This window comes from Hakea prostrata, chromosome 7 (assembly GCF_041222555.1).
Source record: "Hakea prostrata isolate BN-2017 chromosome 7, UWA_Hpros_2, whole genome shotgun sequence".
Lineage (NCBI taxonomy): Eukaryota > Viridiplantae > Streptophyta > Magnoliopsida > Proteales > Proteaceae > Hakea > Hakea prostrata.
Window position 1 is genome coordinate 64,535,452 of NC_142606.1, and position 72,089 is coordinate 64,607,540.

At 35.6% G+C, this 72,089-nt stretch overlaps 2 protein-coding genes across 4 annotated transcripts; one reads left to right on the forward strand and one right to left on the reverse strand.

Moving 5' to 3' along the window:
• Positions 1-14,486: 14,486 nt before the first annotated feature.
• EMB1789 (CCCH-type zinc finger family protein) lies at positions 14,487-46,561 on the reverse strand. 2 transcript variants are annotated; one of them, XR_016174417.1, is made up of 9 exons: positions 46,319-46,561; positions 44,806-46,211; positions 40,349-40,405; positions 40,005-40,133; positions 35,036-35,086; positions 21,926-22,066; positions 20,919-21,780; positions 19,522-19,654; positions 14,487-14,701 (listed from the first exon to the last, which is right to left on the reverse strand). XR_016174417.1 is itself a non-coding variant. In XM_089161352.1 (8 exons), the coding sequence occupies exons 1-7, from the start codon at positions 46,470-46,472 to the stop codon at positions 20,920-20,922; spliced, it is 2,799 nt and encodes a 932-aa protein (XP_089017478.1). In that variant the 5' UTR covers positions 46,473-46,561; the 3' UTR covers positions 18,710-19,654; position 20,919. The 2 variants fall into 2 exon arrangements, 1 of the variants encoding a protein (XP_089017478.1); XM_089161352.1 differs by lacking the exon at positions 14,487-14,701 and having other exon boundaries at positions 18,710-19,654.
• A 143-nt stretch (positions 46,562-46,704) lies between these two features.
• On the forward strand, positions 46,705-54,322 carry LOC149011690 (SMAD/FHA domain-containing protein). Of its 2 annotated transcripts, XM_089162268.1 has the most exons (3): positions 46,705-47,279; positions 49,369-49,919; positions 54,124-54,322. In XM_089162268.1, exons 1-2 carry the CDS (start codon positions 46,781-46,783, stop codon positions 49,899-49,901), a joined length of 1,032 nt encoding a protein of 343 aa, XP_089018394.1. In that variant the 5' UTR covers positions 46,705-46,780; the 3' UTR covers positions 49,902-49,919; positions 54,124-54,322. The 2 variants fall into 2 exon arrangements, with proteins under 2 accessions (XP_089018394.1, XP_089018393.1); XM_089162267.1 differs by lacking the exon at positions 54,124-54,322 and having other exon boundaries at positions 49,369-51,422.
• The last annotated feature ends 17,767 nt before the right edge of the window (positions 54,323-72,089 follow it).

The following is a 72,089-nucleotide window of genomic DNA, read 5'->3' on the forward strand; positions in this document are numbered from 1 at the left end:
AAGAACAAGTCAGCCCAAACTATTAAATGAGAATTGCTTACATTCAAATATTTTTACCACGGGAGACTCTGATAAACTATTCAATAGCACGGTTGCCAACTATATTTCCCCCCCATTTCTTCCCCAAATCAGTAACCCCTAAGCCACCACAATCCTCCTTACCTTCCTCCGAACCTGCTCTACATTTTGACAATTTTTGGAATCCCAACTCTGGTTGTCTCTCGAAAAATCGATCCATGTTAAGTCTCAATTTCTCTATTTTCCATTTTTTGTAATATTCCATAGGCAACATGTAATATTAGCTATTTAAGTAGACAACCTAGAGTTTGGGCCTAACGTAAGTGGGTAACATGAAGAAAAAAAAAACCTCTTTTTGTTTTTTTTAATTGTAGGTTTTGGGGGGAGGGGGGGGGGGGGGGGGATGAGTTTATACATTTAAGGTGGTGAAGCTGGTGATCCTTTGGAGCCCTCTAAATATAAGAAATATTTGGTTCTTGATCATAAGGTAATTATAATTGGGAGAATTTATAACAACTTATTGACTATATGCGTATAAGTAATACTGAATATAAAATAACATATCCCAATGCTGACACAAGGGGTTTTGTTCTCATAAACAATAGTTTAATTGTTAATTAGAGACATTTAATAAATGATTTTACAAAACTATTTTGGGAATAAACATGAACAACAGACTATTCAATTGTGATTTAAGTTGTCATACATGAATCATTAAAAGCCTGATATGTAAACTCACAAAAACAAATTGTGAATTCATAATGAACATACATGTGACCATTATCTAGATGCATCTACTATAAACCATATATTATCTGAATGATCTACATGATGGATGAATGAGCCTACATATTTCACACTATATACATTCAAAAAATGCATGGAATTCAATCCTAATTTTAATTGATGATGGTTTAATAATATATTTTGAGAACAAATAGTATAAGAAAATTCATTGAATTGAAGAATCTTCTAGTTCTTCAATAAATAATCATATGAATTTTCAATCTAGGATTATCTAACCAATCATACAAAATAATAAAGCTATTGGAACTAATATTCTTTTGATTTACAAAATCTGTGTTTCAACCATGTTAACATTTGCGTAGTACAAACCGGAAGAAAAACAAGTAATTTTTTTTTTCAGTACATAAAGTCTCAATATGATTATCATTTTGACGAATATCTTTAAAACTTAATAAATTCATTTGAAGTTGCTATAAAATAATGTATCATTTATAGATAATTTGATCTCTCACATAATAATAGATTAGCTCTTTCAAAACTTTCAATCAACTTTTTGTTACCAGTTATGGTATGAATATTGGATTTCTTATTAGATAAGATAGATATTCATACCATAACTGGTAACAAAAAGTTGATTGAAAGTTTTGAAAGAGCTAATCTATTATTATGTGAGGGATCAAATTATCTATAAATGATACATTATATATATATATATATATATAAAAAAAAAAAAAAAAAAAAAAAAAAAAAAAAAAAAAAAAAAAAAAAAAAAAATATATATATATATATATATATATTTATTTATTTATTTATCTCTTAGAATAATATGTATCTTAGCACATTAGATTCATATTCTTCATTAAAGTGAAACAAAATATATGAAAAGATATGTAGAAAATCAATATAAATATAACTAAAAGGGGGAAAAAAAAGCTATATAAGATCAAAATTTTTATTTTATTTGAACTGCAACATATCAGATCTTCAATTATTGTTTACAAAAGAATCTGTAGTATCTAGATGTTTAATATTTGTGAGGCCATCAAAATCCTCTTTCTATGCAAAATTTACTTAAGTATCATTATCCTCAGAAAGTCAAATTCATCTCCACTTATTTTTATTCATTTAATTGAAGCTTAATAAAACTTAACAAAATATTATGGAATACGACAGATATGTGCCTAATGACATTTTATATTACATCAATGACAAATATTATTTTTACTCCTTGAAGAGTTATATTGAGAATCTTTATTATTTTCTTATTTATTTTCATCATAATGACAATAATTATTCTGTCTTTTGTTTCGTCCACATTTATGGTCGTGACTACAATTATAATTTTATTTTCTTTCATACTTATCATGCATTGTTGCATTTATTTAACGGAATTGAACATAACCAGTAAGAAGAGCTTCATGATTTTTCATTATTAGTTTCATTATTTTGTTAAGCCACAAAGAGACATGACATCATTCAGAATACCTTTTAAAACTTTTTTCACGATATTGTTGTTGTTATAAAATGTTTGAAGTATAAAAAGTTGAAAATGTTTTTTTTTAGTAAATTCACATTAGTAATATAATTTCAATTGAAAACTAATTTTAAAAACTATGGAGCTGAACTCATTTATAGTTTTAAAATCTTGCAACTTCATATGTATTTAACAACATTTAAAGTATAAAACTAGCAACCATTGTATGCAATAAATAAAATCATTATGTTGATGTTGGTTGATGACAAAACAAAATCATCGAGGCAATCCAATGTGTTGTATAGCCGCATAGACTACTATAAATAATATAGTATTATAAATTTGTATGATTATGCTTATAAGCAATATATATTCTATACTAATAAAATACTAAAGATTATGCTAATATAGATCTAATAGGATAGAATCAATACACAATAAAATGAAGCATAAGATATAAATCATATGCCAAAATACATACATATACAATTAATAATTATCATGACACTTAATGTAATTATTAAAACAAATGTCTAGAAATATAAAAAGAAAATGTAAAAAAAGATAATAACAAACCATTACTTTCTATAGAAAAATATAAGAATTAAAACTTTGAATCATATGACATATTTAATGAATTTTTTATTATCACATAAAAAATTCATATATTTTCAGTTTACCACAAAAATGAAAATTTTAAACACATTATTAGTAAAACCTTACATCATATGAATAAATTAAAAAAAATAAAAAAAAAAAAAAAGGAAGAAGAAGAAGAAGAAAAGATTTATGCAAGTGAAGAAATAATTTATGCAAGTATCATAATATTTTATTTTGTTTTCATAGATTCGGATATTGATAAAATTCTCAAAAAACCCTTATTGTACGAAACAAAACTTAATGACTTAATAATTTATCATTTGTTTAACTTTAAAATTTAATACATCACATATCATAACCACTTACATTATAAAATAGATAAAATAAACTCCATTTTTTTATAGAAAGCAAGTATGGGAATGTCGATCTTCTATTTCACATTGGAATATAAAGCATAATGGTATAGTCTGTCGTCTTTCTTCTCAAAATGTAATTATTTTAGGTGAAGTTGTGTTGATAACGTATTATAAAATGAAGAAAATGTATTAAAGAAAATGAAGAAAATGATAATAAAACAAATCAAACTCTTTCATTGAGGTGTGTGCATTACATATTTATATTAGAAATAACATCTTCTCTGATATGGAAATATCATAGTCTACAAGAAAATACAATATATGATTCTTACACAAAATAATTTGTTCTTGATATAGAATGATAGATTACTGTGATCTTCAATTAATATGAGAATGTGAATCATCAAGATTACACACTTAAGTCGCTAAGATCTTCATTTGAAAGTTTACATTTTTTGGTATTATTTCTTTAAGGTGATGGATATCCACAAATAAAAATTATTTATAATAGTTCAAAGAATTAAAAGAGAAAGACACTTAAATTTTTTTTATTAACTAAATGAATCACTTATTTGTATGAGAAGCATGCCATATATAGGTCATTACAATCAAATTCTAAAAACAAACAAAAACAAAAAGGATAAGTTTTCCAAAATTAAAGATGATTAATTACACTTTTGAATTAAGGAAACATATAAACTCAAATCAGCCATAGCAAGGAAAGTTCTCAAAATAAAAAATAGTTAAGATGACAAATTACACTACCAAATTAAAAAAAATATATAGAATCAAATTAGCCATGGCAACAAAGAATGTTTTCAAAATAAAAGATGGTTGAGATAGCTAATTAGACTCCCAAATTAAGGAAACAAATAAAATAAAATTAGCCATAAAAATATCTCCTGAATTTAGCCCCCATATCACTCAAATTTATTGTTACTGGTCCAATATTATGCTCGGGGGGGCCCCCCCCCCCCCCCCCCCCCCCCCCCCCCCCCCCCAGTTGCTACACCGGTTTAGATCTGGAGAGGGGAGGGGGAGGAGGGGGGGAAGGAACGGCGGTAAATAAGTTAGAGTTAAAGGGGACAAAAGGAGAACGGTTAAGGGGACAAAATAAACACTAAAATAAATAAAGGAAAGGAAGGATCCAAAAAAGAAGAAAATATAAAAATAATAAAATCCAAAATATAAGAAAATAAATACAAAAAAGGGAAAAAGCAAAGGAGGGACAGAGAAGAAGTGAAATCCAAAAGCTAAGAAGAAAGGAAAGCGAGAATCAGAGAAAGGGAGATCTCACAAGAATCTGAATACTCTCCAAAAAAGACAGAAAGGCAGTGTCTCTATCCGGTATCAGAGTGCCTAGAGTCAAGCAAAAAGAAGGGCTACATGCACTCACAGGTAGATCTATGAAGTGTGAAAAACACATCAACAAGAAGTATAGATCTATTAAGAGATATAGCTCATCCTCCATCTACATTACGGAACCAAGCACTCCTTTATGGGATGGTATATTATAGTGGAGACCACTCCAACAAGTACTTTACTCATGAACTCAAATTTATATCTCAAGTATTGAGACGAGTTTCCTCGTTGGTGATCTTAGGAAATGGGCTAAGACCCACCCTCTTGGTATTTGACCAAATCCCTTGTAGACCTTTTGTCAATGGATCTGCCAAATTTTGACTTGATCTTACAAAATCAATAGTAATTACTCCATCAACTATCAACTACCTTACTAAACTATGTCTAAGTCCAATATGTCTTGACTTTCCATTGTAAACGGCATAGGCTCTAGCCAAGGTTGCCTCACTATCACAATGAAGCGATATTGGTGGCATGGGTTTGGCATATTGGAATTTCTATCAATAAATTCCTAAGCCATTTCGCTTCTTTACTACCGAAGCTAAGCCACGAACTCGCTGCCATAGTAGAATCAACAATACGAGTTTGTTTCTTTGAACCCCAAGATATTGCACCCCCACTAAGAGTGAATATCCAACCACTTGTGGATGAGTGGTCGGCCCGTTATCCAACTAGCACGTGAACCCTTCAAGAACAGTAGGATACCACTGTATCTTAAGCCATAACTAGTTGTTACCTTAGGTATCTAAAAATCCTAAAGAGACTTCAATGTAGGTTACTAGGGTTACTAGTGTACCTACTAAGTTTCCACAGCATATGCTAATCGGTCTTGTCGGTCATTGCAACATAGACAACCAATAGCACTAGCATAGTTTGTTGAGACACAGCTCTTCCATCATTTGGTACTAATTTGACACTGGAGTCAAAAGGTGTACTAACAGGTGAACAATCTAAGTGGTTGAATTTCTTCAACACTTTCTCAATGTAATGAGATTGTGTGACATTAACCCATCATCATGTTTGACTATTCTAATGCCCAAAATGACATAGCTCACCCATATCTTTCATATCGAAACTAGCGGACAAATACTTTAGTAATTTCTACTTGTTCTAAATCAGTACCAAATATAAGCATGTCATCAACATATAAACAAATTATCACACCTTTTCCTCCAAAAAACTTGCTATACACACATTTGGGACTCATGTATTTAAACCCATGACATAATTACTGTCAAACTTCTCATGCAGTTTGGTGCTTGTTTGAGTCCATATAGTGATTTCACTAACTTACAGGCCTATGCTCTGTCCACAAAAACCCTGGGTTGTGCAATAAATTTCTCATCTAATCACCATTTAGAAATGCTGTTTGACATCCATTGGTGAATGACAAATTAATATAGATGCCAAGCAACTAAAACGAACGAGCAATCCAGCCCGGAGCATAAGTATCAAAATAATCTATGCCCTCCTTTGTGTGAAACCTTGCCACTAACCTGCTTAAATTTATCAATGGTTCCATCAACCCTAATCTTTGAAAATCCACTACACCCTATTGTTTTAGATCCAGGGGGTAAATCAATTAGTTTCAAGTATTATTTCCTATGATGGAGTCCATTTCATCATTTATGGCCTCTTTCGAGAAAGCAACATCCGTGACTCATAGCTTCCTCATATATTTAAGATCGCTCTACATTTAAAGACAATAAGGTTTGATTACTCTGAGTTTCTCTAGTACCTTCAACTAGATACATAAAGAAATCGGGCCAAAAGATTTTTCAGTCCTTTGCCTTTTGCTTCTCCTTGGTTCTACACTAGGTGGGTTTGAGACTCTTCATTTATATCTCTCACAATTAAAGAACTAGTGGTCCTAGGGATAGAAGAGAACGGTTTCATCAAAAATGGCATCTCTGACTCAATAATAGTGTTCAACTCTATTGAGTCATTAGGTTCAATAACCATGAACCTATATGCTTTGCTATGCAAAGCATATCCTAAGAAAATGCACTCAACACCTCTTTCACCTAGTTTCTTCCTTTGGTTGGGATTTTCACAATAGCTCTACAGCCCCAAATCCTAAGGTACACCAAATTTGGTTCGCTTCTTCCAAAGTTCATATGGGGTCTTTGGGCTCTTCTTGAAAGGAACTCTGTTTAGTATATGAAGTTGTTAATAATGCTTCACCCAGAAACCACTACTAAACGAATAGGACATCATAGAATTCACCATTTCCATTAAAGTCCTATTTTCCTCGCATGCCATTTCTTGAGGAGAATAAGGTGTTGTAACCTCATGTACTATGCCCACAGTTTCAAAGTATACGGGGTCATAGTATTCCCCACCCTATCACTTCTAAGACATTTGATTGTTGTCTTACAAAAATTCTCAGACTCACTTTTAAATATTTTAAAATATTTCAAAACTTCATCTTTGGTATTCAAGAGATATACATAACAGAACTTGGAACAATCATCAATAAATGTTACAAAATATTTCTTTCCTCCTCGAGTAGGGTACTGTGAAGATCACAAACGTCACTATGTACCAAATCTAGAATGTTAGAATCTCTATTCACATTAGGAAAAGGCTTCCTAGTAATCTTAGTCAGCATGCACGTTTTGCAATTATCTACATCATGAATAACTTTAGGAAGCAAGTCTAGTTTAACCATATCATTCATTTTACGAAAATTCACATGTCCTAAACGACCATGCCATAAAGAAAACGAACCAAGCATGTAAGCAGAATTATTCACTTTATTCATTGAAATAGGAACAACATTTAACTTAAACATACCCTCATACATATATCCTTTCCCCACAAAGAAACCACCCTTGGTCGGAATAAATTTATCGACTCAAATACAAGTTTGAACCCAAATTTACAAAGACTGAGACACAAGGTTCTTCCAACACGGGACATGATAAACATCCGTCGAGTGAGGGTCTTTCGAAGTGAACTCAAGTTTCACTTTCCTTTTCCTTTCACCGTAGCAGTGGATGCGTTTCCCATGTAGAGAATACTCCCATCTTCTTCGACTTATACTGGAAAAGAAACCGTCATTACGGACATGTCGTAGCACAGTCGACCACGAAGTATCAACACCAAGAACATTGGCTGAAATCATAGCCACTAGGTTCTCCTTATGGTTGTTCTTGTCATCGATTTATCGACTCTCAGAAGCCGACACTCCTTCTTGATATGACCCATTTTGCCACGGTGATAACAAGGACCCTTTTCTTCGGATCAAACCGCTTCTTGTAGGAATTAGAACTTGAGCTCCCCTTCCTCTTCATTTTACCTTGTCGAGTCTTCTCTCTTTAAGGTCTTTGCCTTCCTCCACTACAAGAACTTTAGAGGTATCGGTTCCATCACGGATTCTGTCCTCTTCTTCAATTTGCATATCACTCTCTAGTTCGCAAGAGTGACATCTTCCTTCTTGTGCTTGGACTTTTCCATAGTCTTCCAGGAGGGAGGCAGCTTGTCTAAAATGGCGAGACAACAATGCTCATCCATTTTCATACCATGTTGGGAAAATTGATTGAGGATTTGTTTTATTTCAAAAAATTGTTCCATCACTTCTATTATCTACCATAGTGTATCGAAAGAACTTACTTGCAAGGAACTCTTGCTTGTTGCATCTTCCACTAGATAGGTGTTCCGCAAAGCATCCCATATTTCTTTCGACCGCTCTCATGGTGCATGTCGAGCAGTGTCGACAGTGAATTGCAAATATGACCTTTGCAACAGTAGTCATCGATCTCCCACTGCCGTTCGCGCTCCTGCGACCGTTCATTCTCCTTCTCCGGTTTGGGTGTCATCGGTACATACACCACACTAATTGACTCAACAGAAATGCATCTCTCCGCGCGCTTGAAGTTAGTTCCATCAAAACGATCCAACTTGATGATATCCATCGCAAGTTGCTTCAGTGACTGTGCCATCTCAAACAAGGAATTACGTCTTAAGATTGTTAATGAATATGGAAAAAGGATCACAGTGTTTGAGCTGGAACTTCTAGGCGCGTTACAACGTCGCTTTCCTTAAGACGTAATTCGCCCTCACATCAAGGTGCTATGAGCGAACCGTCTCCCAGGATACAAAGAAGACCAACTTCGAGTTGAATCTCCCGAGTTTTGCTAAGCACTCGCAAAACTCAAGAACAGAGAAGACCGGGTTTTTCTCTCATTGTTGCTGTTGTGAAGCTAGACGTATATATAGGCATTGAGGTGCCTCTACTAAACAGTTCATGACATGTTCGTATGGGTGCACCTCTCGAGGGATACGAATGCCGACGTTCAGATATGAGCCGTCGGATCGTCGGCCGCACGATCTAACGGTCCATATTGAACCATCAAAACAACATTTATGGATCTACTCCATCGCCCTAGATCTACCGTTGATCAAACACACGGTTCAGACACCGACCGACCGCCGAAGGCAAGTGCTAAGGCAAGGCGGCGCCACAAACGCCACAGCCCACCCACGCCGGCGGCACGGCGCCGGACGGACACCGTCCCACTCATACACGCACACCAGGCGTGTCTCATATAATAAATCAGAGTTAATAGGTGGTACCTATTAATTAACCGGATTCCGACACCTCGGTTTCCAATGTGGGACTATAAATAATACACTTTCTAAAATAAACAAAGGAAAGTTCCACATACAGATCCAATAAAATGAAACATATTTTATTATATTAAAAATAATACAACAGCCTTGCGCAAGGGAAAATTTTTTGTTGGAGGGGTTGTGTGGAAAAAAAAAAATAAACATAATATATTTTTAAAAAAAAAATTGTTAGTGGGTTGGGGTTTTAAAAATTAAATAAAAAATTATAAAAGAAAGGAAGGGGGTGGGTTTGCCTATGTTTTCCGGTAACGGAAGTGTTCATGCGTGGCTCGGGAAGATTAGACTTCTTTGTCTAAAACATCAAATTGAGTATGATAACCAAATAAACAATGTGATAACGAATTTGATAGGAACAAACTAATCAAATATGAGAACCATGGAATGACATCTCGCGATATCTCAATTTTTTGAGATCTTGAGAATAGATCTCTTGCGAGAGCTCCAAAATCCCAAACTCAAGCGAGATCTTGGTCGAGTTGATATCTCAGTCCACCCATATGCTTTAAATCCCATATTTCGAGCGAGACAAGTCAAGATCAACCTGTCTCGCCTTCCCTTGCTGCCTCTCGCCGAGACCGGCTTAAACCTTTTTTTTCTTTTCTTTTTCCGATAGATGTTGGATCTTGACCTGCAGCAAGGTTTAACAAATCCACATCAAGAAAGGAAGATCAAATAATATCATTTGAATGAGTTCTTCAATTACGACCATAAAAGATATTCATGGGCCCAAGCCCAAACTGCAAAGGAGATGCCGAGTCCCAAAATGATATAAGACCTCTCTAGGCATGGGACGCTACCCCTTGCACCCCCGCCAAGGTGCCCCCCCCCCCCTCTCCAAAAAAAAAACAAAAAAAACAAAAAAACCCACTAGCGGAACCCCCATGTGCCTCAAGAGAATGTCATGGGCAATATAATGTGAAGCATGAGTCTTACTTCTTTTATGAACTTATGATAATTGTGTTATTGTATTCTTGAGAGTCAAGAATGTGATGTTCTATTATACTCATATAGATGAAATTCTATTGGTATTTAAATTATATGATGTATCTTGTCACTTGTTTTCCATTTATTTCCTAATGATTCGATCTTTCATGTTTTATAATCTTTCATATTCATTCCTGCTGCTTTTTCATTACAAACTTAGGGTCAAATTAAAATTATACTTAAGGTTGTCTTCTCATAAATCTAAGTGAAAAATTACGGTTAAAAGCTTGACAAGTACACCCTCTACCGTCAATTTTGAAAGATAAGACACATGAAAAAAATCCAGCTACAGTTAACTATAGAAGACCCTATTGTCTAAGGGGTTTTCTTTATTATTGTTTTTTTTTATACGAAACAAAAGAGGTTAAAATTACTTAGGGTAGCAAATACTAAGAGTAGTAGTATCTATTACATTTAATGTCTTCTTATATTCTACGGAGGATTTTCATGCTAGATAGGTGAATCATTGCTAGAGTGTGGTATGACTAAACCTATTAAGGTTAATACCCTTTATACAAAAAGTTAGGTGTACCAAAATCAGGACATAAACTATTGGCCACTTTTTGTGTTTCAGTGGCGAAAGTAGATCAAACACTTCTTCTTCATTGCACCAGATCTCATATAGTTGAATGTTGTAGAATTATGATTGGTCTATTCCATCCTTTAACCCAAACAAGAGTGCCTCAATGATATTTTCCTTCCCTAATCCTCTCATATAGACATACTTTTAGCTGTCTTTCCCAAAATAATCCCACACTCCATCCGGCCCTTGTTCAACTCGAGTTATGTACCCCTGCACACATCAAGATTGGTAATTGATTCAAGTTAGTCAAACTTTTACAAAAGCAAATATTTGGTTTAGAAATCTTTACTTGTGTCCAGCTGTGTGTGGTTTCTAATGTTTCTTGTGTTTTGAGTTTTAGATTTTGGATCCAATTTGAAATGTTATTTAAAACTCTTTTGGGGTTAGGGGCATGCTTATTAAAGATTTTGTTATTCCGTTCTTTTCCAAACAAAATAACATGTGATTATAAAGACAAACACCAGCCATCTTTTAGATGATTTGTCAAGACCAAGATCTAGGATGAAAATTTTGCATAGGTCACTGATGGATGTATGTGTAAGTCCTTCTGTTCTGAGTCCTAAAGGGCCCGCCGCCTAGATCCTCTTCGTGCAATCACAAGAAAGAAACATATGCCATAGAGATTCCACACAATTTCCACAAAGCTTACATACTGGAGATAATGGTGTCCATTGAGCAAGTATTGCCTTAACCGATAGTCTTGCATTTATAAGACGCCAAAAGAAAATCTTAAATTTGGGGTGTAGGGGTAATTTCCAAAAAGACTTCCACCATATGATGAGAGTATTAGGTTGGGATGTCGTTCTTATTTGTGAGAGGGTTTTCCCTGCCAATTTGACAGAAAAATCTCCATTGCTCGAAATAAGAGACATCTAAGCATCAGTTTCATTAGAGAGATTTATATTGGAAAGATGAGAACGTCGAAGGATTTGCGGAAAAGCTAACTCCCTGTTAAAATTGTTGATTAAGTTTGCCACTTGAGCCATTGTTGTATTTCTTGCCCACAGCTTGGTATCGGGTGTTGTGTATATTCGATCATCTGGATTTTTTATCCATGGATCGAACAAAAACGATGTATTCCTCCCATTGCCTATCTTTCACCTTACCATTTTTTCAAGTTTTGGATTGATCCCACAAATGCTACTCCATGTCCATCAACTCTTTCGCATCTTGACCTTTGGGTCGAAGGGTGTAGTGTTTGGGAAGTATTTTGTCTATACCCAAAGTGCTTCAGAATTCTTAAGCATTTGTCATCCCTGCTTGAGTAATAGCACCGTATTGATGTCTTCCTTTTTCTTGAAACCCAATCCTCCATTTTTTTTGGTTGGCAGCATCTTTCCCAAGCGATAAGTGTCAGTTGTTTCTCCTTGGTCGGATTCCCTAGCCAAAATTTTTGGCATAAAGAATCAATTTTCTTACACAACATACTTGGGAATTTGAAGCACCACATGTGATATAAACTGTAGACTCTTCATTTTGGATTGGCCATTAATCAAATTGGTGCCTAGATAAATTGTATCTTTTTTCATTTAATTGATTCTCGAGATTGATAGAATCATATTCTTTTCATAAGAGGGTACATTTCTACTAAAGAAAGCCTCACTCTTTTCAAAATTAATTTCCTAGCCCGTGAAGTCAGAAAAAAGTTCTAAAACAACTTTAAGGGCCAAGGCATCTTCCCTATCTGGACGACAAAAAAGAAAGGTGTCGTCAGGTGCAGCAAAGAAGAGGTGGGAGATCTCAAGAGCTTTTATTGCAACGTTAATTCCCTTAAAGAGGTTGAGTGATCTATATTCATTCAGAAGTCTAGATAAGATCTCCCTAATAAACAAAAAGAGATAGGGGCTCAGGGGACAGCCTTGCCGCAATCCTCGAGTTCCTGAAAACCATAAGCACGGGTTACCATTATGTTTGATGGAGAAAGAAGCACTTGAGATCAGTGTTTCAATGAGTGTACACCACTTCTGATCGAAGCCCAAGAATTCAAAAAGTTTGGTCAACACTTTCCATTCCACCCTACCGTAAGCTTTGGACATGTCAAGTTTAAGGGCAACATACCCAGTTTTTCATCTTGTTTTTATCATAAAGTGGAAAATTTCTTAGGCAAGCATAATATTATTCGAGATTTGTCTATTTGCCATAGATGCCCCTTGGCACAGGGAGATGAAGTGATTCAGAAGGGGTTTCAATCTAAGAGCCAAAATTTTTGCCACAATTTTATAGCTCACATTGCAGAGGTAGATTGGTCTAAAGTCAACAATCAATCTTGCATGATCCTTTTTAGGAATGAAGCACAGGAGTGTGTGGTTTGCACCGAAAGGGAGGGATGAATTGTCAAAGAACAAATGAACCAAATCAAAGATGTCTACTAATTAGATCCCAATGCTTCTGATAAAAGAAGGCATTAAAACCATCCATTCCTGGTGCTTTATGGGGACCTAAAGAGAAAATAGTCTTTTTGATTTCCTCCAAAGATGGAGGCATCGAAATCCCTTGCAAATTAGCATTGCTAGCAATGTTCGAGAATAGACATTCAATGAAAGAGGGGTCCAAAGGTTTTGATGAGGTGAACAAGGTTTGCATGTAAGTCGAAAAAGCATGTGCAATTTCGAAGGGGGTGTTCACTAGCCTACCATTGTATTCAATGTTCTCAATTTCCCCCCTATAAAGATGGATTTTAGAAGAAAGATAATAATACCTAGTATTTCTGTCTCCATCCGTAATATACATACCTCGGGATATTTGGCACCAAAATTGTTCCTCAACTACAAGTGCCCACGAGAGAAATTGTTTTTTGGTCATGATGTTATCCGAGTTAGGATTGAGTAGATTCTCCATTGCCTAAATTTCTTCGGAGATTTTGTGAAAAATGTTATCAATATTCCCAAAAATAGATATGTTCTAATGATGTAAGAATCTAGACAAATTAGCAAGTTTACAGTCAAATGAAAAATTACCTCCACTTACCCATGCTTGTTCGACTGCAGGCTGAAAGAGAGGGTGAAAGTGCCATGCATTTTGGAATTGAAAAACTTCATTCCTTAAGGTTTGAAAATTACCAGGCAAAGAGATATAGGGTTGTGGTCGGAACCAGTAGCCGGTAGTTTCTTTAGGCTGACGTTGGGAAAGAGAGCAATCAAGGAAAGGGAGGTCCAAATTCGGTCTAATTTTTGTTTGATTAGGTTGGGTGGTTTCTTTATTATTGTTGAAAGAATCATTGTCTTGCCACCAGTGCTTTTGAATAAAAAATGGCAGAGTTTTTAGATGAATCTAATGAAATTTCCATAACACGAATGCAAGGCATCCAAATGCAGAACTAAACTCTTTGAATACTAGACTATGGACTGATCATGAATCTCAAATAAATGTCTACAGCCACCTATATCCGAATCACTAGAGATTTTTCATTATTGAGCCTCTAACCCTGATTCTTAGAAGCATCAAGTTCAATGAAACTATATCAAACATATACTAAAACCAAGCATGATTCTTCTTATAAAAATAATCCCCCCCCCCCTCCTTTTCCTCCCCCCTTCTCTGATTACAATCATTTTACATGCGCCGTTTCCAAATGTACACCTTACATGTACCCCTGAAAAATGACACAAAAGTCAGCCCAAACTTTTAAATGAGAACTGTTTAAATTCAAATATTTTTTTCACTTCTGCTATCTGATGACTAATGGAAGAGATAGCACACTTGCCAACTATATTCTTCCCACATTCTTCCCACAATTCTTCCCCAAATACAAATGCTTAATGATCCTTTGGAGCCCTCTCAAGATTGGACTGCAAAGGGAGTAAAAACAAAGAAGCAGCTCAATGAAGTGAATGCCCATTACCGGATGTCCCCTAAATGCTCCTATGTGGAGTTCTCTGTGATGCTCCCTTTCCTTAGCTGAACCATCCGACTAAGGCAGATGTGACCATCAATGAAAAAGACCTTTCATCACAATAGACATTCACCATTAGGAATCATGGGTGAAATTGTTATACAGGATGACTGACACTTAAAAACAAAAAACCAAAAAAAAAAAACCAATATATTCAGCAGACGGAAAACATTATCACAACATTTGAAAATTACAGCTTTAAAAGTCTCCCTGGACACACCAGAAACCCAGAAACAAACCCAAGATTGAACTCTTTTAATATTGGATCGCCAAGGCCAAGTTATCATTTGATTGTTTCATCCAATATTGTTCGTTTACCTATGGACCTGACATAGATGGGGTTCGAGAACCAGTCATGGCAGTGGGTGGTGCCTATTGCTGCCAAATCTGACCATGTGTCTGGATCGAGGTTGAATCTGGTGTTGAACTGAGTCTGGTCCTGGCTAAGAAAGAAAACTATCAGAGCAGGCTGACCACTACGATCAGTCACCGCCTCCGAAGCTTAAATCAGGTTAAGGAGCAACACCACCACTAGGTTGGAGGTTTTAAGGTCCAAGTATTAAACGAGAGCTCAAACACAAGGGAAATAGTTGTGAGAAGAATATACTGTTACCTAGCATTGACTAGGAGTATTTACACCCAACTGCCAATGGAATGCATTTAATGCATCCCAGTTAGCTTCTGGTTCCCAGAAATTAGTCATGTCAGATGAAACTTGACAGGTGAGAAGGAAGATGTGACCGAATCACACCCAAGGCACCAAGCATGCGCTTCAAGGTCTAACAAGGAGACTGTGAGATGGTGCCATTAATGCGATGCAAGACATCCCTATGATTGATATCTTCATCCTAGTCAGAAGCCCAAATGTGGTAGGGGCTGAACATCTGGCCAGACACCAGTTCCCAAACACTTCATCCGATCATATGTCCTAGGTCTTTGGTTATCAGTGAGGTTAAACACCAGAGGTTCGATCACCGGTTTGATGGGCAGGCCAACTGTCATCACATTCGGGCTCATAGAGCCCAACCGCATCCTTGTAATCAAATTACTACGAGTATGATTTTGCAAGCAACAGAAGCTTAATTACCCCTTCTAAAAACCCCAAAGAGCATAAACAATACCTTGTAGGTGATTGAGAACTTGTCAAGGAGTACAACAATTGCTTACCTATCCCTACACTAGAAGCCCAACACACATTGCCCCACTTTCCACATCGCCAATCTAGAGAAAAGTTTAATAGTTTTATTCAATTAACGGAAATGCTTTGATTTCATTGCGCTTTTACCTTTGCTTCCTCTTTTACCCTTTGCTTACTCCACACCACTAAGTGAGAACAAGCCACAAAAGGGCAAAGAGGGAAGCAAAGCACATATAAAATTGAAAATAATAATAATAATAATAATAATAATAATAAATAAACAAAAATCAAAGCACTTCCATTAACTAAAGTAAACCATTACACCTAGCTCTCAGAAGGGGATCACCAAGCGAAGCATATGCTAAAGGACAACAGACTTCAAGCAACCACCAATATAAGGGGGCATATACCTAACCAATATACTCTTTGACAACTTCTCACTCCCCTATGCTCTTTAAGGATTTTCAAAAGTGAGACATTGCCTCCCATCCCTTACAAAAACATAGTCACAAATTTGATTACAAAATGTCATGAGGTACCTCCCGATGCAACGTCTTAGCTCTCAAGTCCCATTTATGCAACAATCCAAGGCATACAAACAATAGACAAAATGGTCATGTGAGCAGGCACACAGTATTTCACATTGTTTTTAACACCAAGAGCACCCAACAATTCATGAGACAATATAGAATTCTCTATGATACCAAAAACCTTGGTGCATACTAGAGGTGTCAATTCTGTGAGAGAATCCATCCAAAAACCTGTTCATATAACCCCAGTCAAGTGGAATTTGCATAGCCCAAGAAGGGTTAAGATTTCTTAATGGTGATGATCATGGCACGATGTCAAGGGAACCTATTCAAGTAGTTCATTCATGAAAGCACAGACAAGAAGTTCAAAGAAGTAATTCACGGACTGATCCAACAAATCTCGTCTTAACCAAATACAGGTATATTAAGCACCGCCCATGTTTTCCACAAAGGAGCATCAACATTATTCAAATCCTACAGAATTCTGACCATAATCCAACTTAGATGCAACAACAATTTGGCATGACTTCGTAAGATTGAGTGTGAACACGGTATTGGGTTAAACGCAACAACATAATGGAATGAGTTTGGGGATTGAATGATGATCATAATTTTGGACATCATTGCAGCAATAAATTGTAATTTGGGAGCTAAATTCAAGAGTAATTTTTATGGCTAGTTTGATTCTATATGTTTCCTTAATTTAGGAGTGTAATCAGCTATCTTTTATTTTGGAAACATTCCTCATTTATTATGGCTAATTTGATTCTATCAGTTTCCTTAATTTAGGAGTATAATCAAGTCATCTTTTATTTTAACAACATTATTTGCTAATTGCTATGGCTGATTTGATTTATATGTTTCCTCAATTTAATAATGTAATTAGTGTTATAAATAATATTTATTTATGGATGTCCATTACCCCCAAAGAGATTGTATTTCCAATTGAAGATCCCAACTACCTCAGGATGCAATATTGATGAAGATCACAACCATCTCATTACACAATGTTGGCAGTCAATAATTGTATTCTATGCACCTTCTATCTTGGGTGGCAATCTATCCTTCCATATAAAGATTATCTTATTGTGTGTGAAAATCATATATTGTATTTCTTTGTATACTCTGATATTACCATATCAGAGAAGATGCTAGTTCCATTACAAATATGTAATGACTAACGCAATAGAAGAGTTGAACTGATCTTGTCTTTCTTTTTTGTATTTTATATTTTCTCTTTATTTTAGAACAATTAGTCTTTTTTTCTGTTTTTCAAAACTTTCTTTTTTTTTTTTTTGAAGGGTTGTTTTTAGTGTAAAAATTAAGTTGTAATGGTCTATATAAGGCGTGCCTCAATGAGAAATAAGTAATTAATTTGGTTATTCACAAAATCTAGGAGTCTCTTTCTCTTTTAGCTCTTTGAAGAACTTACAAACTTATAGGAAATTTATGTGGTGTTCAATTCAATTTGTCAAATGGATTTCCATCACTGCTCATAGTGTCCTTATTGTGCTAAGGTTCATGTTTATCTTAAGCAAGGGTTGAGATTTCCATCCAAATCTGATCGTACAATGAGCTTGGGTTTCCTTAGTTGATTGTTAGGCCTTGTTATTTCTTGGCAAAGTTCACATCTTCGACCTTTGCTTAAGAAAGACAACAACCATGGTACATGAAGGACGCCAAATCTATTTGATAAGTCGAATTGAACACAATGAACATTTCCTATAAGTTAAAAAGTTTTTCAAAGAATTAAAAGAGAAAGACACTTAAAAAAAGCCAAGTTTTTTAAAATAAAAGATGATTGATTACACTCTTAAATTAAGAAAACATATTAAACAAAATCAACCATAACAAGGAAAGTTCTCAAAATAAAAGATAGCTGAAATAACAAATTACACTCTTAAATTAAGGAAACATATAGAATCAAATAAGCCATGGCAAAAAAAGAAAATTTTCAAAATAAAAGATGATTGAGATAGCTGATTACACTCCTAAATTAAGGAAAATAGATAGAATCAAATCAGCCATCAAAATCGCACCCAGAATTCAGCCCCCTATCACTCAAATTTATTGCTACAATCCAGTCCAAAATTATGCTCATTATTCAATCCTGATAGACCCTTGAGAGCAACCGATATGGAAGAGAGAGAGAGAGTGGGGTTATCAAAACAACTGGTCTTAATTAAGTTATAAAAAGGAGGAAAATGTGAGGAGGAGCATCAGTTGCTTTATTAGTATTTTGGGCAGCCTTTGGTTGAGGGGCAACATGTTGCCACAGGGGGTGACTGGCATCATCATAACCAAATTATCTTTCATATTTTACTTGTTTTGTAATAGTTCTCATATTTGATTAGTTGGTTTCTATCAAATTGGTAACAAAGCGAATTCGATCCAAAGGAGGGAAGATGGAGAGTGAATTGTCCATGTATTCCAATAAAGGGAGCACGAATGCATGGCTCGGGGAGGTTAGACTTCTTTGTCTAGAACATCAGATAGAGTATGATATGATAACCAACTAAACACTCTGATAGCAATTTGATAGGAACCCATTAATCGAATATGAGAACTATTACAATACGAGTAAAATATAACAAATAATATGGTTATGATGGTGCCACTCACCCCCTACGGCAATTTGTTGCCCTTAAGCCAAAGGTTGCCAAAACACTCATAAAACAACCCATGCCTCTCTCACATTTTCCCCTTTTTATATCGCACCAACAATAGTTTTGTTATGGTAACCCCCTCTCTTCCTCTTCCATATGGCCTGCTCATGATCCTATCAAATCCTCAAGATCTTTCTAGTTTGTTGCTACATTTAACCCATAAATTACGCCCAATTCTAGCAACAAAATCATGCCAATTCTTTGTTACATTTAGTTGGATTTTGGTCAAAATCCTCTGCAATGTGAATAATGTTGATGCTCCTTTTGTGGAAAAAATTGGCCATGCTCAATGGACCTAAGATTTGATTGACCAGATTTATTGAGTCAGACCGTTAATTGCTTTCTTAAACTTCTTTGCCGAAGTTCTCGGACTGGACCAATTGATACTTAAACTAGATCCCTTGACATTGTTCCATGATTTGCATCAAATTGAATACTCTTTCAATACCCCCAACCACCCCTGTATCTAGAGAAGCCACCATCTCCATCCCAAATTGGCTGGAATTTTTAATTATCATATAAGTATGGATACTTACAATCAGCGAGGGGATGAGCAAATTGAATATATGTGCAGTTCCTCCGTTGAAGAAATTTGTATGGCTCTCACTGTTCTCCCATCTGTCGTGACAATACCAGAGATCCAAGCCTCCCAACAATAAATTATATGACCTGCATATCATAAGTTGAATGAACATCATTCAAGCAGTTACAAATCAGATTGTTGTGCATCATGACATTACCAATACATAAGAAATCAGGTCAGCTATATCAGCATCTCCATTGCCCTCTTTACTCCTTCCAGACTGATCAGTGGGAACCAAAAAATAAAAAATATATTCCAGATTCATAATAAACACAACAGAGACAACATTCTTGAAGCATAACTCAGAACCACAGAAATGAAAAGCACACCAAATGGAGTGGACTAACAGTTCCAAATACCATAAGCAGATACTGAGACACAAACATAGAACTGATTTTCTGAGTAGAATCTAAAGGACATGATTGGACTAACAGATTCAGCAGAACAAATTCACCTGAAGAGATACAGAATTAAGTCTTACAGGATCTTACACAGTTCAATGAGAAACACTAATACCATCTTAACTGGAGCATTCATGATATCAGTTTTCAACTGCTCAGTGCGTGTGTAAGGGCTACAAATCTTTTGTTTGTCTACTTTACCTATCTTCAAAGTATATCAATTTGTAGGTAAAACAAGAAATGAGATCTGAACCTCATTATGCCTTCTTTAGTGTAAATTCAAAAGTTGGGGTCAAGGAGGGTTTAACACACTAAGAAGTAATTGAAGTACATATAAACACAAGCAAAGCAAACAGAACAAAATACAGGAACCTCCATAGTTTGAGTTCTTAATTCTTAATATCTCCACCGCAATAGTGATGGTCTGGTCCCATTAAGGTAATTGTGAAATACAAATCAAAACTAAATTATAATGGCATAAGGTACTGTAAACTTTCACAGACTACATGCAATTCTTACTGCAGGCCGGCATTACTCAGACATGCTCCCATCTATGTTGTTCAGATATCAGTAGCATCTTGAAAGGTTGGATTTGGTGTTGGTGACACCTGCCTCCAGTCCAAACCATTTTCACACCAACATGGGATCAAATATTGGCTGTCCAACCCACGCACATTCTGGTTATTGGGAAGGGAAAGGCTCATATAGATCCATCTCAAACACAGTATGGGCTTAAGATCTAGACTATCTAGTAGTATATGGTTAAGAGATGTCATCTTGAAAATCCAGTATAGAATATGACCTTGAACATTGAGCTTTAAACATGTAAGTATCACAAAATATTAAGGCATGCAGATAGATCTATTTCTGCTTAAAATTAATGTAAGGAGTGAGAGGTTGCATGCAAAAGAAAGCAACTATTAAGCAAGAAAGAAGTAAGTTTTCTCACCTTAATGATTACCAGTACCATCCACACCAAATAAGAATTCTTCCAAAATTGAAGAAGCTTTTATTGATCCATTCTGGGAATCCCTGGTGTTGAAGTTACAGTTATTCCTTGATGACTTATTCACCTCAGCACAAAAACCAGGGGGATAGGTAGACTGTTCCAACCCCATTTTAGACTCGTACTTTGCTGCAAATGCCAAAGTGGAGGACACCGTCTTATGAGCTGAGCCTTGGACAGATTTGTCAAATGGAGCCGTTGAATGACCACTAGAAAATGGGGGTTTTGACATCCTCAATGCGGTTTCATTTGGATTTTGAAGCTTGAGTGGCACACTTTCAACTGCAACTTGTTTGCGAGGCAAACCGTCTCCTTTCTTAGTGGGATCACTTTCTGGCAACTTTCCCATTGAGACAAAGCTAATTCCTTTGGACGGTACTGCAGTGGGTACCTTCTGCTGCAATTCATTCAAGCCTTGAAATTTGTTGGCTGTGCTTTTGCTCTTCTGATCACACATTATCATGATGTCACGCCCATTGGGTGGCAAGTCACCATGTTGCTTTTTAATAGAATCATCTGATGGTGTGTTTTCATTTGCTAGAAACATAATTCCTTTAGGCACCTGACCAAGTGGCTTCATTCTGTTCCCAGCTACATTCTGCTCCAGTTTTTTGTGAAGGATGGTATCCGTGGAAAAAGGCACCCCTAAAAGTGTCTCTTTCTTAGACAAGTAATTGACATTAGAACAGGAGCGACCATCACCATTCACGTCCTTCCTTGAGTTTCTATTATCTAGAAGAGCTGATGACTCCATCTCTGGTTTGCAAGCATTCAGTGACATTGAGTTACCATCCTTGGGTAGCATCTGGGATGTATTCAATAGTTATAATCAGATGCAAAATAAGACCTAGCTAATTGGGTAATGATAAAATGAAGAAGAAGATAGGCAAGCACCAGCAAGCATAGATATTCGCTCAAACTTAACAGGATTTAAGGACAAGAGAAGTTACCTTGTGTGAAAACAAGCACTGATCACCTCTAATGCAAGAACCTTTTGACATATAATTGTTACAAGGGTACTTGGAGAGTTCATGATCAAATGGACAATCGTCCCCTTTCAAGCATGAGTTACGTGCAAAATAATTGCATGGCTGCAATAAGCAAGTGATCCAGAAAGAGAAGTTGTCAACTCAAATGAGAATGATATATGATAATTTCAAGTATTTGAAAAAACACAGCATGCACAATGGAAAGATGCAGGGAAATATCTGGAAAAGAGTTGCTTGGCAAGAAGGCAAGATGACGACAGAGAAACAAGAGAGCAAGTGATCTTAATAGTCATGATATTCTCACCAATCTCAATATATTTGTGCTTGCATGTGTGTTCCAACGATCTATTCAGTTATATACACATTAGTGTGAAGTAGAATCCAACTAGATGCGCACTTGGGTGGATATTGGGCTTTAGAACTACTACATGGAATGCTAAATGAGGATCATTTACCACCTTTCAATTTTCATGTTTCCATTTTTCATTTGTCATCTCATTCCCCCTTTTTATTCGCCTTTGTCCCTAGTCCCTACTTTCTTATGTAGCAGACAACATTAAGTTGGGTTAAAGCTGAGTTTGTTGTTCACAAATGAGGGCCATCCTATTGCATGGTTCCACCCATGTAGTTGGTTACCCATTGGTATTGTCAAAAACCATTCATATTTGGGAACATATATTCCAGTATTTGCTTCCTTGGGTTCTTTTAATTGACTTGCATTTGTAGCTGGACAAAACTAGATCCTGTTTAATCTTCTTCTTGGCAAATAAGACAAAAAAATTTGCATCAAATAATCCAGGACTATACTAATGCCTGTTGGATGAAACGCATATGGAAAATCTCCTCTACACATGATTCCATTTGGGTTAACTAGGTCCACTCTTATCTCCTCAAATCTGACTCTACTTGGACTGCCATCCTTCCCCAGACCTTGGGTATGAAGAAAACTTCTGCTGCTCTGTCCCCTTGCTCTCTTGGATACCTCCACCATCAAAAACTTCTTCTACTCTATCCCCTTGTTGAGTTGGATATCCCCACTATCATCTCTATTGGTTCTTCTACCTCCTTCTGGCTTGAACTCTAGCACCCCCTTGGCATCCTACACAATTTTCTTGGCCCTCGCTTAGTCTATACACCCCATATCCCCAAGTCTACCCATCTCCACCTTTATGTCTAATGGAGTTTGGTCTCTCCCCCCCCCCCCTCTTCTCTGAATGGTCTCACTTAGATTAGGGCATCTCTATCCTTTCCACCCATCTTCCTCTGATCGTGCCCTATGGCTCCCTACCTCCACGGGTGTCTCCTCCTCTTCATTTGCCTCGAACCATTCCCTGGTCAACTTGCCACCTAGTCCCCTTCAGTCTGGTTCAAAAGTCAAATCCCTAGACATGCTTTCACCCTTTAGAGAACCCAAAACCTTTGCCTCCCCACACAATCCTTCCTCATTCATCAGCACATTCTTGCTAGCCCTAACTGCATTCCTTGTTTGAAAGGAACTAAAGAAATGCACCACCTATTCTTCTCTTGTCCCTTCTCCCGTTCCCTGAAGGAGGAAGTCATTTCTTCCATCTGAATCCATTCTAGATGCTCTTATAGGTTTGCTCTAGATTAGTAGTGGACGTTGAGATCATGGTTGTCAAAGCATCCGCCTGGGCACGCCTAGGCCCATTTTTGGGTCAAGGCAACCTGGTGTTTCCTTGTCGCCTTGCTTGGTGTCGCCTTGGTTATTGTTGCCCTCTATCACCTTGCCTTGCCTTGTCACCTTGACAACCATTATTGAGATCCTCCACTAGCTCCACTATTGGTGACATTACCGGCAAGTTGGTGTTCGGAGCTGTTGTCTCTCATTTATGGAGAGACCACGACCTTAATAGATAGATCTCCAACTATAGGTCTTTAATTTGGAAAGCCTTCTACTTTCAAATCTCGTTCAAAGTACAATTATTACCCCCACAGAGTCATCCATCTAGACAGTACTACCTCCACAAGTTGATCTTGTACTACATTAGGTCCCTAGCAGGCAAAGCAACCCAAGATCAAGGGGGATTAAAAGAACATCAAGGGGATGGTAAAGGAGTCACTCGTGAAGTGGATGTTGACAATATAATTCCAGAAAACACCGTATAGGGCCCTACTACAAGACCATAAGTGACACTATTGTTGAGGTTAGCCCAAGGCATAAGAGGCCCACACCATATGAGATAGCAAATGTGATGAGTAAATATGCAATGATGGTACTCATAGCTAAGATGAGGCCATTCTAGGAGAGTTATAACGTAACCATAATGTGAGATGGATGGTCCCGGTCTGAACAGAAAAGTTCATCATCAACTTCATGGTTTACTGTGATGGGGGAATGTATTCTTGATATCAATGGATGCATCCAAAGAAGTAAAGGTTGCAAAATACATCTACAAGTCCTCAAAGAAGTGGTGACTAAGGTTGATGTGCAGATAGTTGTCCAATTGTAACAAATAATGGTAATAATTTCAAATGGCCACAAAAGTTGATGGATGACAAGAAATACCAACTTTTTTGGTACACCATATGGCACCAACTGCATTGACCTCATATTGAAAAACATTGGCAAACCCAACAACATGTTGCTGACAAGTAAGGCAGATAACAGACTTTGTATACAATCACAATTGTGCCTTAAATCTATTGACAAAGAAATGCAACAGGGACCTACATCAGCCAAGGATTACTTGATTTGCCACCAACTATAGCACTGAGCATTAAGACTAGGAAATCTGGACCAGAGCTATGTTTGCATCTGAAGAGTGGTTTGAATGGAGTGTTAAGAAGGCAGACAAGCACATGCAAACATTTAATCTGATAATTTGCTTTGAAGAGGCCCACCCAGCGACATTTGTATGCTGCCATCAACTTTAGGAAGGAAAATATTTACAACATAAATCCTAGAGGCAACAAAACTTTCCTGAAGATCATTGATGACCTTTAGATACAAGAACTTATGCATCCATTGCAGCAGTACCAATAGTCATTTATGCAATCTACCCCGCATGACATTAATTCACAAATTGACCATGACAATATTTAATTGTGAATTTCTAATTGTGCAGCATACTATTTGAACCCCAAGGTACCAATACAACAATATACTTAGGTTGAACACAAATTTGATAGAAGCAGTGAAGTAGTTGCTCCAGTCTACAACCAATATTAGGGTGAGAGAGTTTGGAGTGTCATTTGAAATAAGTTGATAATGTGAATTATTGAAAATTCATCAATAATAACCTAAACATTATTATAAATAGTTGTAGATGAAGAGTTTCAAGGATGCAAGTGGAACCTTTTGGACTAGAAGCTGCAGTCAAATGCCAGAAACCCAGTGATCCTAGCATTAATTTGTAATATCTTTTTAGTTAACATTACAGATTTAATGATATTTCAAATGTAAGTCAGTCTAATAACTTCATCATTTTTGTTGCAATGCAGCTAAATGTGGGTCTTGTGTGGTGGGACATTTGAGAATTTAAGATGAGTAGCAATCAAGGTCCTCTCCTACACATGTTATGTATCTAGATGCAAAAGGAACAGGAACCTTTTTCATTGATCCATTTGAAGATGCAAAACAATTGGGCTCGCAACACCTGAATGACCTAGTGTAGAGGTTGAAGATGAAACACACACATAGTATAGAGGATAATGAACATAAGAATAACACCAATCTCGCCAATATTTTTGAAGGGGACTTAAATGATGAAGACCCTATTGTGGTTGGATGAGGGACAGAGGTGAGCCACTTTTGGACCAACCTAGAGGGACCTAACCCTATTATAGCTAAGGAGGAAGGTGTTAACATTGACAGGTTCATGTCTGTTGAGGATCAAGTACATGCACAAGATGCATCATCTATACCACTCCAAGCTACAGGTGGAACTACTACTACATATTAAGGGTGTAATGGATAACCAAAATCCGCTCCCGAATTCCCATCTGCATCCGCAACCATTTAGGGGTATCCTAATCCGTCCAATTACAAATAGGATGCCGATATTGTATACCCCTTTCCTACCGATTATTATTCGTCTGATGAAGTTACTTATTTGGACTTGTTTTTCTTATTTTTATAAATTTTTTACTTAAGATATGTGACTAATTTTCTGGTTCCCTACTAAACTAACTACCAAAATTACTAAATTCTTAAATTTCAAACCTAGCCTTCACAAATAAAATGGTAAAGGTGTCAATAGGTAGTCTAAAACTTGTATTCAATCTGTATTCATACATATTCAAAATAATCTACATAAGATTATCCAACTATTATCTGAATTCGAATGAATCCATCCGAAAACCGATAGGATATTATCCGAATTCAATAGGATGCAGATATAATATTACACTATTTGATCCAAATCCGATCCATTTACACCCCTACTACATATGATGGAGATTGCATGTGGTACTGGTGGCAATGGGGCTATAGTCTCAAAGTCAAGCTCAACCTTGAAGTTAGGCATAGGATCTAGATGAGACCTAAGCTCCTAGTCAATGTCAGCTTCAGACTCATGGTGGTTTTGATGTTAAAAGATTAAAGATAATGCTGCTAGTAGAGGTGATGCTAGCATTGATGGAGGTGATTGTGGTGGTAACGACTTAATGGACATTGGAAGTGTTATGTGGTTCTGCAACTGGATACAGAGTACCGAATCAAATTTACTGAATCATAGTATACGCATGCCACACAAGATGAAGACCATAGTGGATTACCCCCCGCCCCCGAGAAGGGTTACTTGAAAGGGCCTGATAGTTAGTTCCAGCCTTGTAGACAGATTGATATGATGGACATTGGTGCATTTCTTTTGGGAGAAACATTGATGCATTTTTTTCAGGAGAAACATTGATGCATTCACTGGCTCTATTGGTGGATTAAGTATTGGCTAAAGGGACACAAAATCAAGTGGCTATTAGTGTGCCCCACATTTTACGACAATGGTAATTCATCCATAGCTCCATCACAATGAAGTGGATCATATTTCAACCCATGTCCTTAGTTGATTGCGATGGAGGGAGCATATGCTTGCTCCATCATAATCTAGTTTCGACTATAACTCCCAATCACAACATAATGGTACTAGATTCTCTTTTTCAGTGAGATGTTCTCTTACCCTACACACTAGCAACCATACCCATACATGCTCCCGATGACACCATATGATTCATATGACAGTGGATTAATGGTACTAGTGCTAGTACATAACAATTTGGTGACGCATATCCCAGGATGGTTACCTTTTCTATGTTGATGACACGACATATAAGTCTATGGTGTTAGATTATGCTCAATTTTTCTAGGAGTCTATAAAACGGGGTTCCTACATGACATAATCAAACTTCAATACACATCGAGTCCGATGGACTTAAAGTGGGATTAAGCGAACCTGACATAGTGGCTTCCATTAATCTATATTCTATAGGAATTTCTTTACTTTTATATTCCATATAAATCAAAGTTGTCATGTAAGCTCTAAATTTTGCACGGTTTACATTAGTTCTATTTGATATTTGACTACTAATGGTGTATCTAAATATTTTTTAGTTATGTGTTATGCATATTTCAAGACTGTTTTAGGGCCTGTTTGGTTACATGAGTCTGGAGATTTCAAATATCTAGAGATTTCAAATCTATAAATTTCAAATCTATGGAGTTATAATTTATAAAATTAGATGTTTGGTTGTGGAATGAAATCTATGGATTCATCCTAAAAAACTATTTGATCGACGTGATTTTTATGAATGGGCAAATGTATAGCTTTTTTGAAATCTCTGGATTTCATCCCTTACCCATAAATCTACAGATTCACGTTTTTAGTGGAAAAAGGTGAATCTCTAGATTTCATGAATCTAGAGATTTTTACAACCAAACGAGTGTAATTCTCATATTCATGAATCCAGAGATTTGAAATCTCTGGATTCATATAACCAAACAGGCTCTTAATGTTTTACTTCATGATCAATTGGAATTGTTTATAATTTATGTCAATCAAGGTTGTCAAAGCAACCAAGGCGATGGAGGGCTTCCAAATCAAAGCGACAAGGCGCCAATAAAGCGACGACAAAGCGATCAAAGCATTCTAGTGTTAATTTTTTGATATTTGATCCGACTATCAAAAGTTACATAAAATTCCTAGCATTTAAGCACGAAACATTTTGCAAACTTAATGAAAAGTTCATTCATAAAATAAGTATATAAGATTAGAAAAGAACATAGTCATTAACTTCAAACATAACAACATCAAAGTCACAAATCAAACTTCAAACTTGCACACTGCAATATTGCATCTTTCCCACTCAAGCCAACAAGAGCAAGTGCTTCCTGATTCAGAATAAAAATAAATAACATCCCCAAAAGGAGAAAGAGAAAGAGCATGTACCATACAGCAATGTACTTCATATTGAATGCAAAATTGAATGACAATACTATAATATGAAACCAGAAAAACTATAAAGGCATAGACTTAAGATTCTGCAGAATGAAAACTGCTCAAAATGTCTATATACTACACTTGAACAGAAACCACTTTGTTCCAAGTTCTAACATCAAAGCACGATTGGCAAAACCTGAAGAACTAAGCACAAAATCTACTACCTATACACTGCTTAACTATTTAAGATTAAGAATTCACACTCAGAGATTAGACGAGAAGAAGAGAGAGAGAGGGGGGGGGACAAAACAGACATCACATGAGAAGAAGATAGTGCCAGAGCAAGCTGCAACTTCCGCCGACTAGATTAAGATTGCTTCGCAAGGGCAAAAAACCAGAAGAAAAAAAAAAGAGGGGGTTGAGTTCACTTACCTTCAACTGGAAGTGAGATGCCGGGAAGTGAAGGAACATATGAAGAAGTATTATTTTAGAACCTCAGAGAAGAAAACAGAAAAATTGAAGGAAAAAAAAAATGGCGTCGCCTGAGAAGGTTGCTGGAGATAAAGAAGATAGACTGATAGATGATGGTCATGGTGCTGCTGGTGTTGCATCGACAGCAACTGTAACAACGTAAACTGTATTTTAAATTAAAAATAATAAAATAATAATAAATAAAAAAATTAAAAAAAAAGGGGAAGAAGAAGAAGGAGAAGAAGCATCGCTTGAGAAGTGAGAACTCACCTTTGGTTTCGATTGGGAGAAGTATGTCACTGGAGAGAGCTCTGTTGTAAGTCCACTTACAGCCGGCGACTGGAGAAAGATTGCTAGTTGCAAAGAGGAGTTTTTTCAAGCATGAGGTAGAAGACTTCAAGAGAGAGCAAGAGGAGTTCCGTCTGTTAGGTTAGGGCGTTGTTTCAATTTCTTTCAATTCTTTCTTCAATTTACGTTTTGTATTTTGTTTTTAAACCTAATTTTCCATTGATATGATTCCATGTATAATGGTTCTATAGTTGATGTGTGTTGGTTGAGTTCTACCAGGAGTTCAACTCTATTAGAGTTTTGTCTCATGTAACTTTCTATTCTTTGTTACCCAAGGGTATTTATGTAATAGTGTTCTTTCCACTTTATTATAAATAAAAGGCTTGAGATCACACTGATCTATTCAAGCCATTGTACCACAATCGTGTTTCTTAACACGGTATCAGAGCCTAAGTTCGATTAGGGAAGAGAAAGAAGAAAAAGAAGGAAAAAAGAGAGAAGAAAATCTATACCTTTCTCGCTGACGAAGACCTACCTCCATTGTCGCTGCAACTGCTCCATCGCTGAAAATTTCAAGCTGCAACTACACCACTATCGCTGCAACCTAACACCATCTTCTTCACTTGCAACTGCTCCAAAAGCCATCGCCTAGTCCTTTCACCTATCGCAGAAAACTATCGCCCAACACTCAAACCCATCTCTACCTTCCTCTTCCTTCCGCCTTCTTCTGGTTATTCTCCTATTTGAAACGATACTTTAAAACCCATTAAATCCATTGAATCCACATGGTCCAAATCAGCCCATCCCTAACTGAACCATCTCTTGGTTTTTTTCCTTTCTAACATGTAGTTCCATTAGCCTAAAAAGAAAGAAAGAAAAAGAAAAAATATATATACTGATGTTCCAAGGTTGTCTTTTGTAAATTCGCATATTCTCAGGGGCCTATTTGTTAATTCGCATATTCTCAAGGGATTATTTGTAATTTGCATATCTCTAGGGGTTTGTTTGTGATTTTCCATAGCTCTAGCGGCCTCTTTTGTAAAAAATGGTGTTAATTACCCTAGGAACCTTTTGAGTCCTATAACTCCCTAGATTTGTTTAAGTGGTTTGGTTATTCCACTCTGTGACGTTTTAATTGTTTTGAAAGGGTGAAGACTAAAGAACTGTAAACAATTTTTTTTGCATGGCAACCACTGATGGTACTACTGCTTCCACTGGCTCCGAACATTACCCACTCTTCATCCTCTTTCGATAAGATCTGATGGAACAAATTATTTGATCTGGTCTTGATCTACCTACCTGACTATTGCCCGAAGCGCCACTATCAAACCTACCACCACAGGTGTTTCACGGAATAAATGGATCTCAAATGACTCTCTTATTTCATTCCTTTTGAATTCTATGAATCTAAATATTGCTCGTTGATACATTTTACTTGATACTGTAGCCCAAATATGGAAGGCTACTACTGAACATATGGACAATTGGGGAATAATGCACAGGTTTATGAGCTATGGAAGAAGCTTAATGGGACTACCCAAAAGGAGCTTATTGTGGCTCAATATTATACTGAGTTGCAATCACTTTGGTTGGAGTTAGATCATTATGGGGATAATCACCCCATTAATCCAGATGATGTGGTTACTTATAGGAAACATGTTGATAAGATTCGGGTATATGACTTCTTAGCGGGTTCAATGTGGAGTATAATCAGATCAAAGTACAAGTATTAAGTCATTCTCCCTTTCCTACACTAGAACAATCTTATGCCCTTGTTCAGTATGAGGAAAGCCGTCAATTAGCCATGTTTCATGCTCCAATTGTGGAGAAATCAGCCTTAAAAGTTTGTTAGCACTAAATTTGATTCGGCCAAAGAGATTGTCAAGTGTGAGCACTATCACAAACCATATCATATCAAGGTCAATTGTTGGAAGTTCCATGGGAAGCCTGCTAATTTTGAGTAGGAAAAAACACAAAGAAGGGGAAACCAAAGGCTAATCTTTTTTAGACGGTTTCCACAACCTCCTCTGCAGATGTTGGTTTTTCACAGGAGGAGTTAGCTACTCTGCGATGTGTTTAGCAATCTTCTACTGCTGGTACAACCTCTACTACTACTTCCTCCACTACCCATACCAAATCCTATCTTGATACTTCAGGTAAAACTTTTTACAAACTTCCATGTTTCTTCAATTTTTGCTCCTTAGATCATTGATACAAGAGCCACAGATCATATAACAGGTTCATCCTCTTTTTTCTTACATTATTCTACGAATTGCGAAAAAGATAAAGTTCAAAGCTAATGGCTCCTATTCTTCCATTACGAGAAAAGGGACCATTCAACATTCTGCATCATTTTATGTGTCGAAAGTTTTACATGTTCCCACTTTCTCTACTAACTTGCTCTCTATCAGTAGTCTTACACATAACTTGATTTGTAAAGTGATTTTTTTCCCATCTTACTGTGTTTTTCAGGATATGGTAACCGGGAAGGAGCTTGGACGTGGTAAACTAGACAATGGACTTTATCTGTTAGAGCTTATTGGAGAATCTACTTCTGCCCTGACTACATCTTCTAATCAAATCTATTTGGTAATATCAGACCTTCATCTGTGGCACCGTAGGCTAGGTCAACCCCCTCTTGGAATTCTAAAGAAACTATTTCTTAATTTAGTTTCTTCTTGTAACAAGGATGATTTTTTGTGAAGCTTACATTTTTGCAAAGCAATCTCGTTCTACTTATTTATCTTCTTTTCATAATAGAAAACATATTCCTTTTGTGCTAATTCATACTGATGTGTGGGGCCCTTGCCAACGTGTCTATTACTTTATTCCTTTTATTCATTTTTAACGAAACCATTTTATCCATGGATGTAATTTTTAACGAGTCTTGCCCTTACTATACACCTCTCTAAGGGGAGAGTCCTAGAGGAATGGTGTTCTTTCAAACTCTAAACCTTCCTATCACACATATAAACTCTCACACACCACCACAACACAAGAGTTTAAGAAGAGTTTCCTGACTAAGGGGAGACTTCGGCCAATATACCTAAGGACTCTAATTCTCCCCTCCATTTTCTGAACCATGTGACGAACCTAGTCAAAGGAAGACCACTCCTGTGAGGCACACTATTGAGGTCTTTCAAAATAAGATTGACCAAAATAAGGAGGTGCAGATTTATCAGAGGAAGAATTACAACCAGCAAAAGCAAATGAAGAAAGGTGACACATTACCAATTCAGTCCCTGGCTCCAGAATTAGATTCTATAATTACCCCTGAGGTATCTTCTTATTACTGTTAGAAAATGAGTTAGAACTTGTACTCAACATCTCATAGCTAAATATGTTTCTTATGACTCTTTGTCTAACTCTTACTGTGCTTTTAGATCCTTTCTATCATCTATTTATGTTCCTAAAAGTTGACAAGAAGAATATGTTGATAAGATCATAAGAGATGGAAGACAACTATAGTTGAGGAAATGCAGGCAATTAAGAAAAATAATACTTGGCAGTTGGATACACTTTCTCCAAGAAAAAAAATTGTGGACTGCAAATGGGTGTTTGTAGTTAAACAAAATATGAATGGATTGGTCGACAGGTTGAAGGCTAGATAGTTGCAAAGGGTTTTACCCAAACCTATGGAATTGAATATCAAGAGACTTTTGCTCCTGTTGCGAAACTGGACGTTGTCAAATTTATGTTCTCTGTAACTGTGAACAAAGATTGGAACTTGCACCAACTAGACATAAAGAATGCCTTATTACATGGGGAATTGGAGGAAGAGGTCTATATAAAAATGCCACATGGTTTCTCCGATGACAATACTGCAGGGAAAGTTTGTCGGTTGAAAATGTCAATTTATAAGTTAAAATAGTCTCCTAGATATGGGTTTGGATGCCTCCAGAAGGCAATGACCTTTATTGGGTACAAGCAAAGCAATGCTGATCATACATTGTCTGTCAAGAAGTCAGGTACCAATATCACACTTCTCATTGTTTATATGGACGATATTGTCATCACTGGGAATGATGGTGAGGAAATTCAAAAGTTGAAGGACTTTCTTGGCAGGAGTTTGAGATTAAAGATCTAGGAAGTTACAATACTTCCTAGGGATTAAGGTGGCTCGATCAAATAAGGGTATATACCTATCCCAAAGTATGTCCTAGATTGATTATCAGAAGTGGGAATGTTGGGGTGTAAAGCAGTTGATACCCTTATTGAGGTTAGAACTAAACGTAAGGAAAAAGAGAAAGAACCAGTGGACAAAGGAAGATATCAAGGCTAGTAGGGAAGCTTAATTACTTGTCCCACACTAAGCCAGACAATGCTTATGCCGTGAGAATAGTGAGCCAGTTCATGTATGATCCATATTTAGCTCATATGAAGGTTGTTACCAAAATACTTCAGCATTTGAAGGGAACTCTCGGAAAATGAATACTTTTATCACCCACTAACAATCTAAAAGTAAAAGCATACACTGATGTAGACTGCGCTGGATCTCCTTGACAGAAGTTAATTTCAGGTTACTGCACATTTGTTAGAGGTAATCTATTTACTTAGGAGGAGTCATAAACAGAATGTGGTAGCTTTATCCAATACCGAAGCTGAATATAGAGCTATGGTTCATGGAGCTTGTGAACTACTATGGTTGAAAGGCTTGCTAGAAAATATTGGAGTCCAAGTTCCAAACCCTATAATGCTATATTGTGACAACAAGGCTGCCATTGGTATTGTCAATAATCCTGTGCAACATGATCGAACTAAGCACATTGAAATTGACAGATTTTTTGTCAAAGAAAAGCTGGAACAAGGGCTCATCTGTATGCCATTTGTGAGGTTTGGAGACCAAGTGGTAGATATTTTTACTAAAGGCTTGAAGGAAGGAGATTTCATTCCTATTGTAGGCAAGTTGGGCATGAATAATATCTATGCCTCAACTTGAGGGGGGATATTGGTTGAAATCTACTAGGAGTTCAACTTCTTCTTTTTATTTTGGTTCAAAGGGGCTATATTAAGCCAGGGGATGGGATATTAATAATGCCTCAGCGAGAATCGAACCCACGACCTCTTCACTAAGAGTTCCATTTCATATAATTTTCTATTTTTTGTTACCCAAGTAAGGGTATTTATGTAATAGTGTTATTTCCACTTTATTATAAATAGAGGGCTTGAGATCACACTGATCTATTCAAGCCATTCTACTAAAATCATATTTCTCAACAATGTGTAATCTAACAAATAAAGACCTTTAAATTAGAATCAAATGCATTTATAATCTATACCACTAATTTGGTATCTTTCTTTATAAAAAGATTTTTAAAAAATAAAAGCCAATAAAGCGTGGCTGGGCAACCAAAGAGTCTTCTCCGACGCTTTATTGACTTCAAAAAAAATGATGGGTTGCTTTCACTGGGCAAGGACCGCCCGAATGCTTAAGCGACGCCTTGACAACTATGATGTCAATTTATACTTCCAGCATGTTTACATACATGAAAATACATTCAGACCACATACAATCAAGCACGAGTGTGAATCCCAATGACCATTGTGGGTTGTTTTCTTAGTCAAACCAACCAGGGATATGTATTTATAGGTCTTAAAATAGGCTGTCCAAGAAAAACTAGACCCAAAAAATGCATAAATCCCACCGAAACATTCCTTTGAAACCTGGCAAAATTTATATTAGGTTGTAGTGAGATATCGGCTGAAATGCCAGTATCTCAATGGGGGTACAAGATCTTAAACATTGACCATAACCAATTCCTATATATGATTATCTGAGCCGGATTCACAACTTTAAACCTAAAGCACAACACGAGACCAAAAGTATGTGGGTGGAAATGCAATAATCTATCGGAAGTCGATGATACAAAATGATAGCCAAAAAAATAAAAAAATCTTATAGCATATCAATTGATCATACCGTTGATTTTGTCAAAGGGATCGTATCATGTGAAAAATTGCACGAATCACCCTGAAACCCAAATAATGATTATAGTTAAATGGAAAAGGAAAAAGAAGGCATGGGTAAAAGTTGGAAAGCTAGATGTGCCAATAAAAATGAATTACAGGGAAAGTCAAGCATTCACAGTTGATAACAGCAGAACAACACAGAGAATTAAGCATTAAACATTCAGAGCCAATTTATGAGAAGATGGATCCGCCATACTTATATGGGGATATATCTAAGCCGGCCATATGAAACAATTCCTTGTAAATGAAATTTTAATGGAAGAGAAAAACATTTATGAGCCACAGATGTAAAAGAAACAGTCAGATAAATGGAAGAGAAAAATATGAGAACCAACACAAGCATGAAATTGGAGAAGTGTAAAGACAGAAATGTTTCCATGACAAGAAGAATTGGACCTCCGAATGTTTATAAAACAAGAATGATTTAATGTTCAGTATTAACAGGAACTTCCAGTAAAGGTTGCTAAGCTGCACTACAACCAAATGGTCATGGGTTCAAATCTAGAAAGCAGGGTTAAGGCTGCATATATTATGACACTCCCCAGACCTGCATTGGTGAGCACCTACTGCACACTATGCCATTTACTCTGGTTAACAACCACTGCCTGAGGGGGAGAAGCAGTCATTAATGGATAGCAGAAGACTGCAGAAACAGTGATACCCAAGAAACAGGGGTCTTTCCCCTTCTTTTATGTCCTATTTTTCATTTTATCCTAATTGAAGGGGCCATTGGCCATCTAGAAACAAATGGGAAGCTAACACATACCAAGCATCTACAAGCATTTTGGGTAGGGAATGGGATGAGGGAAGAGGAGTTGACCTTTTGGCAAAAAATGCAATTCAGGGGAGTCGATTCCCTTGACCTCCTAGGCATCACTCAACTTGCAAGCCATCAACCAACCAAGCTAGTGGTTGTTTGTTTCAGAAGAAGATCAATTTATTGCTTAAGTGAAGAAAAATAGATACAAACTAAGCCAGCCTTCTAATACACTCACAGCAGGACCCAAAGCCTAGACAATCAAAACCATAAATTATTGAATCAAACAGTCAAACTAGTTCAACATGGTATTACTCCTCCCAACCCACAAAAGGGTTGACTTCCCATTCCTGAACTAAATAGATGTTTATGGGGGAATTCACTCCATAAGGAATATCAGCTTTGTGCCAGTTTTAAACGACCATTTTGTTCTCTCTTAGAAAGCAGGATAAAGTTGTCTTATTTTTTCAACACAAAAAACTCTCTTTCAATTTGTGAGCAAGTCCATAGAACAAAATTCCCTCGAAACTTGTGAAATTTCGGTGCCCATTTTCGCAACTTCGAAACGAAAAACTAGGGGACCGAAAAAATCCCAAGTTTCAATCGAAACCTTGAAACCTGTCGAAACCTGGTTCAACCCAGCTAGACCAACAGCTGGTTCATGAGAGAAAAAATTCCCAAATTTTGTGGGAAATATGGGAAATTTCGTGGAAACTTGGGAAATTTCGTGGAAACCTAGGAAATTTCGTGGAAACCTGAGACTTTTTCCTCCAAGTTTCATAGCTTTCCCATATTACCAATTTTTTTCTCTCATGTTTCCCCAAATACCCCCTCCATCAGGACTTCCCCATCCAAATTGTGTATTCCCTCAGATGGTTATCTTAGGCATGTTGATGACCAGACTTATAACGTTACAGTTATTGATTACCTTGACAACCATAGGCATAAAATGTCATGGGATGTCTATGTTCGTTGGTTGGAGGAGAGGATGTTACATGTATAGTACTACTCGGCTCACATGATGGATCCACCGAGGCACTCCTCTTGGCACTGAGTTGCACTTTTCTTTTATTGTTAGTTACTTTGTATTTGATGTTTTGAAGTTAGAAATTATATATTGAATGTTATATACTTAAATAGATAAGTTTATAGTGTATTTCTCGAACAACTCTACATTGATGTCATGTACATTAAATTACATATTTACATTGATTTTTTTAGCAAAATAAAGCCAATGTGTTCTTTATACTCTAATTAGCTTAAATGATGAGTCTCACTCTAAAATACTTCCTAAAACCTGTCGAAACTTGCACAAAAAATCCTAAGTTTCCTCGAAATTTCCCAGTTTCCCACCTAGGTTTCCCATTTTCACCCAGTCGAAACTTGAGTTTCCCTCGAATTTTTTTCTATGTGAGCAACCACTGCTAATGTTTTCACTAAGGAACTATTCATGTATCCTTTGCATTGTCAAATGGTCAGTTAGCCAAGGTTTTCACTATTGCACTGGGTGGACAGGTTTGCATCATAATTTGTTCAGTTTAGGCATGTATGACATCTATTGATGAGGACATCAGTCCTAGGGAGCGGCAATTTCAAGTTTATCATCAACACCCACGTAGAGATCAGCCTACTAAAGCGTGTATGGATGGAGGACAAAGATTAGTGGCTATAGGATCACCGGAGTCCATTGGTTTGATTTGGTTTATTTGGATTCTTATTTGGGTTATTGATGTTAATTGAGCTTTGAGTCGATCCATGGGTCATAATCAGCCTTACACAGTGTCCTAGGTATAGACACTACAAGTAAGATTCATTTTTTTCTTTTTCTTTTGATTATAAAAGGGAGCTAATCATGATGGTTCTACTATATAATGAATTTTTTTTTTGGGGGAAAATAAAAGAAAAAATCTTTCTATACTGGAATCATCTCTTTGGCATGATTATCTCTCTCTCAGTAATTTCTTTTTCTCCTCTCCATCTTTGCGTGAAACAGGTACTATCTCCCCCCTCCCCCATTTTTCTTCTCTGACGTCAGCCACTGGGTGCCTCTTTCTTCTCTTTCCTTTTTCTCTTTTCTTTTCTTTTTCTTTTCGACATGCCTTCTGCCTATTCTTCTTTTTCTTTCTTCCTTCCACAACAGACCTTCTCCTTCTGTTTTCTCACAGCAGTCCTCTATGAACCCAACACCCCTCCTCAACAACACACCCCCCCCCCCCCATTAAAAATAAAAAATAAAAAAATTCTGAGTATTGTATTTCCTTTAACTCCTACCATTTGTTTCTCTTCCAAAGTTATCTTTTTACTACTTCTCTAACCGGTGTTTGTAGCCATCCCCAAAACTCTGCAGGTTACACTGTTTTGTTAAATAATCCCTGCCTCTGTTCTGATAATGTAAATTATACATCCTGCTGCTTAGAGAATTTAACCTTTACTGTCTCAAATCAGCTTGTTTCCCTTTCTTGCTGCAGTAGGGTTTTATTTGCATTAAATTCTAGACCTTCTCACATTGTTATTTTCTGTTTTTCTACTGTTGGCCAATACGGACCTATGCAATACAACCCGACAAGATCAACACGCCAATTGAAACATGCTGATAGAGCACATGACTAGAAAACTATGATTTTGATTTTGAGATCAAAGATTGAAGAAGACTCCATAGAAGAATGGAGATTTCACAAAAAATGAAAAGTAGGTTTCAGAATAACTTGATCTTTGTGTTTAAATCAAGAATTTTTTTTTCCCAATTCTATTTTTTGCTATGAAAAACCAATACATTTACATAAAACTAAGTTTATTAATGCATCAGACTTAGATCACTCACTAGAATTTATACTCAAATCGTTGAAAGTCTATTGCCTTGTTATACATTGTTATTCATTTCAATGTTTATGCATTACACACTATAAAGTTATACTGTTTTAGCTCCAAAACTGTATTTCCATGGTGTACCTTAACCATTTCCATGCATTTCTATACCATTCAATATGTATCTCTTATACGATATGACACCATATAATACGTCTCTTAAAATTGTCCAACGCACTACCAATACTTTAAACCTTGTATGAGAATCTATACAAGATGCAAGAGCCTAGAGCTCAAACAAGAAAAACTATTCTTTTCTCTCAAGTCTTTGCTTCTTGATGCTAAGAAACAGCATCCAGATGTAAATGTTAAAAGAGCACAGGGACGATGTTTCTGGTGAAGCAGAGCTTCTTTAGGAGCACTCAGGCATTACAGACTTAGAGCAAGTATGTTTATTTTCAAAGCAGAATAATGAGCGCTGAACCACATAGTTGTGACTTGCAACCAAATATAATGGTTTCTGACAACCTAGCATGTTATTGAAAATTAATTCATATCCCACCAAGAGGACAAGTGAGGTAAGTCAAGCACAGTTCGTTTGAAAATTTTGAAGTGGGGTGGGAAAAAGTAAATTTTTCTATCAAATCCCAAAGCATGGTTTGTTTGGTTCAATGGGGTGGAAAATTGAGCAAACAAGCTTCCCTAAGTTAAGGAAGCTTGTCTACTGACGCGGCATCCCACTTTTCCCACCCCATCTCATTTTAAAGTCCTACATTTTTAATGGTATTCTGTGGGAAAGAGAGGAAAATGATAAAAGTGGAACCTACATTTTCAATTTTTCCACAAAAACCTTTCCTTCCCTTTCTTGTTCCCCCACCCACTATAAGTAGGTCCCACATGTTAATTTTTTTCCACCCATTTTTATCTTGCAAACAAACGAAGGGTTGAGGAAATAAACACCATTGGTGACTGAAATGACTAATAAATTCTGGTACCATATTTAGTCAGGAAACCAACGATATAATCACCATTGCGGTAGCTCGTCCTAGTTGACTGACTTGCTGGATAAATATAAAGACATATTTTGGAAAGCAAGAGAATGTCAGATGGAGGAACAGTAGCGCCCCACTTCAAAACGATGTAGAATCAAGAAACTAGGGATATGTAGGATGATCCAAGTGTATATTAGGATGTTAAATTGACTACCCATGGTGTCAAATGCAAGGATGAAGCAATGATGACTCAGACTGAATTAAAAAATAGTGCATGCAACCTAATTGTATATAGACAAAATATGTTCTCTTGACCAGAAGCAACGGATATTTTCCATTGAGATAGTAAAGGTTCAAGTTACCACCTGCCGACATCTTCCATGAAGATAGTGCTTGCAATATGCTATTGGTTTTGGTCTCAAAACTGGTTTTAGTTTTAACCTCCTAACCCCAAGAAGCTTGTTCTTTTCAGCTCGCTTCCTTTTCTTCTTCAGCTGCAAAGCATGATTGCAGTGAAACAAATTATTTAAAAAGCTGCAAAAGCATATAAAATGAGTATAAATGTTAATGGTGGCTGATTTACTGCATCCATATAGCAGTATTGACCAGAGTACCTAACGTATGATAAACAATAATGATTTAACAGAGTAATTTGAACCGCTTAGCAACTGAATGAACAATAACACTAACCAGAATTTGAAAGAAGTACCTTTCTCTTCTCAGTTGAACCACCCCGCTTTTTCTTGTCACGAGCTTTGACATCTTGCTAGAAAGGAACACCACCAAACTAGATCAGTTACAAGAACAACATCATATTTAAATTGTAAGTACTTTGGGTACTAGGATATTATGTTGCAATGTGTTTTTACCTTTGTAGCTCACTAGCTATCTTATGTTAGAATGAGTAGGTAATTTCACTAATAATGACCAACTGGATCATGATTCAATATGGCATTCTTATCCCCACAAGCATGATCCCCAGAATTCATCCAAAGGAAAAACATGATCCCAGTTGTCATCTTCTCCTTTCTCACCTTGTTCTCTTACAGTCCTTAGTTTTAAATTGGTACCAGAGCCCACAGTTCTGGTCTGAAAGTTAAACTACAAGTTTTCAATTTCCTCACTTTGGAAACCCTATCTTACAGAGAGGTTCTAAGGAAGAGGCTACCTACCATGCGAAAAGTTTGAAGAATCATAAAATAGGTCTTTGGCAAAACCTATTGAAGCACTAAGAGAAGGTCTCCTGTGATGTTCGGGCTATTGGATCTCAACAAAGGCAAGAACAATTGAGTCCCCCAAGGGCCCATGCAACCTCCACATGATCTTGGGTCTTAAGGAAAAGAGTCGTTGGAACACAACTCACATCCCCCATAGATTCCAGGTACCAGCCAGCATTGGTAGTTATGCTCCTTGCATTTGAGATGCTATGTATGTTATTTCCAGTCTCATTGAGTCATTGTATTTATGCGCTACTTAGTTTGGACCTTTTGAATTGTCCTGAGATCTCTGAATGGTGTATTTGATATGGGTTCCTTCCAGCTTTGTGGTTTTTCTCCTTGCTAAATTTTTTTCAGTACCAAGAAGGTGTACTGGATGCAATATGCATTTTTCATTTGGTGTGGATATCATCCCCACGTTTCTCTATGTGTTGCTACAATATGTTTGACATCAATGGTTCTGTGAAAGCTTCGACTCGTGATTCTAGCGGTTCCCATAGTTAGGTTACCTAAAGAACCCCACCAAACAGATCTCCAGTGTCAAGTTGGTTAATAGCGATTAGTTGGATTGGCTCATCCTATACAGATATCTCTGTGAAGTTGGGGGAAGCTGGGAGTACATTACCGACACCATTAAGGCACCTAATCCAAGTGATCCAACATATTAGAAATGAGAGACCTAAGGCTCAATTGTTATGACAATTGATTTTTCTATGAAGACTGAAATTAGGATGAGGATTATGCAAAAGGAGACTGCCAGGGATATTATGGATGTGTCAATGAAACTTATGATCCATTGGGTAACCAGCTAAATTCTACCAACTTGTTCAGAAAGTTATCATAATGAAGCGGGGAGACAGGATAATTTTGGTACTATAACACAGTTATTGGCCTCTAGGAGTACGATCATTATAAGGACCTTTAATCATCCAACCCTGAGGACAACACTAGAGAAGGACATTGCCCTGATTCTCCTGGTTGGGCTGAACCCAAATTATGAACCAATCCAGGTACAGATTTTGGGCCAGTTGCCTCTTCCCTCAGATGATGTTTACAGCTACTTAAAAGTCAGGAGGCTTGAAGATCGGCTATGGGAAATATTCCATCCGTGGCTCTATCTGATCTTACCTTAGCTCCCTTAGAGACTGGCAAGGTGCAGAAAGAGGCCAACTACCACCCAATAGAGATGACAGAAATACACTTAGGTGTGATGATACAGATCTAGTACCAAATAGGCGTAATTCCCATTGAAATCAACCTAGGTTTGATAAATATGGTTGTTGGACCTTTGTCAATAGGTTTATGTGGTCATGGACCTATTCTATGAGCACAAAGGTTTAACTTGTAGGCCAAGTACAAAAGTATGTTAGTTAATTAGTTTAGTTAGTTTAATTATGTAAATACCACCCAAGTTTAATTATAAAGCCAGGATAGTCTTTTTTTATTATGTTAGTTAATTAGTTTAGTTAGTTTAATTATGTAAATACCACCCAAGTTTAATTATAAAGCCAGGATAGTCTTTTTTATTATGTTCTGTTTCAGTTTTCAGAGTCTGAGTCAGTTTCTATTTTCCTAGTTTAAGTCAGTTTATAAGCCTCAACTTCACTAAAGACTTTCTATGTAAGGCAGTAAATAGCTCCCCTATTGATTAGAATATACTACAGTTGATACTAGATTATTTTCCCTTCAAGCCTTGAGTGCATTTATGTGTGTGTTGCTGCTGCAGCTATTGTTTATGTCAATTTTTGTCATAGAAGATCCAAAGTTAAGTATTCCATTAATGTTCATGGCGAAATGAAGCCAAATCCTTGCTATAGCTGAATAGACAACCTTCCAAAAGCCATTCCAATCTAAGCATCAACAAAGCTCCCCATCGGTTAACTGGCAACCTACACCATTCTCCTTCTCTGATCGCCTTTTTTTTCCTATTTTCTTGAATTTTTGGACTTCCCAAGATACCCGAAATTCAATCTCAGATCCACACCAATCTAACTGTTATATCTGTCCCACATTTTAGGCACATCATCACTCCAGCCCAAGTGACCTTAGATCCTAGTTTGACCACATCCTGACCATGCACTTTCAAACTATATATATATATATATATATATATATATATATATATATATATATATATATATATATATATATATATATATATATATATATATATATATATATATATATATATATATATATATATATATATATATATATATATATATATATATATATATATATATATATATATATATATATATATATATATATATATATATATATATATATATATATATATATATATATATATATCTTGAATTTTCATGCTCCCTAAAACCCTCAAAGCAGGAACCCCCATATCTTCCAATTTAGCAATCCATCCGAAAGTCCCAACCAAACTTTGAAGATCACATCCCTATATCACTACCTACATCTCTTCCAAGTTCCATCCAAACTAACACCTTTCATGCTCCCTAAAACCCTCAAAGCAGGAACCCCCATATCTTCCAATTTAGCAATCCAATCCGAAAGTCCCAACCAAACTTTGAAGATCATATCCCTATATCATTACCTACATCTCTTCCAAGTTCCATCCAAACTAACACCTATAGACCTTAGTTTACTGTCTTTAAAATGTTCAACACGTATCTCTAAGATCAACAAGCCCTTTGTTGGTCCTATTTGAGCTGATCGTGTTTAATGATCTTAGAAGAACTGGCCCTCATTCAGTTGCAGCTACATCAAGTGACCATTGTGGACAATTTGGGCACAATAAGAGAGGCCTTGAGTGTTCCATGGCGCCCCTCTTTTATGTGTGGACCTACTAATATGAGTTGTGGAAGGTAGAAAAACCACAAATAAACTCCAACCAGAAACTTGAGCATTACACATGAAGAGCATGCAACCTGGATTACTCACCAAGCTTTGTCCAGATGTTACTCACCAGACAAGATAACTCTCACATTGGAGAAAGCTGCAGCCTCAATTACACACAGCAAAAATCGTTTTCTCTCATTCGATTTTACTCATTCATGATGCAGTACTAAATATGGAGGTTTAAAGCCAAGTACAGAATCAGAAATTCTAACTAATATATAGAATGACCCCAGCTATTTACATGGGAGTGCAATGGACTTAATTACAATCCAAAAAGATTCTTACACCCTAACTTAAGTTGACCCAATAGCTCTAACTTAATTTGAACCAAGAGTAAAGTTGTACAAACTCTAATCTTTGAATCAAACCATGTGGTACCTACTCTACCCATACTTTGGGCCCTTTGAAGAGGCCGATTATAGCTTATACCCATGGCAAGGCCCATAACGGATACAACCCAACCCTAGGTTTATTCTAAGGAAATAATGCCCAAATAGGTTCTAGTTCTTCTCAGAGATGGAGCATCATTTTGTGAGATCCAAACCAGTACTCTTTAGAGCCAAACCACTTTTCGTCTAAAAAGAACACCTGACTGATGACCTAAAGGACTACTACCAAAACTCAATATTTCCTCCAGATGCAAGAAGGTTGTACAATGAGCAATGAAATATATTTTGGATGTGGAACATGCTACATACATCATTCCAGTGACAATTCAAAGAACCACAATTCAGAAGGCCAAGTATAAGGATATTAGTCTCAAGCTTACCTAGCTTTCCCAAGAGCCTTTTATCGACTCTCAAAGGAACATGTTACCTGGGGCCTAGATCTATCAGAATAGCCTACTTCAAGGCTTTCCTAGCGCCTCTCCCCCCCCCCCAAAAAAAAAAAACACTTCTTTCTCCCCTTCTGGGTTGTTTAATGTATTTACTATTCATCCAACAACAACAACAGCAACAAAAGAAAAGAAGAAAAAAATCAATACCCTAACCAGGTAAAAGAAAAGGAAATAGACATCAAGTTGACAAACGTACACTTTCAGAGGGATGATGGCAACAAACAAAAAATATACCTTTTCTTGGGATGTCAATGAAGGAGATTGAGTCACAGTTTTATCTGGGATTTTTTCACGCATCTGTGAACCTTCAGCAGAAATAGCGCAATTGATGTCTTCTTTGGGGCCATTGTCTTTCTCTTTCTGATTTCTGACCAATATACCAGGTCCGGCTTCCTCCACCTTTCTCTTTCTTCCACTGCGCTCAGCTTGAACACAACCTCCATATTCTTCTTTATGTTCATTGCATTTATCAAAGAACATCTCTTTATTCATGACACCCTCTCCCTTACTTTGTGATACAGCAGCGTCCTCAGAGGAAGAATAAACTGAGTGGTTAGAAGCCCCCGAATCATCAGAAATTTCACCTTCTTCAATCTCCCTATCTGAAACAAAGCCAGCTGAAACCTTATAAGAAGCTGATTCCTTCAAGTCCAATTCATTCTGATGCATTTCATATTCTAGTTTTTTCATTATATCAGACAATGAAGCCTCATCATTCTTGTCCATCGTGAACTCTTTTGCCATCAGGTCATTTTCCAACACACTTTTGGAATTCAAGAGTTCACCCTCTACTGCATCGGGCATGTGAGGCAATTGTTCCACATCAATATGTTTTGAAACAAGTACATCATTATTATAGTTATCAATCCAAGCACCAACATCATCTGCAACCTGATCTTTCTCCAGTGATATGCATCTATCTTTAAGATTATCAGCTGGAGGATGATCACTATTTCCTTTAAGCCCCATTTTTTGGCCAAACTCAACTGTTACTCCTAGTTCAGGAGCGGAAGCTCCATCTTGACCACCAAATTCTTCACTATTCTTGATAGAAAAATCTGAGTTAGTTTTGTACTCCCCCTGTCCCGCCACATCACCTGTTTCCACCACATCATATTGTTCCAGAAGAGAATTATTAAAATAGGTATCACTTGAGTCTTTCTCCATTCTTCTACTTGAAGGACTGTGAGTATCAATGCCACACTCAATAGCCTCATTTCTTTCCAGTCTGGTTCTACAGTTTAATCCGGTTGTCACTATTTGTTCGAGTACAGAAGTTTCATTTGAAAAACCAATCACTCCAGCATTCTCGCTGGACAATTTAGGGTGCTCCGTATCCTCCTCCATCATTTCGCCCATTTCGTCTGATTTATTTACAACAATTTGTTCTGAAACAATATTCTCTGAGTGATCATCATTGGAGACAACATCATTATTGGTTATTAGGTCTTTTTCCGTTGACATATCGGCAGGTTCAGAAACTTCTAGACATCCTAATTTGTCATCAACTTCCGGTCTCATTCTATTTTCTAATTCATCAGTCACTGTTTGTTCAGGACAGGAAGTTCTATTATGGATCCCAACAAATTTAACATTCTCAGAAGACAAACCTTCAGGTTCTTGCTTGCTATCTCGAGTACCTACACATCAAAGGTAATGATCAAGGGTTACTGACTAATGCCAATTGAGATGAAGAAAACAACCTAGAACAAATCCAAATGAGTTAGACAAGAGGATCGACAGTTACCTAGCGTCGGTGCCTCCTGAGAAGTCTTAATGGCAGGCAAACATTGAGCTTCATCAGTACACAGAGAGAGGATTCGAGCAAGGGTACGCACAGTCTCACTCTTAAGATGAGACCGGCGACGAATAGGAAAAACAGAAGGATTTTGATCCGGCATTTGATGGTTTCTCGATTACGCAGAGCAGATTCTCTAGTAGTTGCAAGAAGGAAGCAAAACACCTTTTCAAGGCGAAAGAACATAGAAGACGACGGAGCAAAAGCGGTTAGGGTTTTTAAACTTTTCTTCAGCGGTGTAATATTCAGGAAAAAGAAGGACTTTTTTGTAATTTTCTTGTAAAATAAAAGAAAAAAATTTAATTGTCCCCGCCAACGTGCCTAGGTGTCTCAAACTCTGTATCTTTCTTGCTTCTCCCTCTGCTCCATAGTTGAATAGTTTGATAGATTGAATGGTCTGGGAAGGTTTTCATGGAGATTGAAGGCGAAGATAGTTCGAGAATACTAGTTAGTAATGGCTCTCAGGAGTGTGGAAGAGGGTTAGGATTTCCATCCAATGATAGAACAATCTCCCGCCGCCATGTTTTATTTGAAGTAAACACGTCTTCCAGGATTGGAAAATCGGAACCTATGATTTCTTTTGAAGTTTTGGGGAAAAATCCTATTTGGGTCTTCAGCAGTAGCAGTGGCGATGTTAGAGCTTTTCGGAGGTTTGATAGAGGGGAAATCAGAGACGATGATCGGTTCTGTGTCTCTGCAAAGAAACCTATCTTGTATAGATTGAAGAGAACTGGGATTCAAGCCACTGAAGGAAATGAGGAATGCACCACGAAGGCGGTGGAGTGGAGCCAAAGGGTTTCAAAACACAAGGAAATGGCAGAAAGTATTCAAAACGTCGATGGAAAGGTTAAGGAGGACGAAAGCTTTGGTTTTGAATCGTTGAACGTCTCAGATATTGACCCCGTTATAGGTTTGTTTCTCTGGATTCTTTCCTGTATTTTATTTTATAACGATTAATTGGCTCTCAAATGTGCAAAATCCTTGTGAATTGTTGATGTTGCAAATCTTATGTTTTCATGGCACTGAAGAGGAATACTCAAATTCATGTTTGAGTAGAGAACGAAACAGCAGAGGTTTAAAATAGAAATAGCGAAAAACAGAGTGAAGATGAAGAACTTCAACAGCATTCATCCAATACGTTAAAGGCCTATTAAGTAGGAATAAAGGATATCAGAAACACCAAAAAAATTGAGTCTTGTTACACCCAGATTACATAGATCCGTTATTCCAACTACCTCCTCAAAATGGGAAAACAGCTTGGGCTAAATCAGACGACAAACTCCTAAAAGACTGGAACTAATTTGAAAAGCAAGAAAGACAAAGAATTAACTATTTTTCAACATTTTGTGGACCTGAAATGGGCTCAGTCGATTTCAGTCAATTATAAGCTCCAACCCACTTAGAAATCTGTCAATTTTATGCCTTTGGATCACTGTTTATTTCAGCTTAGGCTTGTCTTTCTTGGGAAAGTAACTGATAAGTTTTGGCAATTGTATCTTCATATCAAATAGGATTTGAAATTGTGTCCAATTTAGTCCTTTTCACTGTTGGGGTTGTGTCCTGCTGGGAGACTTCTAGTTGAGTCAAGCACACAAGACTTCATATGGTACATGTTGCTTACTTGGAGGGGAATTCTAGGGCTAGGGCAGATTATGGATAATTCTGTATGATCCTAATTGGAATAGCTGAACCTGATCCCTAGCTTTGACTCCTATGGAGAAAGGTAACATGTTAGGATTCAAGTTATTAAAAGTTCAGTTCAGTAATTCCAGGAGTTGTGCCACCACCAAGCTGTGTGCCTTGTGGTTTCTGTTAGTTTGTAGTTCATTGTGATAACATGTTTGATAAAACTCGACTATTTTAGGGGGCTGCATGCATGATAAAAGTTGGTCATACCCATTGCACAAGGTCCCTGCTACTTGGGGCTAGGAGAGCACATGCATGATAGTTTAATAAATACATTTGATTCACATCAGTCAGAAATTTGCTTTAGGTTAATGAAATTCTAAGGATTAGTAATTTAGTATATAATTTACAGACATTACAGCTATTCTGATGTCACTGTGGGCATTTTATTTTATACAAAAACTTTCAAATGGAAAAAGTGAGATGGCAATGTGCATTTGTTTATGAAAACCACCACACACATGCATGGGTCTTTCATTTTGAGATGGACTATTTGTTCTTACTTATTTTGGAATTTCTCAGAACAAATATTCCAAGTTATTACTCAACAAGGAAAGAAGCCAAACACTTTTTAGTGGGATAAAACATGTTGAAATCATTTTTAAGTTTCTAAATGGACTAAAGTACAGCAAATCCTCTCCATTAGATCCTCAAAAATATATGATCATGTACTGTTGGAGTTGTTGCCGTCCTGTACTTATGAGACTTGTATTAAGCATTGGTACTTTCCAAAGAAATCATCCAAATGATGATGCTTACCAAAGAGTTTCATGTAATAGAAAAAATGTCTTAATTTGGGATATTCACATAAAAAAAATACTATTTAAGTTTCTACCAAAACCGAAAAACTTTTATTGTCACAGTTATTAAGTTCCATCTGCTGATAATGAAAAACCATTGTTTGTGTTCTTCCTCTCTGATGTATGTATTTATGTATGCTCTTCTCTGCCTTTTCCTCACATATGTAGTATTATATCTTGCAACTTGTGAGTTAATAATGAATCAAGTGTGAACTCAAACCAACAGCAATGCGTACATGTTACATTACAGGCTAGTTACACAGTTGTAAAGCAACTCAGACAAACGAAGATTGAAAGATTAGGGACAAAAAGAGAATGTCATATTGGAACCATTATTAAAGTATGGTAAACCAGCGCCCCCCCCGACCCACCCAAAAAAAAAAAGATGTGACATGTGTAAATGTAAAAGATCTATATGATGGCTGTCCCACAAATCATTGGTTCTGGTTTATCATAGATATGTTCATTCTTTATATGTTGGATGTCCTAATTCATTCCTTCTTTGGAAAACAGAGTTTGGTTTTGTGGTAATGGGGCATGAATTTGACCGCTATCCAAAGAAAATGGTTCGTGATATAAATGATTGGGAGTGGTACCTTGAAGAACCAAAGGAAGATATTGAAGATGAAGAACCGCTTGAGAGAAATAGGTCAAGAGGGAGGCAAATTATTGGAAAAAAGAAGAAGCAAGATAAAAGAACTGATGATGAGGACTGGGCAGGTGAGAGTGAAGATGAGAAAGTACAAATGGAAAAAATAAATAAGGCAAAAAGGCCCAGACACTCTGTGACTAGATCAAAAGACCATGGCAAAGCCTCTAAGGACATGGGAAGTAGTATTACACATTTAGGGCCGAGTAAAACTGTCCGTTCTGGTCAAGGTGAAGATGAAAAGGACGACGATGAAGATAATCTTGGTGGTTTCATTGTGAATGATGATGACCAAGAAGTAGAAGAACATGTAGAAGAGGAGGAAGAAGAAGTTTATGATGATGATGATGATGATGATGATGATGACAATGACAATGACAATGACAATGAAGACTAGAAGTCAACATATTGGAAGGTGGGAATTTTGTCACATGCATTATGATGTATGTAGTTGTAATTTGTACATTTTGCAGATATTTGTGGCTTTTGGCTTGTTGCTTAAGAAGTTTCATGTCATAGGTGTGTTTTTTCATTTTTGCTTATCTCCTTTGAGAAGAAAATGTGTACCTGCATTCCACCATTCTCCTCTGGTGATCTATATTTAATATGGAAATTTCTTTAACCCCAAGCAGGTAAATCTATTTTGCTAAAAAATACAACTTTATTATGGTCAAATTTTTTATGTGCTTCATTTCCAAAAGTTTTCATTGTTTACAGATTATTCCTTTTGTTACTTATTCCTAGGATCCAAGAAAATTATTCAACTGAATACCAATTTCTCAAGTGTCTTACAAGTGGTTCTGGGACTTCTGGAAATTTTTGTTTCAACTTTACATGCATGCGCTCAGCAGATAGGGGTTTTTTTTTTTTTTTTTTTTTCTTTTCTTTTCTTTTCTTTTCTTTCTCTAGCTTATCATTTTGCCCTTATTATTTTGCCCCAATACTGCAGATTCTTTTTTGTTTTTTATTTCCCTTTTCCTCTTTTAACCCAGGTAGTAATATCATGCTATGATTTATTTGCATTCATTTTATTAGCAGCTTCTCATTATTGATTGCATCTTTTGGAGTTGCATGACTTCTACTGTTTTGCAACCTTGAAAGAACTTGCAACAGTATAATGTTATGCTGCTCCTGAGTCCTGATCTCCACCCCAATTTTCTGGAATTGACCTTATGTTTAGTTAGCGCATGTTAACTAAGATTTTATTGTTCATTACTATAGTTTATGTCATTCTTAATCTGCATCATTGTCAGCCTATATGATGCTTCCTATCTTGGTTTAGTGACTTCCCTAGGACACTAACCCTACTAGAACATGCCTAACCAGCCTTTGTAGGACCCTTAGTCCCGAGGGTTTCTCCTGGATTAGCCAGTCTTTTGTTTTTCCGTGCCAAGTTCTATATAAAAGATGCTTTACTTACTAACTGATGATTGGTGAGTTGGGTCCCGAACCATCTAGGATGCACTTAGACCAACAATTTTGCATACAATCATCTGTGCTTCTTTGCATCTACCATGGTCCATGATCTTCTTCTTCAGCATTTATGAACCTTAATTTTGGAGCCAAGTGTGTGGACCATGTGCATATTTAAACATCTCCATGGTATGCTGAAAATCTTTGCCTTCCCAAGATTTTCAATATCTACCATTATCTTTATCAATTCCAATGGTATATCACTATCAATATCTAAGCTTCTCAGAGTCGAATCTAGTTGAGTCTGGACTTGGTAGGACCTTCCAAGTGGTTACCTTGCGTCTCATTTATATCTAGTGCACTATACTTCCCAGCCTTATTTATTACTAATATTCGATAAAGTACTCCTGTTATATATACTGTCCTTACATCTTTTAGGTGCATTTCAGACCTAGTGTCCGGGAATTTTTCTCTCAACTGATTGGGACTCATCTAACTATATCCTCTAAATAAAACAAGCAACTGTACTACATATGGTAACTAAACAGATACACCTTTCTATCCTAGGTCTATGTGTATGACAACATTCTGGTAATCCCTTTACTATGGTGTCTTTCATACAAGCAGTTCAACTGAGTGAACAACCATCACCTATAATTCTGATGGTCAGTTCATTGTTTGAAGTTCACGTAAGGTGTCAAGTTCGTATTGATAGAATTGAACAGGCAACCCAGCTTTCAACTGTTGAGCGAATTAGTTCCACAAGAATGTCGCATCCGATGGCAAATGAATGTGTGTATATATTCTTAGCCAGAAGATTTTAATCATTGCCCTTCTACAGTTCTTTGAGATTGGAGAAAGTTATTGCTTGCTATCAATGATGACTTACAATAACCATGTCATAATGTGAGAGTAAGGCTGGGGCCTATAGTATGTTGTCTTCCTTTTGCTTGGAGCGTATAATTTGTATCAGTGCCTTGGTTTCAATTTCTAGAAGACTTTATTGGAGTTTCTTCATATCAAATACAAGGCTACAAGCCATACGTAATGTTAAATTCTTTGTGCTTCCTTGGATGTGATGCCTCTGGTGCTAATTATTGTCACGTCTCTTTCAAGAACAAGCTTAAACTGTCATTCTTGGGCTGAGAACCATTTGCCATGCTTTAGTTGTATAGATAATTTCTCTATATTCTTGAGACTAGTATTATTTACTAAAAGGGGAAATTACTAACACCCCCTGTAATTTGATGAAATTTTGGTCAACCTCCCCCCCCCCCCCCAACCTGCACGTACTGAATTAGTAACAAAACCACTGTAGTTTGGAAGTCTTTATGTTATACTCCCTACCATTAACATCCGTCTGTTAATGGCTGAGGTGGCTTATGTGACATTTTCATAATGTCAACAATAACCCTCGGTTTTAGAATCCTCTTAAGAAATTACCAACACCGTCTGTACTTTGGCATAATTACTGTTACACCCCCCACACTGTGCAAAATTACTAACGGGCCACCTCTACTAGCTAACAGCATTTGCTTGCTGTTAGTTTTTTTCAGAAAGAACATTATTACCCTTCTACTAAGACACTATATACGACTCTGCTCTTCTTGACCCCCTCTACTGGTTTCAAAAAAGTAAAAAGATCACAGGCAAAACTTTGGGGTTTCATATCATTTCCTGACATAAAAATCAGCCATTAATAGACATTGAAAGAGAAGATTCAAAGATTCTGCGAAGCAGATGACAGAGAACCATAGAGGAGGTTGTGATTCTCACAAGAATCACAAAAGTGCAGCTATAGTCAAAGTTGTGCATAAGAGAGAGAAAGTGAGAAATCATGTCCAGTAGTCAGCTCTGCTTCTGTTTTCCACCTCTGGAATCATCTTTTCATAAGTTTTTTGATAGTGATACTTGGAATAGTTTTTGACTGTTTAATTGCACCAGAAGTAGTCATGGAGCAGAGTTGTATGAAGAAGAAGAAAAAGTTGAAGGAAGAAGGGTGAAGTGATGATTTCCTAGAAGATCTATCCTCCAGGGTTAATTTGAGCATTATGAAAAAATGATACAACATTCATTATGGGTGTAATAGCATGCCCATCTAAAAATAGAAGGGTCTGTTAGTGATAGAGAAAAATGCATGGGTTGTAAGAGTAATTTCACCAAAGTACAAAAAAGTATTAGGTTTTTTATGGAAGGATTACAAAGGTATAATTGTCGTTGCATATTGAAAACTAACAGGAGACTGACAATGTTACTCAGAGGAGGTCTGTTGGTAATTCAGTAAGTGTGGAGTGGATAATAGTAATTTTGCCAAAGTACAAGGGGTTCTCAATAATTTTCCCTTTACTAAATAATTGTTGTATTCATGGTTAATGTATGGATACAGGCATTATTGGCTTCCGTGATTCTTTCTTATATGTGGAGACATAGATGCATATGAGATTATATTATCATAGGCCTTGTTTGATTGATAGTCAATTGAAGGGATGGGGAAAATAATTAGTTTCTGATCATTGGCAGAAATGATTGTGTTTGAGAAATATAGTAATTAAATTTTACTTCACTTTGGACCAAATTACTTGGATTTGAACAAGAAAATAAGATTTGGCTGGGGAAGCTATTTGATAAGTTCAGTCAGCACCTTAGTCTGTAAGCTATCTATAAAATCATGGCCAAATGTCTCCATTCTCTTTTTTAAGTTATATCATCCTCACTTCATTTCTCCTGAGCAACTATGGAATCTATTTGATAAGGTCAATCAGCATTTTAATTAGGAAGCTACCTATAATATTATGGCCAATTGTCTCCATTCACTGTTTTAAATTAATCCCCTCTCACATCTTTGACCTGCAACTGTATGGGACCTTGATTTAGTATTTTACTTAGAAGTCATGAGACGGAGATTCTTGTGAACATCGTAGCATTTATTCTTTGTTGTAGTTTGTAACCTATGACCTAGTTGACTAGCTTTGGTTGTTATTATGCATTTCCTTCATGAATTCCACTAGGTTTTAATGCTATAATCCAATAATTTTGGGCTAATGTGTGGTCTGGAAAATCTATGATTTTATCAAAGTTCAATTCCTACTGTAAATGTCTTTCAAGATCTGACATGAATGATTATTTCCCCTTTCTGCATATGATTCTGAGATGTGATGTTTGATAGGATTCAATATTGTTAAGATCTGCAATTTCTGTGTAAACAGCAGAAGCATGGAGAATGGCCCTGAAAAAACGGATCTGGTAACAAATGGACATATTCCACTTGGATAGCTTGTGTAATGTGGGCACTATTTTTGAGTGAAATGCAAGTGCTCCATGTATGATTATATGTCATTGCAGCTTAGAATTAAATGAACAACCGACCTTTTAAGTGGGTTGAAATTGGTAAATGGAAATCAAGCTATTCATTCTACTTTTCTTCTTCCTTTTTGTTGCATATTTTGGGGTGAGCAAGTGGTTGTCAATTCCTGGTGAAGATAGTGAAGCTCTGGCCTTTTTCAGCTGGGCAAGCTGGATAATCTCATTGTATCAAAATTTGAGTTGTTTCTGTTGTTGTCACCATCACATAATTTGATAATGAATACACAACTTGAAAAGCAAGTTAGGGCTGATGGAGGAATTTGAGCTCTCCCAGTTAAAGGCAATGATGCAACTGCGGCCGTGGTAATGGGGGATGACAAGTGTATACCTGTGGCACCAAAATCTGTTGATATGTTAAAGTGGGCATCAATTTATTATTTTACTTCACAGAGAAGGTATACCTTCTAGAAGAAGAAAGATGGTGCCAAATAATTGAAGGAGAGAAGAAGGGGCAAAGAAAAGAAAAAAAGAAAGAAATTACAAAAGCAGGAAAAGAGACAGTCTGAGGAGACTTTAGGGTTCAGATGGTAATGGAAAAATCTTGCTGAGCAGGGTAGTGACATTTACCTCCACTAAGGTTGACTACCTCATCCCATTACCCACCAGCATCTGCTATATAAATAAACTTAATATCCTTTGTGGGGACCAAGGATTTTTATGGCTAACCCATACATGGAAAAGAATCTTAGATGTAAGATCAGAAGTTGAAATCCCAGCAGCAAGAGTCAAGCAGTATAGCATGAAATCTTTCCAGTAACAGTGACAGGAAAGAGACTATTGTGATGGAATACATACAGAGGTGGTGATGGTCATGGCAGCAAATGGTTGGGACTACAATAAATTCCATTCAGTGTTGTGTTTGGATGATGGAGATTGATGCAGAGAGACCATAATTGTAGGAAGTTGGAGCATGGGAAGAAGCCAAATTGTGAGTTTGCTTCTTAACGGTATCACTCATGTACTTTCAGCATCTGTGGTGTGGGTTTTGACATCTGTGGTGTGGGTTTTGAGAAAGAAAGTAGTTCTCAAATGTAATTACTGTTGAGGAACTTGTGATGGTGAAGAATCCGACAAAGATTCAGGCTGTGCCGACACCAAAAGCAACCCACTTAGTTCCCCGGGCCTCTAGATAGGTGAGATGTCCAGTCAGATGAGATGACATTACAGTTGTTTAGTTCTGAAAAGGGAAAATTAGCAAAAGAAGATGCGTTTTCAAGAGTACTACAGGAGAGTGACATCTGGTGTATTCTCTTTTAGTACTGGGTCTAATTGATAGATACCTCTGAAGTGTGTATACTTCTAAACTGATTTTTGGGGAAACGGATTCTGTGCAAAAAGTGTACCTCCTGTGCTGAGACATATGAGGATGAGAAATTGTCAATCTAGTTTCTCATTAAAGGTAGAAAACCTTATTGTTGTTGATCCTTTCTTATGCACTTCCTTTGCTCCATCATTGATCCACATTGATGTAGGGTAAACCTGTAAACGGATTGAATTCGGCTCGGATACACCAATATCCGAATTCAAATCTGATTAGAAAAACCACTATCCGAATCCGAATCCGGCAAAAATTTAGAAAAGGCATTCGAATTCGAATCCGGAACTTTATCGGATATTCGATAATAATTTGATCGGATAAACTATCCGATTATTGATTGGTGATTGTCATCTTTTTTATTTTTGTTTTCTAATTTTCAATTTCTGATTATCGGTTTCCAAATCCAATTATTAACCTCTTTTTTAGAGAAAAGTATTTAATATTTTACTCTCACCGGATAATTTCTAATTTTTGATTATCCGGTTATCAATTATCGGTATCCGAATCCGATTATCATCTATTTTTAGAGAAAAAATGTTGAATCATTTACTATATCCGGATAAATTTTTATCCGAATATTATCCGATCCAATAAGCAATTATCGGAATCCGGTTGCTTAACGGACGGATATGGATATTTTTCGGTAAGAAAAATTTGGATACAAATACCCTTAAACGAATACGAATGCAAATTTAGAGGCTATCCATTTACAAGTCTAATGCAGGGTCATTCTCCCTAACATAGAACTCTTCGGTTCAATTTCAGTTGCTACCAATGGTTGAGATCGAAATCTCAACTAAGGTTTAGATCTCGACCGTCCGTCTCAGTTTCAACCACCTACGAAACAGACGGTTGAAATCAAATTTTTGGAGATTTCGATCTCGACTAAGTCTTTGATGCGCATTAAATGCACAACATTCAAGTCAAGTTCAAGAACTCAAACATCAAGTTTTACATTGACTAGGTGTAGACCTTGGTGTAATCGTGTGTGGGCCAAAATTGTAGCCTGAGATCAAGGTGTCAAAACAGTCTCTTAACAAAGCTGCATAGGAAAACTGTTTTTCCGGACTCTACTAGAAAACCGGCAAGGTGCCGACCAGCGACCACCACCACCCGCGCGCAACCGAAGGTCTGTTTCTGTTCACACTTAAAACCTTCATTAACCCAACCATAAACCCTAATTCCTTCTAATTTCAGTTTTACGCTCATCTCACCACTAGCCCCTTTTCTACGGACAAACAACATAAAAATTTACTGAGATTTCAGTGTTTTTTGCATACCACCAAGAATTAAGCTCCTCCCATTCTGTGAGGTAACAGTTAACAGTTACAGTTATAGTTAAACAGTTATGGCTTTTAATTATTGCCTATTTCCTTTTGCTTTCGGTTCTTGTTTGCTTCCCCATCCACGTATACATACTCCAGGGATTCTTCTGTGCTTTGTGTTGTCTCGTTTTTACAGTTCTCTTTTCTTGGAAGTGGAGAAAGAATATACTCGAGACAAGTCCGTTTAATGGTTCTTGGGATCAATTTGTGTTGCTGCTTTGCCTTTTTGGCTTCCCATAGATATTTAGGATATGAGTTCCAAGTCTACAATTTCACCTTTGATCTCCAAGAGTTCTTGTCCTTCCAAAGTGCAACCACCACTTTTGCCACTTCCTCCAAAGTCTCCACCATATATTTTAAAAATAATTAGACGAGAATAATAGAATTGATGAAAATTGTCTAGCTTCTTAAGGGGACTTTAACTCTTGATCTTACTTATGAGTTGTTGGATTTTGGGTAAGGACAGAGTTGTCCTTTCACCCTGTGGTAAGGAGTTGGAGAGAATCTTCATCCTATTACTTACGGGTTGAATACTAAGAGTATTATGTAGGTCTTAAAGAAATCATACGTTCAACATTAGATGGGTATATGTTACTAGACTTGCAAACGGATCAGATTCGGCTCGGATATACCATCATCTGAATTCGAATATGATTAGCAAAACCGCTATCCAAATCCGAATCTGAATCTGCCAAAAATTTAGAGTAGGCATCCGAATTTGAACTCGGAACTTTATTGGATATCCAATAATAATCCAATCCGATAAATTATCCGATTATTGATTGGTGATTGTCATTTTTTTTTTTTTCCAATTTTCAAAATCCGATTATCCGATTACCTGTTTCCAAATCTGATTATTAACCCCTTTTCTAGAGAAAAATATTTAAACTTTTACTCTAACCGGATAATTACCGGTTCCCAAATCCGATTATCATCCATTTCAAAGAAAAAATGTTGAATACTTTACTCTATCTAGATAAAAATTTATCCAGATATTATCCGATCCTGATAAGCAATTATCTGAATCCAAATCCGGATGCTTAGCGGATGGATACGAATATTTTCGGATTAGAAATTTTACACTCTTAAACGAATTCGGATGCAGATTTTGGCTATCCATTTACAGGTCTATACGATACCCTATAATTCCTACACAAAGTGCAAGACCCTAATTAGTGATATTACATTACGATTGTATCACCATGCCTATGAAGTATCAACATGTCTACCCTAAACTATGCCACCATCACACTTCTAAGGAATTAGAGGAAATTAAAAGAAAAGAAATTTTTTAAATGCCACAATGTTGAAACTTTATAATTGTGTATCATTAATCTTAGAAATGAAAGACTCAGCTAGTAAAGAAATATGCAACAGTAGTATGACAAATGATTACGTTTATGTGACTTCCTGCTTCTTCCTTTTTCTTTCACTCTTTTTCTTTTCACTTTTTTGGCTTGATTTTCTTTCGGTTTCTTCTTTCTTGACCTTTTACTGCAAATATCCTTCTCTCTCACTTCGAAAAGACTAAAAAATGAACTAAAACACAAGAGTCGAGTTTATCTACCATCAATACTACCGCTATAAGAAAAAGCTTGATTAGTGGTGGTTTTTCCCTTATCTTCTCCCTTCGATCACCTTACATTCGTAAGAGATCTACCTTATTAGTGTTCAAAGTGAAATTTTTCTATCCTGAATCTTGAGTTAAAATACACAACCCAACTAATAAGAAATCAAAAATTTTATCCACTGTACCATTAACAAGCAAAAAAAAAAAACAAAAAAACACCCGGGGGGTTGCAGCCTAAATAAATGGAACATCAATTTCCCTCTGGATGAAAGATGCATGTCCATCAGTTACATCCAAAGGTTGAGGTAAGATTTAGAAGATAGAAAATTTTTTATTTTGATTTAAGTTCTCTTTTTTTTTTATCAATTATCATTCTCAATTATGAGAATTTTTCATTATTTTAAATTGTTTGGCATCTATTATTAATTTATTTTTATTGAAAATAATAAAAAAAAAAAACTCCAAAATCCATAATAGACAAAGATTATGGTGAGAATTTCATTTTCTTAATTTATGTGCAAGTTTACCTAAAATTTTATAGTTAAGATGAGGGTAAAATAGTCAATACATTTTTTTATATAAAAAACCATATTTTTTTCCTTCTTTTCTCACTTGTTCACTATCATTTCTTAATAAATTTATTATTTTGATACCAAACTTATTTTTCATTCATAATTTATTTTCGACGAAATTCACCAAATCATTTTTCATTTTGGACCAATAATGAATTCTTGTACTTATTTATTTTAAATAGGCATAATAGTAGGGGTGTAAATGGATAACCGAAATCCGCTTCCAAATTCACATCCGTGTCCATTTAGGTGTATCCGAATCCGTCCGATTACTAATAAGATGCGGATACAGTATATCCCTTTATTACCAATTATTATCTGTCCGACAAAATTATTCGATTATGTTACTTATTTAGATTTATTTTTCTTATTTTATAAATTTTTTACCCATGATATGTGACTATTTTTCTAGATTTTCTACTAAAATAACTACCAAAGTGGTTAAATTCCTAAATTTCAAACATAGCCCTCACAAATAAAATGGTAAAAATGTAAACAGGTAGTCAAAAACTTGTATTCAATATGTATTCATGTCCATTTAGAAAAATCTACTTAAGAAAATAATTATCCAATTGTCATCTGAATCTAACTGAATTTGGCCGAAGACCGATGAGAATATTATCCGAATCCATCCAAATATAATAGGATGCAGATATGCTATTACCACTATCCGATCCGAATCCAGTCTGTTTACACCCCTACATAATAGAGAATGAGAATTGATACGAAAAAGAGCCTTAATCTTAGCCTTTGGGTGTAACTAAAGGACATATGTCCTTCATCCAGAAGGAAATGGATGGTACACCTGATAAAATTTTCATACTTGCAAAAAAAGGCAATAAAGCCATAGGTAGAAGATGGTGATTACAATGATGTCATGTGAATGATAATATGTTTCTTTTTAGGAATGGTTTCATATAGATTATTCAATCAATCAACTTTTGATAAAGGATGGTTTGATTTTCCACTATGCCAATGAAATCTAAGCTTTAATTTTTATCACACTTTAACATAAATTAGTCCAATCAATAGAGGAATAAACAAGCATTTCATTAGTAATTTCAACTCAAGATAAAAAATTAAAAAAATTAAAATTATGAAAGATGTCATTTCATATTTTATATTCATCTGCATGACATTTTGATAATTTTTTTACTTTTTTGAATTAAAGTTATGGAAAAGATTTCTTACTTTGGATAAAGATCTCATGTACCAAAAATGGCAATAATGATGCCTTACACTTTAGTAGGCATAGTGACACCATATGGATCCTCTTTGATAAATATATTATGTTACATTATGTGATCTATATCATGTATGTCTTTTTTGTGACATGTATATAATTATTTTTTTGTATATATGTGAAACTTGAAGGTTTTTTTTATCTTTTAAAAGGGTATATATGTGAAACTTGTATATATATAAACAATTTTCCCAAAATATTGTTGTCTTATTTGATCCTAATTAAGTAGTTATCAATTTTATAAATAAGATAAATAGACTAAAAATAATAATTACTTAAGTTTCCACTATCAAGAGATTGCATCTAGAGATGGTTTTTTTTAGGGGTAGAAGATTGCAGATGTAAGCAAATCCAAATTGTATAATATTAGTTTTTTTACAGTTAGTTTTTAATATAGACTCTCCCAAATGGATACGAATGGAAATAAATCGTAATGGACGTACGACTATCTTTTAAACTACATACTATTTTGTTGGTAATGTATTAGCATTGGATTTGGGTTCAATAAATAATCATTCTTCAATTCTTCTTAGGGCCTTTTTGTATCAAAATTTATCTCTATTTTTCCTATTTAAAAGAAATGAATATAAGAATTCTTTTTTATTTTTGGTCAAAAATGAAAATGTTTTGATAAGTGTTGTTTAGAATAGATTATGGAATGAAAATAAGCTTGGTATGTCGAAATGAAAAATTAATAATGAAAATTGACAATAGATCATTAGGGTTGGGAGTTGGGACTTGTTAATGAGAAATATAAGATGTTCATATAAAAAATTATATTAACTATTATACCCTCAATATACATTGGTTTTTTTTTATTATTTAATATAGACAAAAGAGGAGATGCAGAGTGGCGACCTTTTGCCCTCCCGCTACGCAAATTTCAGACTTTCGAGTTCAACTTATGTAAGCATTAGCCCTGTGACTACCAGCGCAAGCACTGGCGCTGTCAGGCATCCCCACTGAAAGTCTAGTATAGTCCACAGAAATCGGTAGTGATCACATACCCAAGTCAAATAGCACACAACCATAATTAGTAAACACAAGTACATATCAATCGTCATATTAATACATATATCCTGATGTATAATTATAAATAAAAAAAAAATTCTTGTACATATAGCATACACTTAATGTCGTAATCGACTTCTAAAAAGAAGTCGTAACCTTTTTAGAAGTCGTATTGATTTTCTTATTAATTAGTATTTTAATTGGTTTATCAATTGGCATACTAATTGATTTTTTTAATTTTTTTTAGAAAAATAAAAGATAACCAATAGAAAATAGAAACCTAAAGAGATTATGAAAATCCCTAATTTCATATTCCATTGTTTTTATTTTTTTCTTCACTAACAAGTGATAACACTTAAGACCCACAATTTGCTCATGGTCAATCATCGTCTTTGTCGTAAGTAACCTACTTTCTCTTTTATAAACTGTTTAAATAGTATCTTGAATTTTCATTCTATACTATAAACACGTTCTTCATAATTTTATTTAATTTTTTTAGTGTCTACTTTGTAAAAATCATTCCAATAGAAAAAATTCAAAATGTCAAGATAAATTAGAATGGATTCAAACATTGATACTCCAGTATACAAGGGTACTTTGAGTCAACTGCCCATTATCTTCAGTACTCCTATCACATATGATTCTAAGACACAAGCACCACTTGACATAATTAGATTTCTTTTTTATTATTAAGAAATAATATTTTATGGATTTAAGGGATCATGTCATTATGTGACAAATGATATTCATGTGTTATTACTTTAAATAATACATTTCATATATTTACCTTGTTTACCTTAGATGTAGAAATCAAAAGAATGAAAATTGATCTCAAATTGTTATAAATAATATTGATTGTGGATATCCATCATTCCCTAATAGACAATACTTCCAATTGAAGATCTCAACCACCTCAGCATACAATCTTGGTGATTCACATTCCCATCTTAATTGAAGATTACAGTGATTTCACCACGCAATGTTGGTAGTCAATATTTCCATTCTATGCACCTTCTATCTTGGGCGGTAATCTATCATTCCATATCAAGAATATCTTATTGTGTGCAAGAATCATATATTATATTTCCATATCAGAGTAGATGCTCATTCTACTATAAATATGTAATGCACTCAACTGAATGAATTAGTTCTGATTGAACTCATCTTGTCTTTCTTCTTTGTATTCAATATCTTCTTTATTTTATAACACATTATCAGCACGATTCCGCTCGAAGTATTGCGTTTTGAGAAAAAAGATAGCAGACTATGTATCATTATGTTTTCTATTCCAATGAAAAGAATGATCGACCTCCTCGCACGTTTTTGTAAACAATGGAGTTTATCTTGTCCATCTTGAAATGTAAGTGCATCATGATAAAAAGGTATGTGTTTTATTGAATCTAAGAATCAATCAAATAATAAGATATTATGTTGCTTTAACGATTGTGGTTTTATTTATTGTATATAGTGGTTGCTAGCTTTGCACCACAAATATTGTTAAATGCACTTGAAGTTGCAAGATTTTGAAACTGTAAATGAATACAGTTCTACAGATGCACATGAAGTTACAAAATTTGAAACTGTAAATAAGTCCGATTCAGATGCAGATTGAAGTTGCAAGATTTGAAACTGTAAATGAATACAGTTCTGCAGATGCACATGAAGTTGCAAGATTTGAAACTGTAAATAAATACAATTTTGTAGATGCACATGAAGTTGCAAGATTTGAAACTGTAAATAAATACAGTTCTGTAGTTTTTGAAATTAATTTTCTTTTGAAATTATAAGGAGAAAATATTATTTATAAAAATATCTCAGCAAATTTTCAAATTTCAGATTTGTTGTTACAATAGTAATATTGTAAAAGGAGTTTTAAGAAATACTCTGAATGATATCATGCCTATTTGTGGCTGAGTAAAATAATGAACTATTAATGAAAAGTCATGAAACTCGTCTTATTGGTTCTGTTCCATTCCTTGAAGTGAATGCAACAATTCATGATATGCCTGAAAGAAGGCAAAATTAAAATTATGGTCATGACTGTAGAAGAGGATGAGACAAAAGACATTACCGTCATTATTATGAAAATAAATAAGAGAATAATAAGGATTCTCAATATAACAATTCAAGGAGTGAAGATAATATTTGTTACTGATGTGGTATGAAAGCCATTAGACATGTATCTGTCGTACTCTACAATTTTTAATTAAGCTTTGTCAAGCCTTAATTAAAGAAATAAAAATAATGTGGAGATAAATTGGATTTTCCAAAATCATGATATTTGAGCAATTTTTGCCTATAAAAAAAAGGATGATTTTAATGGCTTCAAAGATACTACACATCTAGATGCTGTAAACTCCTTTGAAGATAATAGTTGAAGATTTGGTTATGGTTATTTTATTTTGCACACGGAAACCAATGTTCATACAAGAATTGTTAGTACAACATTGATTGGAAGTCTCAAAGAAACTTATTAAGTTTCAAAGTTATTTGCCAAAATGATTATCAGATTGAAACTACAAATAATGGTATAAGTAAATATCTATACAAAGGTATTAGATATTTCTCCCAATTTGTACTACACGAATATCGCATGGTTGAAACACATACTTGGGTAAATCAAATGAACATTGATTCCAATAATTTTATTATTTGACATGACCAGTTGGACAATCCCGGATCAAGTATGATGCGAAAATCTATTGAAAATTCAATTGTCATCCATTGAAGAACCAGAAGATTCTTCAATTAAGTGAATTTTCTTGTATTGCTTGTTCTCAAGAAAAATTTATTATTAAATATTCACCAACTAAAGTTGAGATTGAACATTCTACGTTTTTAAAACGTATAAAGGGTGAAATATATTGGTCCATTCACCCAACATGTGGACCATTCAGATAATATATGATTTTAGTAGATGCATCTATAAAGTGGTCACATGTATGTTCATTATGAACTCGCAATTTGGTGTTTGCGATATTGTTTGCTCAAATAATGAGATTAAAAGCATAATTTATGGATTATAAGATAAAGACAGTTTGTCTTGATAATGCTGGTGAATTTACATCTCGGGCTTTATGATTATTGTATAACAACTGAGATCACAGTTGAATAGCCTGTTGTTTATGTTTATATCCAAAATGGTTTAGCAAAATCACTTATTAAATGTCTCCAATTAATAGCTAAACCATTGGTTATGAGAACAAAGCATCATTTGTACGCATCAGGCCAAAAGGTTGTCATAAACTCTCCATATTACAATTAGCTTATGGTCAGAAGCCAAATATTTCTCATCTTAAAATTTTTAGATGTGCGGTTTATGTTCCAATTGCTCCACCACAGCACACAAAGATGAATCCCAAAATAAAGTTGGGAATATATGTTGGATATAAATCTCCTTATATAATTCAATATATTACTAAGGATAGGATATTTATTTAATGCAATACTTGCTGAATATTATTTAATAAATTAGTTTTTCCAACATGAGGGGGAGAGAATAAACAGTTGGGAAAAGAGATTGATTGTATGTATTATCATTATCTCATTAGATCCTCGCACTGAGCACTGTGAACTTGAAGTTTGAAGGATAATGCAATAAATATTATGAATCAACTGCCAGATTTACTGACCTGCTAAGAGTTATTAAATCTCATATTCTAGCTGTAAATGCTCCAATTAGAATTGATGTCCCAGCAGGACAATGCTCGGACATCCTATCAGTGCAAATGAAATTAAACCACGTTTAAAATGTGGAAGATCAATCGGTTCTAAGGATAAAATCCTAGAAAAAGAAAGGAGCAAATGATTAAGATGATCATAATATGGAGACAATTGATTATGAATTTCCTGAAAACATAACTTTCTATAAAACCCCAAAAGAGATTCAGGTACCTGAAAATAATGAAGAGATCTCGATTAGTTATGTCATTGCAGGAAAAAGGTGGAACCGAAAAGATAAAGTTGTTGACAACATTTTTGCATATTATGTTATTGTTGAAATAATACAACAAGACGAGGATCTTGAACATAAATTTGTTGATCAAGAAATGATTGGTCAAAATTTAGAGACGCAATTCAAATAGAATTGAATTCGCTTGAAAAATAAAGTTTTTGGACCTATAGTCCAACATTTGAAGGTATAAAGCCAGTGGGGTACAATTGAGTTTTCTGCAAAAAATGAAATGAGAAAATGAATGCAATAGTGATATATAAAGCATGAATTATGGCACAGGAATTTTCGCAGATGCCTGGCATTGATTATATGGAAACATGTTCTCTTGTGGTGGATGCAATCACCTTCTAATATCTTATTAATCTAGCAGTATATGAAAATTTTGACATGCGTCTAATGGATATTATTACAGCCTATTTATATGGCTCACTCGAGTGTGAAATATATATATATGAAAATCCCTGAAGGATTCAAAATGACTGAAGCATATAAAAATTCCTAGGAAGTTTGTTCAATAAGGCTTCAAAGATGATCAGGGCATATATGGTATAATCTCCTTAAATGAAAAGTATAAAAATGATCCAATTTATTATTGTGCTTTTATTAAATGATATGGATCTAATTTTAGTAAGTATATATGATGATGATGATTTAAATATCATCGAAACTCCTGAAGAGTTTCCAAAAGCAATAGATTATTTGAAGAAAGTTGAAATGAAAATCTTGAAAAGACAATTTTTGTCTTGACTTGTAAATTGAGCATTTGACGAATGAAATATTCGTTCATCAATCAATTTATATAGAGAATATTTTGAAAAGATTTTATCTAGATAAAATACATCCATTGAGTACCCCAATGGTTGTGAGATCGTTCACTATAAAGAAAGATTTATTTCGACCCCAAGAAAATAGTGGAAAATTTCTTGGTCATCCATACTTAGTGCAATTAAGGCATTAATGTATTTTGCTAATAGTATAAGACCAGATATAGCATTTTCTATAAGTGTATTAGCAAGATTTATCTCTTCTCCAATACGAAGACACTGAAATGTTATAAAACATATATTTCAGTATATTCAAAAAATTATTGACATGATATTATTTTATGAATGTGGACATCAACTTACTTGTTATACAGATGCAGGATTTTTATCTGATCTATATAAAACTAGATCTCAAACAGGCTATTTATTCACAAGTGAATGTTAGCTATTTTATATTTGGTTTAGATCAATGATACAACAAATTCAGGAAGCATGCAGTCTTCTACTAGAAGAAGGGGTTTGAACAATATTATATGAAGATTATGCTGCATGCATAGCTCAATTGAAGGGATGATACATCAAAGGAGATAGAATGAAACATATTTCACCAAAATTCTTCTTCACTCATGTTCTTCAATGAAATGGTGAAATCTATGTTCATTGAATTTGTTCAAGTGATAACTTGACAGGTTTATTTCTTGAGGCGTTGCCTACTTCAAATTTTGAGAAGTTGGTATATGATATTGGAGTGTGCGTCTTCAAAGATACTCAATGATGTTATCATCAGGGGGAGTAAAATATTTGATGTACTCTTTTTCCCTTAACCAATGTTTTGTCCCACTGGGTATTCCTAGTAAGGTTTTTTAATGAGGCAGCTTTCAATACGTATTATTTAGATATGTATACTCTTTTTCCTTCACTAAGATTTTTTTCCCACAGGGTTTTTTCTTAGTAAAGTTTTAACGAGGTACATTATCTATTGATGGACATCCAAGGGGGAGTGTTATAAATAATATTGATTGTGGATATCCATCATCCCCCAATAGACAATACTTCCAATTGAAGATCTCAACCACCTTAGCATACAATCTTGGTGATTCACATTCCCATCTTAATTGAAGATTACAGTGATTTCACCACTTAATGTTGGTAGTCAATATTTCCATTCTATTCACTTTCTATCTTGGGCGGCAATCTATCTTTCCATATCAAGAATATCTTATTGTGTGCAAGAATCATATATTGTATTTCCATATCAGAGTAGATGCTCATTCTACTATAAATATGTAATGCACTCAACTGAATGAATTAGTTATTATTGAACTCATCTTGTCTTTTTTCTTTGTATTCAATATCTTCTTTATTTTATAACACAAATTAGATTTTTGTCTATTGTTTTTTGTAGGGAGGGTTGTTTTTGTTTATGGAGGTATAAAAATTTTTGAATGAATTGTAAAAAATCAATTGTCTAATGACTTTTACAAAGACGAAACCCCTTCCATGCTTGATGGACTAATTGCATGAGGCTATCAAATCGCATGGGAGTGAGCTTGGAACCACTAGATCATCATCCCTGGTGATGAATTTTGAAGTGGATTGCACAACAATGAATATAATGACTTTTCAGTGGCTACAATGTAGGTGTATCAATGACTTCATATTCCCTCAGATAGTGCTACAAATATGGTTAAATATTCAGGACTAACCAATTGTAGATTCATTGGCAAAGGCGGCAACAAAGTCTAGATAAAATCAGGTGAAAAATTGGTCTAGGATGATGGAAATGGAAGTTAAACGGGATGCCACTAAGATGGCAAGATATAAGATTTAAATATTTCTTTTTAATTGGTTCTTTGAAGGGGTAGATGTTTTAGTTTTGTTGTGACAATTGGAAATGTTATATATATATATATATATATATATATATATATATATATATATATATATATATATATATATATATATATATATATATATATATATATATTTTTTTTTTTTTCTTCATATTTTTTGTTGGGAAGGTGGTAGCTGAACGGACGTGTGAATCTCTTAGCTGAACATTTCTAAATATCTACCATCAGATTTGGTAAAATAAATCTAAATCGTCAAACAATATTCTTAATTTTTCTCTTTTATTTATGAGTTAGTTATGTTAAACTTCTAAAAACAAACAAACAAAGAACAGAGCCTTTAACGTTAAACTTCTATCTCTCTTTGGAAACGATCAATGAATCTTGGGTTAGTCATCAATGAATTTGTAGTTAGATAACAACGTAGAAGAATGGTACAAGAAGAACAACAACACCAAAAATATAAAAATAACACCAATGGTGGAGGTTGTGGTGGTGGTGGTAGTAGTAATGGGGGAGGTCGTTCTTCGAAGAAGAAAATCCCACAAAGAGGTCTCGAGGTAACCCAACTAGAGAAGATCCGAGCAGCAAAAGGACGTGGTTCCTGGCGTGTCTCTCTTTGTTTTGTTAATTCACTACCTCCTCCTCCTCCTCCTCCCTCTCACCAGTCATCTTCTTCCTTGCTTTCCCTGCATCTTCAATTGATACAGCTTCTCTATTTGGAAGCCCTCTTACGGTTCTATTCCAACTCTTGATCTGTTGGTTCCACCACAAGTTTTGTTGCTCCATGAATTATTGTTGCTTGGTTTTGCCGAGAGCTGAAAAGGGAAACTGTAAAATGAGATAAGAGGCATTGGTGCCCGTGGTGAATCGGTTTGCTGCCGATGGTGAGTCGATGTTGCCGGAGGTGGAAAGGGAGACAACAAACACTCGAAACAACAGAGAGAAAAGTAAGGGATAAAGTGGTTAAAATCCGGAAGATGCTACTCGACTTTCTCTAGTAAGTTAACAAAAAAAAAAAAAAAATGGCTATAACCAGTGATGAAAATTACCCTTAAGTAGTGGGAAAAATCTAAAACTTTAATAAACGGTTCAAACTTAATTCTATAGATCTAACGGTAAGATCTCAACGAGTGTTCAGTAAAGTCAATCTACACATCTGTTCAACTACAATTTAGCCTTTTTAGTTTGTTACCAAAATCGACGTCTTAATGAGAAATTAAAAAAAGAGTAGAATCAATTCTGACCCAGAACCTAGAATAAGACAAAAAGTCTATTATGTGTTTTGGGGGGTTTTTCTAATTTTTTTTTTAAAATAAAAATAGGATTTAAAATGTATACCAAATGCATCAAAAAAATAAAAGTGTGGAAAAATGAAAATGAAAATGAAAATGAAAATGAAAATGAGAATGAGAATGAGAATTGAAACAAAAAAAGGCCCTTGGTCTCTAAATTTCTGAAAAAATTATACAAACTATATTACATTTATTTTACTAGAAATTGAAAGACCATAACGGATCTGTTATGGTTTGAATTTGATTTTTGAATTCAAGTTTTTAATTTTCAATTCAAATTTAAATTTTGTAAACGAATCTTGTACAACAACCATGTTTATTTATAAATACATAAGATTTACCCATCAAAGTAAGCAACCTACTTATCAAAATTAAAGTTTTCTTTGCATTCTTTCATGATATCAAAGCTAAGGTTTTGAGATTTTTTTTCTTCTTTCCAAAACACTATATTTTCAATGGCCACTACTAACACTTCATTCCGGATTACCTAGAATCAGACCAAAAGTCTATTATGTCGCTTGATGGAGCAAATTATCTCATGTGGAGTGAACAATTAAAATCCAGTTTTATTACATGTGATCCTAAGCATCATCAAAAAAATAAAAGTGTGGAAAAATGCAAAATGAAAATGAAAATGAAAATGAAAATGAGAAGAGAATTGAAACAGAAAAAGGCCTAGGCAATTTCGAAAAATTGGAGAAAGAATATATTACATTTATTTTACTAGCATGCATCAAAGCCACCATACGGATTCGGTATGGATCCGAATTTGATTTTAAATTCAAATAGGAAATTGGGTGAATGGAATCTTGGAGAGACGGCCATGTTATTTATAAAGAGATAAGATTTCCCCATCACAGTAAGGACCTACTTTCAAAATTAAAGTTTTAATGCACTTCATGAAATCAAACTAAAGTTATGAGATTTTTTTTTCTTCCAAACACTATATTTTCAATGGCACTCTAACACTTCATTCCCCATTACCAATCTCTCCAACCTCTCAAGCTTGCTTAGCAAATAAATCCCATGTGGAGAGAATTCAATTAGAATCCATTTATTATTGTCAAATTCGTAATATTGATGGATCAATGGAAAATTAAATTCTTTGACAATGGAGGCTCAAACTATCTAGCATGTCAAACCTAGAGATAGAATGATTCAATTTGTTCGGGCTCTCAAAGTTGAGGAGCCTATGTGAGTTTCTTACCATCATCAACTGAAATCTGGTCTTCTCCTTTGTAAGTGGCAAATCGTTGTAGCATGGTTGGATCAAATGACATATGGTTGGTAGCACATGAATCCAGTATCCACTGTGCATCATTCTGTGGTGTAATGCGTTGGGTATTTTGGGTATCATGTAAGCCATCATAAGGAATATGAGGTAGTGGATTAGGATTATTTCGGCTCTAAGCATAACGGAAATAGCATCTATTGGCAAAATGGTCTTGCTTAGCAAATATTAGAAATAGTATTAAAGGTGTTTTCATTTTGTCGGTTATAGGAATTTTGAGATCTTGGAGGGTCATTTGATGAGTTTTGGAAGTCAGATCTAGGTGGGTTTCGGTTGTTAGGTGGATATGAATTAATATTATTATTAGGCCGATTAAATTTAGGCTGATCTGTAACAAGTAATGCAGTAGGGGAATGGGAATTAGTTAAGATTGATTGAATGTTCCCATAGCCATGGCATAACCGTTGCTCATGAGTAAGTAGTTTTGGCCCTTAGGTCGGTAAAGGTAATGGGTGGGATAATATTTTCCACAGTGATGCTGAAAATGAGATAATCCAAACCAAGATCATTTAATGTATATGCTACCATGTCAGAGTTATTTACCTTGTCATTGATTGCCGCTAAGGAATCAACGATGGATTTAATTTTGTGAAGATAGTCTGTAATTGTGCTCGTTCCTTTATTGATCATCTGCAATTCACTGCAAAGATAAGTCCTTCAAGTAGTGGATTGTTGTTGGAAAAGTTGTGTAAGAGAATCTCATACATCTTTCGTTGTTTGAAGGCCAAGAATATGAGAAGAAAGAGACGGTGTGAAGGTGGCATTGATGCATGTTTGAACAAAATGATCATTCTTTCTCCAGGTTTGAAATGTTGGATTCGGCGTTTGAGTTCCCTTCAAGAGTGACAGTTTGATTTGGCATTGATCCAGTACCATTAAGATGATGCATAAGATCACAAGCTTTGAATCTTATGAATGTGCTTCCTATAAATAGTCACATCATCTGAGTTAGTGGGATGATAATCCCCATAATGATCCAACTCCTGCCAAAGAGATCGCAACGCGGCATAATATTCATAGTTGTCACGGCGACGAGGCGATGCAAGGCGGTTTTAGTTACTTGGGGCGATGAGTCGACGAGCCGCCCTCCGAGGCGCTTTTGAGGCGGTCGAGGTGTTTTAAGTGAAATTTTTTACTTTGTAGTATACATCTCATACACTAATTCATTATAAACATATCTTATATATAATAAAAAAAACAGGAACACCCGACAGAACAACAAACCCAGAAAACCCCCCCACAACGGGAGAACCACAAGAAGCAGCCCAAAAAAAAGAAAAAAGACAACCCAAGAAACAAAAGAAAAAAAAAAAAAAAGGGGACACACGAAAGGAGAAGGAGAAAACAAACAATATAAAAGAAAGAAAACAACCAGGAACGGAGAAAAAATTTTAGGGTTTAGAAAGAAAAAAAAAGAATCCCAAGAAAGAAAAAGAAGAGAAAGAGGGAGGGGAAAAAGAGACAAACCAGAACGGAAGGGGGAAGAATGCAAGAAGGGGTGCAAAAAAGTGGGGGTAGGAAAAGGCGGGGGTATCCCAAAAAACTAATATTAGCCATTTAGCCTACATCAAGTCATCCAACATACTACAAACCACACATAGTAGGTCCTAAATAA

Bases quoted from the DNA above. Each gene is read 5' to 3' on its own strand.
- EMB1789 (XM_089161352.1), bottom strand. From the start codon at position 46,472: ATGCCGGATCAAAATCCTTCTGTTTTTCCTATTCGTCGCCGGTCTCAT. The intron at 46,212-46,318 runs GTAACTGTCGAT...TTTGATGTGTAG, and splicing joins TCAGGAGGCACCGACGCTAG to GTACTCGAGATAGCAAGCAA. The intron at 22,067-35,035 runs GTATGATCAATT...TGCTTATTGCAG, and splicing joins TCCCTTTGACAAAATCAACG to CCATGCAATTATTTTGCACG.
- LOC149011690 (XM_089162268.1), top strand. From the start codon at position 46,781: ATGGAGATTGAAGGCGAAGATAGTTCGAGAATACTAGTTAGTAATGGC. The intron at 47,280-49,368 runs GTTTGTTTCTCT...TTTGGAAAACAG, and splicing joins AGATATTGACCCCGTTATAG to AGTTTGGTTTTGTGGTAATG.